Source organism: Podarcis muralis, chromosome 4 (genome assembly GCF_964188315.1).
Source record: "Podarcis muralis chromosome 4, rPodMur119.hap1.1, whole genome shotgun sequence".
Lineage (NCBI taxonomy): Eukaryota > Metazoa > Chordata > Lepidosauria > Squamata > Lacertidae > Podarcis > Podarcis muralis.
The window spans coordinates 78,250,557-78,311,504 of NC_135658.1; the positions used below are offsets into that span (position 1 = coordinate 78,250,557).

Below are 60,948 nucleotides of genomic sequence, written 5' to 3' on the forward strand. Positions count from 1 at the left end.
ATTAGCAATAAACTCAGCTGGGTTCCCCCCCCCCATTATACAGTGGTACCTTGGTGCTTGAACCATTCTGGGAGTCCGTTCAACTCCCGAAACTATTCAAAAACCAAGGCACGGCTTCCAATTGGCTGCAGGTGTGAGGTTTGGTGGTTATAGGGTTAACCTCTGTATGTCCTGCGTCTGGGGAGGAGCTTCCACATCCAGAAGCTGAGTTCTTTGTGTGTTAGTTTCACTTCTGACCGGAGAAGCGTCCGAGACGCATGTTATGGCGCCGGTCTCCGATGGAACTGTTTGTTTTATCTGTTCGGTGTAAATAAAGGCTGTTTAGTTAGCAAGAAACAGCGTGTGGGCTTTTCCTTCACTCACACATCGCTGCCGCTCTGCTGCTGCCTGGAAGTTTATGGCGCAGAGGACACGTGCCGGACCCAGGCAGTTATCCAACAGCAGGAACTTCCTGCACTCAAGCGGAAGCCGCATCGGACATTCGGCTTCTGAAAAACGTTCGCAAACCAGAACGCTTACCTCTGGGTTTGCGGCATTTGGGAGCTGATTTGTTCAGCAACTAAGCTGCCCAGGAACCAAGGTTCCACTGTATATATTAAAAAATACAGTGGTGCCTCGCAAGACGAAATTAATTCGTTCCGCGAGTTTTGTCGTCTTGCGATTTTTTTCGTCTTGCGAAGCACGGTGTCGGGAAAGTTTTAGAAAAGCTTCAAAAATCACCAAAGTCTTTAAAAACCTCAAAAAAGGCTACCACACCGCGTTCTATGAGTTGCTCCTCGAAGTCAAGTCGCAACTGTATTAGTGGTGTTAAGAAAGAGGAAACAAACTTGCAAGACGTTTCCGTCTTGCTAAGCAAGCCCATAGGGAAAATTGTCTTGCGAAGCAGCTCAAAAAACAAAAAACCCTTTCGTCTAGCGAGTTTTTTGTCTTGCGAGGCATTTGTCTTGCGAGGTACCACTGTACAATCTTTTTACAACAACAGAACCTTGCTAATGAAAGATACAGAATATAGATCTGAAGGCCTTCACTAATTTAATAGCTTTCATTGAGTTTCCCCCCTGTGTTTCAGACCAAGCATGAAGAGGAAATATTTTGGTCCTCCCCAGTGCTATTTTTCTAGAAAAAGAGGTGCTGGCACTCACCATGAATGCCTCACTTGTTGTCTTAGAATAAAAAGAAAATAGTGAGTCCACTAAAGAGAAACCGTGTGATCTGTAGCACAAATTGGTGTGAGCTATGTGCACAGTTGCGTCACTGCGGTGCGCTGAAATTGCCCCACATAACATAATTCGTTTTTAAAGATGTGCATTCCATCCTTGAACTGTTCATCTTGGCTCAGGCACAATGTCTACACACAGACTTGGCTTGGGGATTCTAGTGTGCTCATTCCATTCAATGTACAACATGGTACACATCCATGTGTCTCTGAAACTGGTCTCTTGCTAGTGTTGCATTGCAGTTGTGGCAAAGAATAGGCTCTGCATAGATGGAGTTATTTACACACCTGTGGGTGCCACAATATAAAGGTAGGTTTTTAGCTTCATTGTGGGAAGAACTTGGCACTAGCCTGGTCACAATGCTGAGCAAGAGTTTAGCAATTTAGAGCCGGATGTGAGATTTTATGCAGATCATTGAGCTTTCCTTCATCACTGCAAGCTCCCTTTATCTCCTACTACAGTACTTGTTATTTGCATTGTATGTGGCCGTCATCAACCAAGGTTAAAACAAAAGTGGACTGGCTCCTAAAGATGTTCCCATCCCTCATTTAGTGCCTAATAACAGGAGGCACATCATGTTGAATGCAGTGCTGACATGTGTGTCTGTTTCCTTTCTTTTCACTGTATTACTATTAATATTCAATGACATCCAGCTAAGTCATACTCAGAGTGGACCCACTAGAATCAATGGATTTAAGTCCACTGGTTTCTATGTATCTACCCTGAGTACAATTAACTTGGATATCACCCATTGTGTAGATTATTATATTCCAATTTAACCTTGTTATAATATCAGAATTAGCTTATTTTTTAATATTTGGAGGGGCAAAGGGAAGAAACTGGAGGAAGAATTGTTAGAGGGTACAAACAAAGAAGACATATGAAGACAAACAATAACCCCCAAAATGCTTTTTGCAACTTGCCGTAATATTAGTAATAAAAAATTGCATCCTCGTTTTGATGTATGCTGAAGGTGGAGGTGCCACTGAGATGGTGAAGACAGAGGACATCTGCAAGACCCTCAAATCACAAAGCAGGCTCACAGTTTAACCTGGGGAAGCACAGCTGAATTCTCATTTGTGCAGGGTAACAGGTATCGCAAGCTTGACTGAAGTTGTTAAGTTTTCCTTCATTTAACTTGTACGCCCTCTGCTGATTCTCTTGCAATAAAGCAAGGCAGAAAGTGCAGTGTTTATATATACAGCAAATAGAGCCTTCAAACAGAATGTGAAAACATATCACCAGTTCCACATTATGCTATATCAATCAGAGCTTTTTTTCAGCTGAAACTCGTTGGAACTCAGTTCTGGCACTTCTCAGCTGGGCGCCACTGCCATTATAAGAGAACAAGGGAGGCGTTCATGGTGAGTTCCGGCACCTCTTTTTCTAGAAAGATAGTGACGCCCTGTGCATATTTTTTCAGTAGAAAGTCCTTTGTCCTCAGTGGAGATTCCTCCCTAGTAAATACATTTAGGATCACTTGCTGCCCTAACTGTATATGTACTAAAGGAAAAGAAGTATGTGTTTGCTTTAGGCAGAAAATTAGCCTGTCAAAAACATGAATATGCAGAAAGTCAGCCTTTTGTATAACTACATTGTTTGATTATGATACCAGATCACTGCTTGTTATTTTGAAAAGAAAAAAAGGTTAATATTTGTATAATCCAAGGTTGCATCCAGACTGTATCTTGTGCAAAGGATTCAACTGTGTGACTTTTGCACAGTTAAAGTGGATTAAAGCGCTCTGTCTCAACATGTTCACTTTTTTAAATACTGGCTTTTTGCAGATAGGCGAATGGCAGGGGAATTAAGTAGAAAGTGTGTGGGATAAACAAGTGATTAATAGGAAGATGTATTAACTGCCCCACAAGCAACTCCAGATGAATTCTCACCGCGGAATAACCTCCCTGCAAAGGAATCGGAACAAATGATTGACACTGCCTCGTAAGCTTTATGCATGCAAATCAGGATGAATGCTTAATAAACAGATCATGTGGAGGAACCCTAAGTTGGATATCATGGCATGTATTAGTCAAAGATGTAGATACACAGTGCACCCTTTGGCCATGATCCAGGGGTGCATATGGATCTGTCCGCATGTGCTTTGCTGTTTATGGGGCTGTTTCTTCCAAGTGAACCTCTGGGCTTTCTCAAAGCAGGGAATGGCATAAGAAGCTGATGGATGACAACTAACTTCCATAAACAATGACGCACCATTGCTTGTGGATCTACACAGCACCCTGTCGGTTTGGGGAGGCCTGACTGCTCAGCAGTGTTGTCGGAAATGACTGAAACCTTGATCTCAGCCTCAGGCTGTCAATGGCAAGAAGATATTTATATTCTGCAGGTTAAATGGCAAGTGTCATGTATTCCGCATAGCTTTAGGAATTCAGTATCTGAGCCAAGAGTCTTCTCCCATTGATTGATGGCCCTTTGTCACTCCGTTTTCTGGGTTGTGACCCCTAGAGACTCCAAAATGAACTTAGCCAAACGTAACAGCATCCCTTGCTCAGTCAAGCAGGGATGCAGGGCTGGGAAAACCAAGCGGCTCTGTCAAATATAAAGTGCTTTGCTCAGAATGATCTGTCAGAGTTTCAAAGCTTCTGACAGGTTCCATATTCAAACCATAAGCGAGAGCTGTTGATGAATGCTGACAAAGCTATCTGGGGGCACTTCTTCAGTATTAGAAAACAAATTTACATATTAATACTCTTAAACGCTATTTTATAATAAGCCTCCATCTTCTGAAGTGAACAAAAAGGAAATCCATGAAGCAGCCATATTATCATTACAAGGAAAGGCTAGATAAGTGTACTCTTATAAGCTTAGTGCCTGCTGTCCTCTGAGCAGGTTTAAAAGAGCAGTTTTAATTGTATATAAATTGCTGCCACGTTGATACAGGATATGATAGCAGCAAAGAATGATGCGGGTTGCATTTCTTAGTATACGTTAAACCCATTTCATATGCCAAAATTATTCATTTATGCAGTATGGGTTCACTGACCTCCTCTGAGGATACACAAAGTGCTACTGTGACACAGTGAAACCTAAGATACCTAAGTTAGAAGATCTCTTTATTAACCATGTTTGTTTTCTGGCCTTTCTCCAAAGAGCTTGGTATATTATTAGCTCCCATTAATATAGCATCCGAACTGGCAACTAAAAAGGCAGGCTTGCTCAAAGGCGAAGGAAAACATGTTGCACCGGTTCAGTAGAAACTGTCAGAAAAAGAGAGAACCGAGTGGTGGACATGAACCCAGAGGAGATGACTGATGTGCGGGATACTGTTAACACAGTGCTAAGAGTCACATCTCTTTGGAGCATCCATTGTTTTGAGGAAGTGGAGATGTGTAAAAGCAGTGTGGTCTGCTCATTTATGTACTTCCACCTGAACTGTCCAGTTCCACATGTAAGGATTGGTGAATGAATGATCACTGAATGACTCCCTGCCCCAAAGTGCTGCCCTGACAGCACCACTGCACTCCTGAAATTTCATGCACATATGCAAACCACCACATAATGGTGCACATTAAGTGGTGGTCTGTGTGGGTGAATGAACCATTTCAGATCTGAGAAGTAATTTCACCCAGATTTATTTTCAGTCAAGTGTGTACAGGATTGCAACCTTAAATGTTATGAATCATTGATCTGATATCACAGACAAGCTTGCATATGGCCCAAAGTCACTTTTCCATTCACATATTCAGCTGTCTGTCATCGAGTGTTAAAAAATCTAGAGAAGAGGAGGCATGTGCAAACAAGCCTCAACCCATAACAAGCCCAACCTAACTTGGAAAATACCAATGTTCCTTTTACAAGCCATACTCATGCTACTCTGATATTTTTGCTCCCAGCTGGAACCCCATTAATATATTTTATGACTAGGTAAACCACTTGGGTTGCTGACTTGTTACACTGTTTTGCTATGTGCTCAAGTCTCTTTGAAAACACATTAATCACAATACTGGAACTGTTGCAGCAAAACTCACACAATATCTTGAGCCCAAGGATGCCATAGTAGGCAATGAACAACACTTCAGCACACATACAAAGAATTCATCAACCTTGACCCACTCAAAATAACTTTTCCGTGGAATTTCTCAATTACTTCTCTAGAACACAAAAACCTTGCAGGGATGCAGACAGCATCATTAACCACATATTTCTTGATTTAAACACTGCAGCCTGCCATGCTGTATATACAGATCTTGACACTTGGTGTCAGTTTTTCTTGTATAGTAGTACCTTGGTTTACAATCATAATCCATTCTGGAGGTCCGCTTGTAAACCAAAACAGGTTGTAACCCAAGGCTAGCACTTTTGCCAATGGGGCCTCCCCCCAAAAATTGGTTGTACTCCCCCCAAAAATGGGTTGTGATCCAAAAAAGGGACACACATAATCAAGGTACCACTGTATTTGAAAAATGTAGTCAGGAAAATGAACTCTGGCATCTATACTTGAATCCAAGAAGACTTCTTCCAGTAAAGCATTTTCGTTCATATCTTCTGACACACAATAGCAGCATGTTGAATTTTCTGTGATATTCTGAAAATGTTTATTAGCGTGTTATTGTTCTACAATAATATGGCATTGAAGCCTTTGATAGTTTATCCCTTCTAATCCAGATTGATTTGGGGACAGAAACAGCCTTGGTCACTGTAGGATAGATGACATTCTAGGACAGCCTTTCTCAACCTTGAGTTCCCAGATGTTGTTGGACTACCACTTCCATCATCCCTGACTGCTGTCCCTGCTGTCTATGGATATTGGACTTGCAGTCCAACAACAACTGGGAACCCCAAGGTTGAGAAAGGCTATTCTAGGAATAGGAGGAACACAACACTGTTGGTTCACCTGGACCTCTCAGCAGCTTTCAGTACTGTTGACCATGGTATCCAACTGAATCACCTCTCTGGGAGGACACTTAGAGGTGTTGTGTTACAATAGGTCTGGACCATCCTGGGGGGAAATAGATTGAGAAGGATGGGACCTTTGTTCTACCTCATGGCCTTTCGGTCCTGCTTTCTACTTAAGCCAGAGCCAAAAAGTTACGTTAGTGAGATTGTTTGAACTTGATCTGTGATCTTCATTGGTTAGAAGTGCCACACAAACTATCGTTGCCTCATTTGCTTCACTTCACCAGAGAGTTCACGCTTCAACACATGATGCTAAAACAAAAGCTGGCACAGCTCTTGGTTGGGTAAGCAAATGGCTTCCCTATAGAAGCTGGAAGTTTTCATGCAGCGATACAGGAGTATTCCATAAGGAATAACAGATGTGTTTCTTTTTTTAAAGGGGCATTTAACTGTTCCAGATGAAGTAACAATGTTTGCTAAATAGAGATAATGGAGAAGTCTCATCCAGAATGCTAGGAGCAGGGGGAAACAAATAAATTCCTATTTTATCCATGCGCTTGCTCTTTGCCTGTGCATGGATGAGAAACTGGGATACCAAACAGCCATCATTAGTCACAGTACATACTGTGAATGTATATCTGGAAAAAGAGAGAGAAGTTTTGGAGGGCATTAAGCTATGCTTTCTGGCCGACAGCCAAATAGCCCATTAATCTGGATCCTTTATTTGGAGCATTTTTAAGCACCTGTTCCAACTAAAGATCAGCATCTGGCATGGAACCTAAAAACAACAGAGATCTTAATTATGATGGCGAGAGTGGTGTGATTTGTGTCTCTACCACTGAGAGAGCAGTATGAAGCAATTCTGCCCCATCTAATTGTATTTGTAAGGCTGGGGACAGGTAGACAATGACTAGATACATTTAGAGAATATTCTTTCCCCTTTCACGCCACCCGCGTCCCTTAGATGGGAATATAAACGGACATAAATATATGGAGATATTGGTGACTTATTAACTGTGCATTGCATACTAAATGCTATAAATCTGATCCAGATTTTGTGCTCAGTAATGTTTGGCTCATGGTGGAGGAATGGAAACAGGGAGATTATTTTCACCTATTCCTCCTTGCATTCAGCCACCCAGTGCCCTTCAAAACTCTGCTCCTGAAACTGCAAGACTCTCCAGAATAGCATGAGCATGGGTGGGAGGCAGAAGTGGAACGAGACCACCATTAAAAATTACTTCCCTTCCTGCAAAAGAAAGCAACCACTGGATTTCAGTGGCTTTCATGAATGGGAGGAGTACCCTATTTCCATTTGCAGGAGAGTCACTTTGGACCCAAAATTTTATATTTATAATGTAGTATTTATATATCTATGTAGATTTATATTATGCATGCTACTAATAATAAAATACTTCAATTAAAATATTTTTAAGAGATGGGAAATCCAGATACCCATTCTTTTTTTTCCTTTTTCTTTTTTTTTCTTTGCAGGGGGGAGTATATTTTTGTATTTAAAAAATGAAATGTGCTATTTTTTAAAAGCATTTAAATGCCTTCCACATTAGAAGAAAGAAAAATTGCATATTTGCCTCTATTTTAGCTATCATCTGCAAGCTCTGAGTATGTTATACACACTTTTTATTACATAAACTAATCAGAGGCTTTGCGTAATCTGCATTGACTGGTATTTTGTTTCCCTCTTTTATTCCTGAATAATTCTGTAATTAAGGTAAAAGGGTTTATGCAACTTTCACATAACCACCAGTGAGCAAAACCATTAATAAGTATGTTGAAGATATAAGACATGTTGTTCCTGTTGTTATTTGATAGTGCTTAGGTTCCTGGGAAACTGAGAAGAGCACCTGCTGTGAAAAACCAGTTTTCTCTTTCTTTATATGTTCTTACTGTGCTTTTGCTGGCTTCATATCTATTTCACAGGCTGAAAACCACAAAAGTAGTTTGGGTTCATCAAGGACCTGGGCATGCCCAGTAGGATTTTAGACTTTTCCCCCACCCCCTTTCTTTTAACAATTTATACTCATGCCTGATCACTATCTGCTTTTGAAGGTTCCCCTCAGCTTTCTCTGTGATGATGTCCATTTGCTGTCTGAGAAGCATAACCTCAAATAACTTTGGTGCATAGAACTAAGTGCATGGCTCATCGTATCTCAACAGTGCTGTGTGTGTGTGTGTGTGTGTGTGTGTGTGTGTGTGTGTGGGGTACTCGTATCTTGAGGAAAGTTTTGTGAGTGGCAGCACAAAATGGATGCCATGGGCAGCAAAAAAAGGTGTGGTGGTACTGGGATTGTTTAGGGGGCTTTTGTTGGGGAGTATACTCTTTATTAGTTATTATACAATAGAATTGTTAATCATTTTAATTCTTTTTATTCTGCATTTTGTGCTTTTATATTGAAACTTTATGTTGTGACCCGCCCTGAAACCTGCAGGTATATGACGGCATACAAATTTAATTTCTTATTCTTATTCCAAGCTTATGCATTTATTTATACATACATACATACATACATACATACATACATACATACATATCCTGCCCATCTGGCTTGGTTTCCCAGGGCACTCTGAACAGCTCCCAACAGAATATTAAAAACATGATAAAACATCAACCATTAAAACAGGGCTGCCTTCAGATGTCTTCTAAAAGTCAGGTGGTTGCTTATTTCCTTGACATCTGATGGGTGGGTGTTCCACAGGGCAGGCGCCACCACCGAGAAGGCCCTCTGCCTGCTTCCCAGTAACCTCACATCTCGCAGTGAGAGAACCACCAGAGGGCCCTTGGAGCTGAACGATGGGGGTGGAGACCCTCTTTCAGGTATACTGGGCTGAGGCCATTTAGGGCTTTAAAGGTCAGCACCAGGTAGGGTGCCAGGTAGGGATGCATCAGCACCCCATGCTTACCTAGTGCTCTATGTGCTCTATGTGCATTCCAAGTGAATGCTTGCAAAGACTGGCAGGTGCTACGTACCGCCTGCCCCAAGGCAAAACTGGAGGCAACAGCTGCTGGGGTGTTTCCTAGGTAAACAATTCTCTCTCTCTCTCCCTCTCCCTCTCATACACACACACACACACAGCCTCAGCTCCCTCATCTGCAACAAAGCTGTCCTACCTTCAGGGCTGTTGTAAGGATAGCAATGCCATAACTGACATGATACACTTTGGATGTTTGAAAATCTTCTATAGATGATCAGCATCATGATCATTCAAGGGGCCTTCCATGGCATAGCTGTGAAGTAAAAGACTACTGGGCAGCCCTAGCTGCTTAATCATATCGATCTGTACAGTGTACTACATCCACCTTTTTAGTCCTTTGCCATGGTACAAAGGAACCAAAATACCACCTCCATTAAATCCTTAATTGTGAGGGGCAACCTAAGGGAATAATTTTGTAAAACCACAGCCTGGAACCTCCAGGCAGATGGTGGTGTTTAGAGGATTGCTGGAGGTGGGGAACTAGCTTTAGGCAAAATAATTCCTCTCTCTCTGTGTGTCACATTCACACACACTCAACCTGACCAGCTTGCAACTGCTGCAGGCCATCAGGGGCAACAGGATTCCTGAGAGGGATTTGAGGAAAGTGGGAAGAAATAATCTCACCGTTGTAATGTTTTCCCACAAAACGGTCCTGGAGGTTTACATGAAAAACTGCCGGGCAGGGAGGAAGCGAGACTACCTTCCTTCTCCCTCATCTCTTTGCCCAGAAACCCTTCAAGTTCTGCATCCATCGCTTCCATTCCACTCAGTGCTGGCAAAATTTGCTTCTGTCCCCTCAAGCTCCAGCACATAACGGGGGCCTGTCACCTGAGGGTTCCCCCGCCCCTCTTGGGGAGGGCACCATATATGTTACTTTATTAAGGCCATCGCGTTCTCGTGAATGTTTTATTACAAACACTCTTTCATTCCCACCCCCGTCTTCCCAGGTTTCAGAAACAAATTTCATTTTGCTAATGGAAAACTGTTCTCCTACCTGCAGAAGGCCTGACCTTTTGTTTGGATTGTACATTTTTCAAGTAACAATACATTACGGAGGCCGTGTACCGCTGAAGGGAGTGTGATGGGCTGCCACGTTTCACATGCTTAAGTCCTCGGAGAAAGCATTTGGGAAAGCTGTAGGAGCCTAATGAGGTTTATATCACCTGACCACCATGCCACCACCCCTGTTGACTGGAAAGATCGTGTTTTAATGAAGCGGTGCCTCCAACACCTGCAGAGCCTGAGTGAGATTTATTGTGAGTTCTGAGCGCTGACTCGTTATCCTGGCCTAGGGAGGTTGCAGGAGGAAAAAGCCTTGGCAGGAGCACATAGAAAAGGCCAAAACAACTGCCATCACCACCAGCGGTGCTGCCAAGGCAGAATGGGGGGGTAGTGTGTGTGTGTGTGTGTGTGTGTGTGTATTTATTTTATTATTATTATTATTATTATTATTATTATTATTATTATTATTATTATTATTATATATAGTAACAGAGTAGTTTAGGGGACGCGGGTGGCGCTGTGGGTTAAACCACAGAGCCTAGGGCTTGCCAATCAGAAGGTCAGCGGTTCAAATCCCTGCGACAGGGTGAGCTCCCATTGCTTGGTCCCTGCTCCTGCCAGCCTAGCAGTTTGAAAGCACATCAAAGTGCAAGTAGATAAATAGGTACCACTCTGGCGGGAAGGTAAATGGTGTTTCTGTGCGCTGCTCTGGTTCGCCAGAAGCGGCTTATTCATGCTGGCCACATGACCCAGAAGCTGTACTCCCTCGGCCAATAAAGCAAGATGAGAGCCACAACTCCAGAGTCGGCCACGACTGGACCTAATGGTCAGGGGTCCCTTTATCTTTACCTTTACCTTTAACAGAGTAGTTTACAGATAGGAAGCTAAATAACTCTTCTAGGTGAGTTATAACTTCTTTGTAAAGACTATGCAATGTCCAGATTCTTTATATTCAGAAAAATGTAACTTTCATACACATAACTGAGAAGAATATATTTGCAAACCTCATGCTTATTCACTTCGTTCCTTATAGGGAGCTCCTGCACAGGTTTAGGTCTATCTGTTTCACTTCAGACAAACCATGACACAACATCGTCCTCAGAAGCAGCCAGAGAAACCTCTCTCAATAGCCATTCTCCCTCTCACATAGAGAGAGAGAGAGGAGGAGGAGAAAAACAGTTAAAAATGACAGTTACTGGAATAAGAGTCACAACAGAATGGAATGCCTAATTAATTAATGTTCTTCACCTCAGGCTGCAAAATGTCTTGGGCCAGCCATGCCACTGCCCACTATCCATGTCCCAGCATTTCTTCAAAAGTGGCTCCTCTGTCCTCCAACTGTAACTCAAAAGCCACCTTGTCCTGAGAGAAGAGGAAGCCCGGTTTAAGAATGTAGCACAAAAAGAATGGATTTTCAAAGGTATCCCCCTGCTCTGGCTCATCTTTTCCAACGTATAATTTTTGCTGATGCTTGAAATGTAGTATATACAAGCATCAAATAAATGTGTTGGATCAGCTCGGTTCATCTTCACATCGAGCTGGGAAATTGCATTTAAAGCGATTAAGGCTGCAATTCTATATAAACTTTACATAGGAGTAAGTCTCTTTGAACTAAATGGGAATTGACTAAATAGACATGCCAAGGATTGTCTGTGAGCCAGTCAATAAGTTAAGGAAATGTTTAAAAGAATCAATGGGAATTTGAGCCTGGTCAACTTGGTCAGCCTTGCCCTAAACCCACAACTCTCCATTGCACACTCTGGCTTGCCTGTGCATAGGGGAAAATCTTGGTTCACTGAGTGGCTTTGAGCAGGTCTTAATCTTTTAGTCTAACCTACCTCACAGGCTTGTTGTGAGGATAAATTGACACAATGCCCCATGAGTACTCTGAGCTGTTTGGAAGAAAGTTTGGTACCTCGGGTTACATACGCTTCAGGTTACGTACGCTTCAGGTTACAGACTCCGCTAACCCAGAAATATTACCTCAGGTTAAGAACTTTGCTTCAGGGTGAGAACAGAAATCGTGCTCCAGCGGTGTGGCAGCAGCAGGAGGCCCCATTAACTAAAGTGGTGCTTCAGGTTAAGAACAGTTACAGGTTAAGAATGGACCTCCAGAATGAATTAAGTACTTAACCCGAGGCACCATTGTACAGATGAAGCGTTGATAACTTAAAATGTCACCACTACCTGGTGCTAACAAGTAGTTTAGTTGTGTGATTCCCCCACTGACAATTAATCATGCTTGGCAGTGAAATTCTAGGCAGGTCTACTCAGAAATAAGTGCCACTAATTTCAGTGGGGCTTACTCCTAGAAAAGGGTTCGATTCCAGGAAAGTGAGGAGTTCTGCCGCCGAAATCAACAGAGTGCTTTCAGAAACAGCCACTAGAGGGAGATTGGATAAGTACAGTACAAAACACTGGGTTTGTAAGAAATACATCTCAACGTTTTAAACAAAGTACCGGTAGCTTCTCTTACGCACTGCATATTGGTGAAATTTAATAAAGCAATGCAACAAAAACAAAACCAGGTAAACGAAGTTTGGCAGCTGACCAATCTATAAAGAGGGCAACTCTTTTTTCAAATCAATCCCACGGTTTTAAATTTTTTTTTTGTTTGCCGAGATCAGAGAATTAAAACTACAAGATCCTGATTTCCCGATACTTCATAAATTGGAAGCCTGCCCAAGAACATTTTAATTGAATTCATTTAATAAAGAAATAGAAGGTTCTAAGGTCACCTTTTCCCAGTATGTATTACTTTAAAAAGCTAAATATAGCATTCAGAAATGCTGAAACGACATACATACATATATATATAGCAGTTTATCAACTTAAACACTGAAAATCAATAGATCTAATTAAAGTAAAAGCTTGCCATGGACGTGATGAGAGCTTTTTGGCATGACAGCACCATCAGTGGCATAAATTTTTACTGCTCTTTCCTTCTCCTTCTGTTTCAATTATATTTATTGCACTTTTGTACTGACTGTTCTGTACTGTTCTTTGACTATCTAGCTAAAATCCCTGTCAAGCTGTTCTTGTAGTTCCACAGAGGTCAACCTGTGCTCAGAATAGCACTGTCAGGGATCCAGGGTACCAGAGCCTGTTAGTGAATGGTAGAAATTACGGTAATAAATGGTAGTATTTAGATAAATTTGGGATATGAGGGGAAAATACAAGCGGCAGAACTGAGCCAGACAATAAATTTCTAGGTTAGCTTGTGTTAGCTATGCTTACATTGTTGAAGCCTTCTGCTATATTTACTGCGATGAAACTGAAAAAAGGAGATACTAGATGACAGACTGAAAATCTTCTACAGAAAATGAAAGTCCCATTTCTTAAGTTAGCAAGGCACTCCAAAGTTCACAACTTTCATTGAGCACATGTGCAAATATTTACATCTCACTATTGCAGTTTGTATCAAACACTCAGGTTAATTTTGATGAAATTGAACAGCAAGCAAAATTTACTTGGGGTATAAAACTGTCAAAAGAAAGCAGAGAGTATGAAAAAACAAAACAATAATAAGACAGGAACTGAGGTCATAGACGAACTTTCTCCAAGAAACAAATTTAGGGTAAATTAATTTACCCCCGTCATGGATATTCTTGCAGCCAACCTAGACAGAAAAGCAACAGCATATAGAAGTGTCGTTGGCAATTTGTCTTTTTGCTGAACCTGCAAGCAACCAAGGAACAGATTCACAATGGCGTCAAGATGTTGATGCAAGAGTTTTCCAAAGGATGTTGAGCTTAGTTTAGTTGATGAACTTTTGCACTTCCACCTGTACGTCAAACAAGCTCACCCCGAAAAAGAAAATTTCAGCCACCAAGATATGTATCAAATAAAATTCCAGGAGAAAATTCAGAGAACTTTTTCAAATGTGGACACAATTTTTGGATTGTCCTTGTGTTTAATGGTTACAAATGGTTTAATGGTTACAAACTGTTCCTGTGTTTAATGGTTACAAACTGTACTGATGAAAGATCATTTCCTAGACTAAAAAGGATAAAGAATGTTCTACGGTCAACAATGTCCCAAGATCAATTGTCTTTATCTAAGCATTCTCAGCACAGAAAATGATTAACTGTGACTTATTGATTTTAATGATATAATTGATAAGTTCACATCCAAAAAAAGTCCAAAAGAAACTGTTTTGACTTTGTATTCAGTCGTACCTTGGAGGTCGACTTCCAAAGCGTTTGTCTTCCAAGGCACGGCTTCTGATTGGCTACAGGAAGCTCCTGCAGCCAATCAGAAGCCATAGAAGCCCCGTCAGATGTTCAGCTTCTGAAAGAACATTCGAAAACCAGAACAGTCACTTCTGGGTTTCGATTGCTCAGGAGCCAAAATGTTCAACTAGGCTGTTCAAAAACCAAGGTAAGACTGTACTGTATAGCAAATGTTATAAGATAGGTATGAATGTTCTCTGTGAATATCTTCATTAATTCCATATTTTTGTAAACTTATTAAAGGTTATAAATTTATAAACAATCTTTTTATCTATGCTAAAAATTCATCAATGTCATACAGTGGTACCTTGGGTTAGACGCTTCAGGTTACAGATTTCGCTAACCCAGAAATAGTACCTCGGGTTAAGAACTTTGCTTCAGGATAAGAACAGAAATTGTGCAGCAGCAGCAGTGGGAGGCCCCATTAGCTAAAGTGGTACCTCAGTTAAGAACAATTTCAGGTTAAGAATGGACCTCCAGAACGAATTAAGTTCTTAACCCGAGGTACCACTGTAATTCCACTGAGAAGATAAAAAATAGAATGAGGCTTTCTTTCTTGTGATCAGGTGCTATTAAGTCTGGGCTCCTCAAAGTCTCCTAGCTCAGGGTTTCCATTTGCTTTAATCCAGACCTGCTCCCAGGGTATGTGGCGTAGGGTGTGCCTTTCCTCAACAATGAGCAAACAAGGATATCAGACATTATCTTTCTCTTATATTCACGCATTTCCATTCTTTTAAACTAGGGATTAACGTATTATCTTGATGGTTGCATAACCAGGTATTGGATTTCCTCTTGAAGGTTCCAGGTAGAGAGAGGCAGACTGGCATGTAAAGAGGAAAGGTTTTGTGAAGAAGCAAAATCTGTTTCACCCATAGCACTGGCATTTCATTAGCACAAGTCCTATTTAACTCAATGGAGCTTCATGCTTATTATTCTCTCTCCTCTTTACCCCAGTTCCTTCCCTAATACCTTGGATATCTAACTAACTCTCCATTAGTTAACCATTACACTGTGTAAACACTTTATTTGAGCACAACATTTTGGTTATCCAGATTAAGTGTTAGGTAAGCAATATACAAGAGGGTCAATGCAAAATGCTGGAGGTCAATATTCACTGAAAATCTCAACAACTTTCTGAACAGAAGGCTCTTAGAGGAATTCTTATACTGAAATGAGATCCTTTTGCTCAAAATGTTTGTGTGTGTGGAGTTTCTAAGGGTGCTTCCTCACAACGGTTTATTGAAGCTTGGTGACACTCATACATGCAGTAGCCCACAGAAATTGTATTTTCTGCCCAATCATAACCAGTTTAACTCAAGAAGTTTTGCCACATTCAGTGGGACTTACAGTGCAATTCAGCCAAACATAATAATTTTTAAATGGCATTAATTTTCAGAGGAAAAATTCTGCACGTGCTTAAATCTCCCTTGCTGAAATCAACCAAACATTAAGGCTGCAGTCTTGATCTCCCTTATTTGTTAGTTCAGACCATTTAACTTATTGAGATGTCTGAATGAATATTGCTTAGGATTTTGCTGCACAGTGATTGACTTTTGCTGCATCATGCTCTAACTGCCTGCTAAGCAGGTTTAGGGTCGCCGTTTTTAGTTAAGAGCACATAAGTTTAAGATCAGTAGTTATATGTTTGAAATGAGAGTGTAAGTTAATTTGAAATTTACACTATTAGCAATAATTCAATTTGAAATGAAATACTGGCAAGAAATGGAGAGGAGTCTGAAATATGTGTGAAATATTTTAATTTGGGGCATTAACCCATGAAGATGAGGTAAAGAGCAAGGTTCAAAAAGCTACAGCACATGACACCTCTGTTGCTATTGGCTCTTTCTGAAACACCTTCTTCTCCACCTCCTTTTATTTCCCCATTTGCAAGAGAAATTTAAGTTCTATCCAAATCCTCACACTACTCCTGTGTCCCTGTTGGGAGGTAAGAGTACTGTACTCTATCCCACACTTGTGCCACCAACAGGCAGTTTCCAAGGACGTGGATTTTTCTTGTAGCTCCAAGGTTCAGAGCAATACCTCGCTTTGAGAAGAAGACTACATCCCCTTTACAGTGCCAAGGCATCCAGCTGAGAGGAAAGTGTACAAGGTATTTAAGAGAAACCCCCAATCCCTCTTCCAATTTGTGTTGTGAGTATCTGGCTGTGGCAGAGATGAGGGGCCATAACGCAGTGTCAGAGCATATGTCTTGTGTGCAGAATGTTTGCTAGGTTCAATATTTGGCATTTCCAGTTAAAGGGATTAAATAGTAGATGATTGGAGAGATGCACTGTCTCATTCTCTGGGGGGATGCTGCCAGTCAGATCAGGAAATGCTGGGTTCAAATGGACCAACAGTTTGGCGTAAGGCAGTTTCATATATTGTATTTATGTTGTTTCTACCTATGAGGGGAATTCATCTTCATCATACTATTTCTGTTGCTCCATCAACACAAGCATTTCTGCTTTCCAGGTGGAACAATCCACCTCTCCTCCCCTTGTGTGTTGTTCTGGAGGTTCCTCCAGCCCCCCCAGAGTGAATAAGAGGGAGGCGCTGGGAGGTTAAAGGCCCCATTGCAGTAACAGGAGGCATTGGATTGGCTTCGCCTAGAACACTGGTTTAGCTGAATCCAGCCCAATGCCTCTGAGTTCTGTGAAGAAACAAGCAATGTTCTATATCCAATACTATCAGAAATGTCCTGGTCTATTTGATTGGAAAATTAGAAGCGTGGTGCTTTGAGGCCCAGGGTATGGCTTGAACTTAGTTGGTGTGGTCTTGGGCAATTTACTTGAGCCTCAGCATTATTCTGCAAAACTGATGTTATACTGCAGTATCAGATGCAGGTGCAAAGGAGTAAATCAGGGGATAAGTCCCGTATGTCTCCACATTAGCCAGTCAATTGACTCAAGCAAAGCACAAAGGCCTGGCCCTGCGCATTGTCCCCAGCATCTGGTACTCAGCAATATGATACCTCAGAGCATGGAGCTCCATTTAATGATCATGGAGGACAGGTGGGCTTTGAGGCACAGAATGGCAAGGAGCAAGCAGGAGGAGATTTGAAGGAGTGGAGCTACAGACAGGTGTAGCTACAGACAGGCTAAATAAGGATGGATGGATGGATGGTATTGTAGGAGGAGCTTAAGTGAGGAAGTTGATGCAGCCACACTTCTTGGTGGTGTTGGCTGCCACTTCAGCTGGTTCTTGGCCCAGGTCCCAGGTTTAAAGTACGTAATATTCTTCTTTAAAGGAAAGGAAAGCAATTGCTGAAGTGTGCCTTCTCCATGCCCTTGGAAAAGATGGAAGAACTGAAGCTGGACTGGGATGTGAAACGATTTGAAGTTGGTGAGGTGGAAGGGATTCCTCTTACAAAGGAGATCTGTGAAAGGTGGCATAAAATCTGGGCTTTCCAAGCCAAGCCTGATGACCTGCTCATAGCAACCTATGCAAAGGCAGGTGAGTATGCAAGCAGGAAAGATAGGGGGTGCTACTGAGGCACCTTTGACTTACCAGGCACATAATGTGACCCAAGACTTGCAGTTGTTTCCACTAGACCTTTGCATCGATTGGATTCAACACACCAGAAAATTATCTTGCTCAAGAAGACCCATAAACATTTTCAAGGAGTTCAGAACCTTCTGGTGGATTGTTCCCATTGTACCATATTTTAAAATCTCTGTTAAGGCATTTGTGACTCATGGATTGGCAAACAGGACCTATTGTTTATAACGAATGTGGATGTTGCCCATGAAATGCCTGCTTTCTGTAAAATGTTAGTATGGTTCATAGTGATACGCCTTGTGATTGCTTGTCACTGAAAGCACATAATGTTGTTGGACCTTCAAAGGGTTCAGAAGATAACATTTAATGACCCTGACAAATTCAGGCTGAACATGAAAGAATTGAGGATCTGTAAGCCAATGCATAATGTGGAAGCTTTCAAACTTTATAGCCTATACTATTTTTGCAAATGTGTGTTTCAAATCCCAACAAAAATCTTCCTCTGCTGCTTTTCCTTCCTCCACCCCATAACCTCTCCTATATAACCTTTTCAACTTTAAAAGGGGGGCGTTGGACTGCTATTATAAATGCAAGTGTGAAATGTGTAGTCTGTCCCTCATGAAGGATATGTGTACATGGACAGTATACACAGGAAAATAGCCAGAACTGGATACCAATGGCCGCTACAAGCAGCAGGCATGTGAGGAAGGTCACATAAGGTTCATAAGGCTTTTCTTGCATTATAGGGTGGGGGACATAGCTTTGAAGTTAACATATATTCCTTATGCGTTCTTCACTCTCAGTTGACAAATGTATCTTTGATGCGCCCCAGTTTATATTTATCTAAAAGCAACACTTGTTGTTATTTGCTCAACAAAGGTCCGTATAGTTAAAGCTATGATTTTCCCAGTAGTGATGTATGGAAGTGAGAGCTGGACCATAAAGAAGGCCGATTGCCGAAGAACTGATGCTTTTGAATTATGGTGCTGGAGGAGACTCTTGAGAGTCCCATGGACTGCAAGAAGATCATATCTATCCATTCTGAAGGAAATCAGCCCTGAGTGCTCACTGGAAGGACAGATCCTGAAGCTGAGGCTCCAAGACTTTGGCCACCTCATGAGAAGAGAAGACTTACTGGAAAAGACCCTGATGTTGGGAAAGATGGAGGGCACAAGGAGAAGGGGACGGCAGAGGACGAGATGGTTGGACAGTGTTCTCGAAAGTACTAACATGAATTTGACCAAGCTGCTGGAGGCAGTGGAAGACAGGAGTGCCTGGCATGAACTGGTCCATGGGGTCACGAAGAGCTGGACATGACTAAACGACTAAACAACAACAACAATCAGCATTGAGCTAGCCAAACCATCTGTTGCTTTTAGATGGGAGATGTGTGTAATGTGGACTCTAATATTTTCTGGCTCCAGTCCATGAAAAATTAGGAACTCGTAAATCTTTTGCCACAAGACCAAACTCTTCTTTTGTTTCTTATTATCAGGTACAACATGGACACAGGAGATTGTAGACATGATCCAATGTGACGGCGACATTGAGAAATGCCAGCGTGCTTCCACTTACGATCGGCAACCTTTTATCGAATGGGTGCTGCACAAGAATTTGCCCACTGGTAAGCTACAGATCTGCAGGTCAACTTGTGTAAAGTTATCAGATAAAATATTGCTAAGAAATTCAAAATAATATCCATATTATGAAAGTGTTCCTAAAGAAAATGGAGAGGCTAATATGATCTAGGATTATTTACTGGAATGTCATATTTCATTCTGAAAAAGGCAAAGTGAGTGTCAGAAAAGGACTGTTAGGAAGTCAATGCTTATTTTATTTTATTTTATTGTCACTCGTCTTAACTGCCAAAAGCAGAAAATTGCTCCATATTCTCCTTCCTAAAGCCGTACTGTTGTTTTTTTGCCTTGAGAAAATTATCAAAAAACAAAATCACCTAAAATATATAATGAAATAGAATAAAGATATGAATGAAAAGAGAAAAATAGAAAAGCATTGAACAAATTGTCCTAAGAGGAGGGTCAAATTAGCCGTGAAGTCATCAGTGGCTAGGATGACTCTGAATGTTCCAGACAACATTCTGAGACTAGATGAAGATATGAGATCATTTTTTTTCAAAGCCCCTGAAGGCAAAGCCCCAAGGACACTGAAAGGAGATAAACATTTATGTTTTCCACTAGGCTAAGATCTAGCAATGCATTAGCATTGCACGTGGGTCTTGGAAAGTCTGGTCTGCAGCCCTAAAAAATGCTATTGGCTGGATAATGTTAAAGCATACTGTTCAATAACAACGGCTTGTTTCTCAGGCTTGGATAAAGCTGAAGCCATGCCCTCACCAAGAACACTGAAAACTCATCTTCCTGTACAACTGGTGCCTCCATCATTCTGGGAACAAAACTGTAAGGTAATGGGTTGGGCAGGAAGCTTGGCAAGCAGGTTAGTGTCATACTAGGATTGGGTTCAGAGATCTCCACACAGTTGTGAAGCTTACTGAGTGACCTTGGGGGGCAGCTACTGTATCTCAGCCTAACTTACCTCCACAGGGTTGTGTGAGGATAAAATGGAGGAAGAACCACAGATGTCTCCTTGACTTCCTTGGAATTGCAGTGTCCAGTTGAATTGCAGCTGAATAGAATACTGGCAGGTTTCTAGAATATTGTATCCCAATCTATGAGTAGGGAGAGCTTTCAGGAATTCCAGTGCATGCCCTGGATTCGGTTTCCTTTGAATGAAATCACTGGACACTGATGGCGTTTCTGTAAAATCAGAATTTATTTACAGATATATGCAGAGGCTGAGCATAATTAACACTCCAACATATCCTACTTCTCTATTAGGTTTTCCAGTATGGCTCCCCAATGCCATAGCACTGGATTCTCATAGAGAGCAGGTCAGGTCTCTGCGTCCCTTTCAGTCTCAGTGCTATTGTCCTCTTTTCCTTTCTTTCTTTCTTTCTTTTTCTTTCTCACATACCCTCCAACATTTCTCCAATGAAAACAGGGATGCCCTATTCAATAACAGCAACAATAACAAGAATAATATTATTTATACCCTGCGCATCTGACTGGGTTGCCCCAGCCATTCTGGGCAGCTTTCAACATACAGTGGTACCTCAGGTTACAAACGCTTCTGGTTACAAACGCTTCAAGTTACAGACTCTGCTAACCCGGAAGTAGTACCTCGTGTTAAGAACTTTACCTCAGGATGAGAACAGAAATTGTGTGGCAGTGGCGCAGCGGCAGTGGAAGGCCCCATTAACTAAAGTGGTACCTCAGATTGAGAACAGACCTCTGGAATGAATTAAGTTCTTAACCAGAGGTACCACTGTATATAAAACATAATTAAGCATTTTTTTAAAAAAAAACAAAACTTTCCTATACAGGGCTGCCTTCAGATGTCTTCTAAAGGTTGTATAGTTACTTATCTCCTTGGTTCGTGGGCCGCATAACTCCATACCCTCTGATGAAAATAGGGATGTCCTAAGGAAAAGCGGGACATTCCAGGACCAAATAATAAATTGGGATGGCTTCTGTAAATCCAGAACTGTCCCTGGAAAGTAGGGACACTTAGAGGCAATATAGGGGAACATGAGACAGATACCAGTAAAGTGATCTAATTCATGTTTAAGAACATAAGAAGAGCCATGTTGGATCAAACCAAAGGCCTATCTGGTCTAGCATCCTGTTCTCATCCAGATGCCTATAGAAGCCCAAGAATAGGAAATAATAACAATAGTCCTCTCCTGCTGTTGTTCCCCAGAGACAAGTATTCAGAGACATACAGCCTCTAATATGGGATACCATCCTGACTAGTAGCCATTGATAGCCTAAACCTCCATGAATTTGTCTAGACCCCTTTTAAAGTTGTCAAAGCTGGTGGCCATCACTGCATCTGGTGGGAGCAACTGCCATCATTTAACTATGCACGGTTGTGAAGAGGCATTTTCTTCCGCCTGTCCTCCTGAGTCTTCCAAAATCGAATTTCACTGGACGGTCCTGTGTTCTAGTATTATGAAAGTGCACTTGCACTTTCTCCACTGGCGAATAATGGTATCTTCTCACTTCTATGCCCACCGCAGGTCATCTACGTGGCAAGAAATGCCAAAGACAATCTAGTGTCTTTTTATCACTTCCACAGAATGAATCAAATGATGCCTGAGCCAGGAACATGGGAGGAATTTTTTCAGAAATACATGGATGGAAAAGGTGAACGGAATGCTTTGTGCCATGATCTATACATTATCTATGTATTTTAAATTCAAGTAGCAAACTGATAATGGGAAGTTAAAAACTTTTTGCCAAACACTGCACATGGCTCCTTTCTAGTTAGAAGGGGAAAAACAGACTCAAGCTTCGTTCAGACAAGATGCAACTGCTGCTGCTGCATATAAGACCAGCTTCTGATCTGGGAATAAGAGCGCAATCTGTTTTAGATGGGATTGATTTATGAGCCAAGGGAGGAAGCTGGGATGAGTGGAGCATAAGGCATCCTGTTTAGGAAATCTCCTGCCTTTTCCTCATTCCGGAAGGGAATGTGCCCCTTGGTCCATTTTACTACAGTCTTGATGTTCAGGCAATTATCTTTTTTATTTAGGAAAAAGTTGCCAAGCTTGAGCACGTTAAATGTTCTGAGTTTGGGTGTGATTTGACAGTTGTTCCATCATAACAAACTCTGATCATAGCAGTTATCCAGCTTAGTCCCCTGAATCGGTGTTGTCTAACCAAGACCTGGGGGGAAATTAACTATTTTTTATTTATTTATTTTAAATTGTCTTTCCTGTCATTGTAGTCATGGAACTGTTTGGCCCCAGTGAATTTTCTTCTGTCGTGAACAAACTGACATATATTTTGTAAATCCGTAACATGTCCTTGTTTAAGTTTATAGTCTCTTTAGTCTGTGATATGAAATTCTTCCTTAAGCTGTTTAATTCATTTTTATCCCTTAGTGCTCTGGGGTTCCTGGTATGATCATGTAAAAGGCTGGTGGGAGGCAAAAAATAAGTACCGGATTCTTTACCTCTTCTATGAAGATATAAAAGAAGTGAGTGTTTATTTTTAGGCTTCAGACCACAAACGAGTTAACACTAGACTACAGGGATTTAAACCTAAGATTGACTTATTATAGTAAACATGTGCAGGATTGCATTGTTGGTTAACAATTGGTTTATTTTCCTATTCCTGGTTAATTCCTGGATTTCATTCCCTCCCTTTCCACAGAATCCAAGGTGTGAAATTCAGAAGATCCTGAACTTCCTGGAAAAGGACCTGGAAAAGGAGGTTCTAGATAAAATAATCCATTACACACAATTTGAAGTCATGAAAAATAATCCCATGGCAAACTACACCTTTTTGCCTCCAGAGATCCTGGACCATTCAATCTCCCCATTCATGAGAAAAGGTGCTACTGGAGGCAGGGGGCATTGTTTTTTCTACAGGGGTACAGCTCAGGGAGCAGAAGGCCTGAGTCTTTTGCACTATGGTCCTGATCTCCTACCCTTTCCACTCTAATAATAATAATAATAATAATAATAATAATAATAATAATAATAATAATAATAAATTTATTATTTGCACCCCGCCCATCTGGCTGGGTTTCCCCAGCCACTCTGGGCGGCTTCCACAAAGACCAAAAATACACTAATATGTCATACATTAAAAACTTCCCTGAACAGGGCTGCCTTAAGATGTCTTCTGAATGTCAGGTAGTTGTTTATCTCTTTGACATCTGATGGGAGGGCGTTCCACAGGGCGGGCGCCACTACCGAGAAGGCCATCTGCCTGGTTCCCTGTAGCTTTGCTTCTCGCAATGAGGGAACCGCCAGAAGGCCCTCGGCGCTGGACCTCAGCGTCCAGGCAGAATGATTTTGAAAAACCTTTTTTGGAAATCTTGGCTGGGTGCAATTCAGCGGGACTCCAATCACAGGTCAGCCTTATCTGTTCTCTAGTGGTGTGTTGATCTGTGCTTGCTGGATATTGTGTGTACAAGCAATCCTCTTTTTTCAGGGGGGTTCTGTTCCAGACCCTAGCACACATCAGCAGAGCATGCGTAAGCCCGTTCCACCATGCTCCAACCTGTTCTGCCCCTTTTAATTACATCTTGGGGGGTACTTTTGGGTTTGGTGCCGTGCGTGTGTGTGTGATCACCCATCATTTGGAGGCTCCTAAATTGAGAGTTTCCTGTGCAGATGGTATTGAATGGGGACAGAAGACTTGTAAGCACATGCAATAGTAGCTAGATGGTGTGGGGAGGCAAGAACTGCACATGAGAGAGAGGAGCTCTATTCGATGTCTGACAAGACTTGCTTTAGTTTTAATATGTACATAAGCAGCAGTTCTCTCCAAGCATATGAAGATGTGTGTTGGGGACTGTGCCCCGAGGTTTTTTAAAGGCCTAGTAATACTCCTGTTTTCCAGGATTAAATCATTTTTCCTATATGGCGCTGTGGTCTAAACCACTGAGCCTAGGGCTTGCCAATGAGAAGGTCGGCGGTTCGAATCCCCGCGACGGGGTGAGCTCCCATTGCTCCTGCCCACCTAGCAGTTCGAAAGCATGTCAAAATGCAAGTGGATAAATAGGTACCGCTCCGGCGGGAAGGTAAACGGCGTTTCTGTGCGCTGCTCTGGTTTTTCCACATAATCCGGAAAAACTGTCTGTGGACAAACACCAGCTCCCTTGGCCAGTAAAGCAAAATGAGCACTGCAACCCCAGAGTGGTTTGAGACTGGACTTAACTGTCAGGGGACCTTTACCTTTACCTTTAATGGTAGTTTGTTCCCAATAGTTGTGGGGTTTTTTGCTAGTATCTTTCAAATTTGTGACCTTTGAACAGTAGAATTAATTTTTTTAACTGAAACTGAATATTGTCTGTCTTTGGCTTTCTCTGCTCTAGGAACTGTTGGGGACTGGAAGAACCATTTTACTGTGGCACAAAATGAGAAATTCGATGCAGAGTATAAAAAGAACATGGCAGGAACTTCTCTGACTTTCCGCATGGAACTTTAAGCAGGGTCTATTATCCTCTTAGTACGTTACATTATTAAAAACACAACCTTATAGAATACACATTTGCCTGATTAAAATCGGTATAGCTTAATTCTGAGAAGACATGCATAGGATTGCACTGCAAAAGTCTTAATCCATCACACTTTCTTGTACAATTCCTTTTATACTTGCTGGTCTTCATTATCTTCTTCAATATAAAGTATATTGTGGCAATCATTTCAACCTAAAATGTGAATTGAAGATGGAGCTATGCTGATTGACAAAAGGGACTTCTGCTTGCCTAATGGCAGTTCCCACCCCACCCTCTCAGTATCTAACACAGAATTTGGGGAGTAAATTGTGTGTGTGTGTAAAGCAGAAGTTTGGAAAAGTTTGTCCTTGGGGTGAAAAGAGGATCCTTTCATCTCTTCATTCTTTTTCATATTCAAAGTGATTTCTTGCGCCAATTCCTAGGGTTCCCAACTGGTTTATTTCAGGGGAGGGCAGGTGGGGGACTGTCCTGGAGGCAGAATGAAAAACAACGCTGGAATGGGATTGAGAGTTTCCCAATCCAGCATTTTCTTCTCTTCTGCCTCTGAGGCAGCCCCACCTCACCCGTTTCTCCTTGAAATGATCCATTCATTCTCCACTCCACTTCAATGAAATACAGTGGTACCTCGGGTTACATACGCTTCAGGTTACAGACTCCGCTAACCCAGAAATAATAACCCGGGTTAAGAACTTTGCTTCAGGATGAGAACAGAAATCGCGTGGCGGCGGTGGGAGGCCCCATTAGCTAAAGTGGTGCTTCAGGTTAATAACAGTTTCAGGTTAAGAACGGACCTCCGGAATGAATTAAGTACGTAACCAGAGGCACCACTGTAAATATATCCTATGTCCAGTATTCACTCCTGTCTCTCAGCACCCCTGTCTCCCTTGGCCAGTTTTTGGCCTCTCCGCCTCGGACTTGCGCAGGAAGAACAAAAGGTCATACAGGAGTTGCTCCTTGTGGCAGAGATGGCAGGACATGCTCTGTCTGCTCACTTCTGCAGCCCCACATCTCATGCCAGGTGCACATGAACACTCATAACCCCCTCTCCTCTTGAGCCCCGTCCAGTTCTTTCCCTTTATCTGCACTACCAACACTGAATCCTGGAGATGGAGGTTAAATAGAAGAGGGGAGAACACCCACCACCACCAGTGTCTACACTAAGGTTACCAGATTTTTTTCAATGAATCTGGGGACACTTTTCAACTTCAATGGATTTTGTATGGGGACTGATTTGTAAATTCCGGGACTGTCCCCCACAGTCAGGGACATCTTGTAACCTTAGTCTACACAAACATTCGCCGAGACAGGTGTGGGAGAGGGGAGCTTGACAGGCACATTTGCAGGACATTGTGGGAACCAGGACATTTGCAGGCACCATGTCGGCAAAGCCTAGGGGTAGGCAATGCTGAGCTGTTGTTTAGTCGTTTAGCCATGTGCGACTCTTCGTGACCTCATGGACCAGAGCACGCCAGGCACTCCTGTCTTCCACTGCCTACTGCAGTTTGGTCAAACTCATGCTGGTAGCTTCAAGAACAGTGTCCAACCATCTCGTCCTCTGTCGTCCCCTTCTTCTTGTGCCCTCCATCTTTCCCAACATCAGGAGGTGGCCAAAGTATTGGAGCCTCAGCTTCAGGATCTGTCCTTCCAGTGAGCACTCAGGGCTGATTTCCTTCAGAATGGATAGGTTTGATCTTCTTGCAATCCATGGGACTCTCAAGAGTCTCCTCCAGCACCATAATTCAAAAGCATCAATTCTTCGGTGATCAGCCTTCTTTATGGTCCAGCTCTCACTTCCATACATCACTACTGGGAAAACCATAGCTTTTACTATACGGACCTTAAAAATGCTGAGCTAGGGTACCCCAAAAGTGTGTTGAGGTGTGAGGCAACATCCTGCATTCGTGGCACAAGGCAGCAGGTTTTATCATCATCAAAAATCAATACACGGAAGAGAAGATATGCTTAGGATGCGAGCAAGCATTAATATTATACAGTAAAGGTAAAGGTAAAGGGACCCCTGACCATTAGGTCCAGTTGTGACCGACTCTGGGGTTGTGGCGCTCATCTCGCTTTACTGGCCGAGGGAGCTGGCGTACAGCTTCGAGGTCATGTGGCCAGCATGACTAAGCCACTTCTGGCGAACCAGAGCAGCGCACGGAAACACTGTTTACCTTCCCACTGGAGTGGTACCTATTTATCTACTTGCACTTTTATGTGCTTTTGAACTGCTAGGAGCAGGGACTCAGAAACAGGAGCACACCCTGTCGCGGGGATTCGAACCACCAACCTTCTGATCAGCAAGTTCTAGGCTCTGTGGTTTAACCCACAGCGCCACCCACGTCCCTAATAATATATTATACAGTACTGTGGGACAAAGCTCCTTGTAACCCTTAGAGCTGCGCTTTGACCCTTCTGTGGTCCCATATCCCGCCCCCCGCCCATTATACGCTTTTTAATCTACTGTACTGTACACTTGGGCTTTTTTTTTTTTTTTTTTTGTTAAGGCGATCATTGCTCCACCTTGTTCCACGGTATGACTGCAACAGCTCATTGTTTATTTTCCACCCGCTTTTACCCAAAGAGCAAGCACGGCCACTGCACATGTGAACGAACTGCGGGGAAGACTCTAGGAGACGAAAGATGTACCACTTTCCCCCGCTTATTTGTTTGTTTTGCAGCACAGGAAATTCTTTACTAAAAACTTAATAAATTAATTAATAAGTGTGTCGCGGTCTGAGCCATTCCAAGAATCTAAAGGACTTTGAAATAAGCAAATATGAGCAACTGAAGAGGCTGGTGGGAGATTTATTTATTCTTTTAAAAACTGTACAGCCAAGTCTTTCCGGCCGCCCTCCTCTCCCCCTGGCATTTCCTCTCCACTGTCATGAAAGAGAAAAAGAACTCGTGGGGGGAAGGGGGCGTGGCTTGCGGGCCGGTTGCCAAGGCGACCCAAGAAGAGGCGGGGAGCCGTCATTCTGGTCGAGCCCTTCCTCGTTTTGCTGACGTCAGAAGCGCGCGCGGTGGGAGAGCCGGTGACGAAGGCGGAAGTGCTGCCAGCTGAGGCGCTGAGGGAGCAAACGAGCCTGGCTTTCCCTCCGCCGCAATGGAGGTAAACCGGGGAGAAGGACTCGAGGGGTGGGGGGAAACGGCGGACGTGGGCTCTGGGCTTCCCCCTCCTCAGCCCTCATTCATAGAGGGGCCTCCGCCTCCGCCACTTGTGGGTTCTCCCCGTTTCCCAAGTGGAGGGCTAGCGAGGGGATGAGGCTAACCCGGGGTTTGTGGTGAGGGCTGCCTGGTTTGGCTTCGTCTCCTGCTTTTACCAGGGGCACGGAATCTCATAGAACCGTAGAATTGGAAGGGACTCCCGAGGGTCATCTAGTCCAACCCTCCTCAGCTAGATCGTGCATGATAGGTGGGCATCTTCCCCAAACCATCCCTGTTCAGACGGGTCTCTTCCTCAACCTCAACACAGGAGTTGCACTAATAATAATAATAATAATAACCCGCCCATCTGGTTGGGTTTCCCCAGCCACTCTGGACGACTCCCAACAGAATATTAAAAACACAATAAAACACCAAACATTAAAAACTTCCCTAAACAGGGTTGCCTTCAGACGTCTTCTAAAAGTCAGGTACAGTGGACATTCGGGTTGCGAACGTGATCCGTGTGGGAAGCACGTCCACGTCTGCGCCGGTCGTGATTTGGTGCTTATGTGCATGCGCAAAGGGCTATTTAGTGCTTCTGCGCAAGTGCCAAAGTTCGCGCAAGTTCGGCACGCTGCGCAACCCAAAGCATCTGTAACCCGAGATATGACTGTAGTTGTTTATTTCTTTGACATCTAATGGGAGGGCGTTCCACAGGGTTGGCACCACTACTGAGAAGGCCCTCTGCCTGGTTCCCTGTAACCTCACTTCTCGCAGTGAGGGAACTGCCAGACGGTCCTCGGAGCTGGACCTTCAAAAGCTAACAATATTGGTCGGATGCCAGGACCGGAATCCTGGGAATTCCAGGAATAAGTTCTATTGAACTGCATGGGACTTACCTCTAAGCACACCTGAGTAGAATTGCACCTCTTAATCAGGTTTGACCCCCCCTCCCCCAAATGTGGTATATGTAAGGCTATGAACTTCGTATTGGCCTTTGCTGCTTCACTTTTAAAGCAACAGTCTGATATACGCGGAAGTCAAATTGGTCAAGCTGTTACCTGTATGGTACAGCGTCTCAGAGAGTGCAGGTAGAGGAACTTGGTTTAGTGTGTGGTGGTTTTTAAAAATTATTTTGAACCTTAGGTGATTTTAGGTAAGTGTAAAGGCTCTCTTAGCAACAAACAAACACACTCCTATAGATCCACAGTATGGAGAAAAGATTACTGAGGAGATGTGTATGAAGCACAGTGAACACCATAAAGCACTGTATGGATGCTGAGTGTAATTCCCATCACTTTACGTCTGTGCTAGGAACATTTATTTGGTAAGCCTCAGTGTGCCAGACTGCTGTTAAAAGACACAGAATGAGGGCTGAAAAGAGATGGCAGCCCTAAACCAGTGTTGGAAAGTGAGATATGAAAGCTAGGAGCTAAATTCAACCTTAAACCTAGGTTATGGGTGCAGCAACGGAATGTCTAGGCGTGCTTTTTTATAACAAGAATACAAAGCTGAAAATGAATGAACTGCAGCTGAAATATTATGTTCATTTTCCACAAAGTCTTGTCCTTCCCCTGCCCACCCCCTAATATTCTTAAGAGGGTCTCTTCTCCAGTCTTCAGAGAGTAGCTGGAAGTGGGGAGGCAGAAAAAGGTCCTTTCCTTCTACTCTGCAGTTTTAGTCTGAACTCTTAGGCTCAGAAACTGCTTGCACCAATTAAATTCCCTGTCGCAAAATGCACCTAGAACAATGGGAGTTTCAAACATTGCCCTAAACATCTGCTGGCACTATGAATTCAGCTTTCGAACGCTGGAATGAAACAGGGTGGATAAACTACATCTTCCTTTAGCAAAGGTAGCTTTGTAATTGTAGTGACTAGGCCTTGGAAACATTTTTATTCTTCGCGTTGTCGTGAAGTATTAGAAAATATGAATGCCATGTTTATATACTGAATGGTTGTTAGTGGTTAGCATAAACACAGAACTTTCTGTTCATTCCTGAGATTACAAATAAAAAGTATCTCTTTGTGCATGCAAAAATGGGTGTTTGTACGTTTTGGAAACAACAATGGTGCTGATTACAAGGTAACAAGATTGGCTGGCGATGAAAGTGAATTAAAACTAGTAGAAGGTTGAGAAGATGATCAAAGAAGAATGAAGTGGTAACATCAGGAATGTAATGGACATATGCTTGCAACAGGAGTGGGAAACTTAATTATTTTTTGAAAAAAATGTATTAAATTTAAATAATTTGGATGGATTTGTTAAAATTTGAAAACTAATAAAAATTAATATTAAACAAAGAAATAAAAAGTATCCCTTTAGATTAAGTTGTAAACTTTTCTACACATTTTTTCTAATAATCCCAAGCTGTTTAACGTGAACATGAAGTCCCGTGTTATTAGTCATCCGGCAATTTAGGGTGGTGTTCCATTAACATACTTTTGACACCCACCCAACTCGCATCCTTTTTACTTGATCCAGGTGAGGCAGAATACCATACTCCCTGTCATCTAGCCTGTCATCAAGAGACGCCTGTCATCTAGCCAATAGCTTATCAGGGCCCAGAAAACTACTAAACACTTAGAAAGGAGTAAGCTCCACTGAAGACTTAATACTTAATGAATTAAGGTACTGAATTGCTCTTTAGGCAATTCTGTGTGTGCTAACCCGGGATTGTCCAGTAGTGGCCTTTTTATTTGCCTATTATGTTCTGCTTTTTTTTTATTAATAGCCATTGTATCTGCTTTAATAGTGTTATTGATTTAAATGGTCTCTTTATTGCTGTAAGCTTCTTTGAATACACCTTGGGGTGGAATAGTAGTGTAGGGATGGAGAAACAAATAACAAAACGGTCTGCATGCATCAGGCTTTTATCTGTAATTTTGTTTGTTTCAGCTGCAAGAAAGTGGTCAAGAAATGGCAGCTTCGCCTTCCACATCCACAACTGGCAAGTCAAAGGTAAGGTTTCCTTATAAATATAATTTGTTCCAGTAGTAATAGATCGACAAAAGGAGGTCTGTCTGTAGGTGGCATTAAAAAACGTTGCATTTTCAAATGTAAGAACTGGCTCTGCTTTATTTGCCGAAAGTGAAGTCATTGCAGCCATTAAAAAGCAATCTTTGTATGCAGCAAAGGTTTATTTAGCAAGTACAGCTGGCAGCTATTGCAGGAAACAAATGTACCTACCAGCCCTCTGAAAAATGCTTCAAATATTTGGTTTTCATTTCCTCCTTATTGCTCATTTATGTAACAAACCTTTTTAAAGGTTTGTGCTTTCTATAGTGTTCAGCAATTTAGTCTATAGTTCCTCCTGAGCTTCATCTGTTTGGCAAGCCTAATATTTTGGTGTGTCTGAAGATGGTCAGCCATTTTTTTATTTGGCATGCCTCCAATATGTTTATATGTAGACTCCTTTTGAAATTACTTCAGATAAACTGAAAATGTGTTTGGAAATCATTGTTCTGCAGTAATTCAGGTTGCGTCTTCCTAACCTTGAGCCTATGAGAGCTGGCATCTCCCCTTGGCTAAAGTGGACTAGTTTTTTTCTTAGCAAATGAGTGCAGGTGATTCTATTGTCACTGCTTTTCGAGCTGTAAAAAGCCAGAATAGTAATTTGAGATACCATCTTTACAGAATAACATAGCAAGTGCACAGTTATTGTGGTACTGTAGGCTGTGTTGCCTAGTGCTTTTCAGGGCTGAGTGCCTAATTCTCTTTTACTGCTTCTGTTCTGAAAGACCACTTTGTAGGTCTGGTGGAGACAAATACATTCAGCCCCTGCTAACGCTGAATCAAACATTTGCAGGATGCTTTGCAAACTGCAGCATATTTCTCCAGAGTTCTATGTGAAGCTTCGTCTGGTGGAATGAAATAGGGCAAGCATTAAAAGTTAGCTTGGTGTTCTGAAGTTCAATACCCTTAACTGCTATTTAGAACATTATTTATTAATTTTGCAGCTGGATACTTTACCCAGAGAAGATCTTATCAAATTTGCAAAGAAGCAAATGATGCATGTACAGAAAGTGAAATCCCGATGTTCAGGTACCTCCCTACCGATGTTGGTTTTCATTTTCATTTATTTTAAAACAGCATGGCAGACTGCATGAAGCATATAGTCCAAAAAAAGGCCCACCAGTACCATTAGCTTCAACAAATAAGAGTCATGAGACCAAAAAAAAAAGCTTTCAGAAATCCTGGGGAGATGGCGTGGATATCTGCCGGGCTTGGATCTGTTCCTGCTGATGTTAGGCATAATAACGACCATGAATAAACCAAATTAGCTGTATAGAAGAAACTTTGGGGTTGCAGTAAAAGAAGAATAGTATATGAAATGAATGAATTATCCTTAATCAGAGAAAACACTGTTTCCCCTTAGAACTGGAGAAAGAGATTGAAGAAATGAAAACAAAACCTGCTGCTGGAGGAACTGATGATATTCTTCAGGTGGGAACGCATAACTTACCAAACACTCTTGAGGCCGGTAGGGTGGCAGAACTGTTGCAGCTTCCCAAGCCCTGCCAGCTCACACCAGTTTGAGTGGAATATGGGGGCAGTTTATTGTAACCTTTCACTTAGCCAGCTCCAGGCTGATGTAATTGGGGAGGAGGCTGAGGACCAGGGCCGTTGGGGAATCTGCAGTGCTTTCAATCCTGAAAATGGAACACTTTCTTGGGGCTTTCCATTTGCTACCACTGGCAGGAGGATCCCCAGCAGTAGCTTTCTGCATGTCTGGGTGAAGCCAAGGCAGAGCCTCCATCGGCAGCAGAGAGACAACTACACACAGTTCTTAATGCCCCCAGCCATCAACACAGACTGGTGGTAGGATTATACTATTAACGCATCATATATTGTGCAAGGTGGGACACGGGTGGCGCAGTGGGTAAAAGCCTCAGCGCCTAGGGCTTGCCGATCGAAAGGTCGGCGGTTCGAATCCCCGCGGCGGGGTGCGCTCCCGTTGCTCGGTCCCAGCGCCTGCCAACCTAGCAGTTCGAAAGCACCTCTGGGTGCAAATAGATAAATAGGGACCGCTTACTGGCGGGAAGGTAAACGGCATTTCCGTGTGCTGTTCTGGCTCGCCAGAGCAGCGATGTCACGCTGGCCACGTGACCCGGAAGTGTCTCCGGGCAGCGCTGGCCCCCGGCCTCTTGAGTGAGATGGGCGCACAACCCCAGAGTCTGTCAAGACTGGCCCGTACGGGCAGGGGTACCTTTACCTTTACCTCTATATTGTGCAAGGGGTTTTCATTTCCAGTAAATGCATGTTTTGGTTAGAAGGAAATAAGCTCTGCCTGTGTCATACCACTGAGACTCCTTTTCTCAGCTGTCTGGCAGGTCATTGACCTATGAGTTAAAATGCAGGGCATTGTGTTTTATTGAAAATTATCCTTTTTTGGATTTCCTCCTAAAGTGGGCTGCTTCTCATCTCATGAGATTTGAAGATCAATTTGCTACAAGTGTTCCTCAAACTATAACTGCCCGTTGCAGCATTTACTGGTCATCTTAATGATAGTGAGCAACTGAAAGCTTGGTTTGATCGTAAGCTTAACTGTCAGGGTTTAGCATTACGTTCATAAGCCTTGGACATGTGCGCTCCCATCTCCCCTAACCCACACCAGAGGAAATTGGAAGCTTTCAATTCCATTCCATTAACCACAGTTTAGTGTAGTGCTTGAAACCAAACTCTTTCAAGCTGGCTTATTTCAGTAAAGTACCGTTAAGATTAACCACAGTTTAGGGTTTGGACATACCACTAAACTGTAATTAGCTGAAAATGACAGTGAAAACGTCTAAGTCTTCTCGTGGTTACACCTGAGAAGAGGGGGAAATGGTAATCTGATGCTCAGTCACATGACTGTAATCATTAAGCACAGCCAATAAGTAATTACATGATTGTTATAATAATCTCATACCCATGTCTGTTCCCCTCTCCTAGATCAGTGTAGTAAATTCATTAGTTAAGCTTCAGATAAAGAAAATTTCAGAGCATAGTTAGGTTAACCATGTTGTGTATTCAGATATGGTTGTGTTTTCAAACAACGTTATTAGATTTTACCAGACTTGTTAGTAGCCCCAGAACTGCCCCATGACCATATCCCTGGCCATGTTCTGATTGATTTAACAATACTTTCTGTCTAAGGATGACTTTCCATGTAAGAAATTATATCTCAGTGAACTTTAGAGTGAATATCTCTGTGTGGTTTTAATGTAAATGGAGCCTGAGGATCAAGCCCATGATTCTGACACATGATCAGACTGGGTTTGGTGCTGAAGTGGGTTAATAACTCAAGCCCATTGAGTGCAGCTGAAGAACTCTCAGTCTCCATTTATTCTGTGGCACAGGAAGCAAGTGTCAATTAAAAAATGAGACACCTTTCAGCATCTTAAAGAAATACAATTCCTCTTGTGTTTTTGTTTATAGTGAAGTGGGTTCTTCCTTCATGCTCTGTCCTTCTTAAAATTAGGCCCTCACAGAGAGGCTGGATGTTGTTCTTCTGGAGAAAGCTGAAGTCCAGCAGCAGTGTCTAGCTCTGAAAAAAGAAAATGTGAAAAGGCAACAAGAAGCAGAGGTACTCCCTAATTCTAGCTTATTTAATATATTTCTGTCAAAGAGAGCCTTTCCTGTCTTTTAATCCCTTTGGCTCTATTCCAAGTTCACAAGTGTCTCTATTCCAAGTTCACAAGTGCATTGCCCCTTTCCTTGATCCTAAAACAGGGAGGTACAGCAGATACGAGTGTATTCTCTAGGGAAGAGATATTCAATAGACTGGGGATATCTAATGTGGTGCCCTCCAGACGTTGCAGGACTACAACACCCATCAGCCCCAGCCATCACAACCAGTGGCCAGGGATGATAAAGTTGTAGTCCAGCAACTGGAGAGCATCACATAAGCTATCTGTGGGCCAATGGTTCTGTTGCAGTAATGCTTACTAATCTCTCAACCTTTTATTGGAAATTGCTTTAAACATCTTTAAAAAAAAAACAACAGAGCTCTTGCCAGTGCCTAGACATGTGAGGTGGCACAAGTGTTATTCCCAGCAGATGGAGTATTAAGATATTGCCAAAACATTAAACAATTGAAACACTTCTCATTTATCTGGCCTTTCCCATTTTAGAAATCTCTCAGAAATATATGTTGCCACCAAGAACAAAATATGGTTTAAATTCTTTTCGTCTGTAAAATGTGTTCTGCTGCTTTTTCTGGTATGTATGTCAGTTAAGAGATGACAACTGCCATTAGATATAAGGCACCCAGTTACTTAAGTTGGAAGTTGCATGCTCAGTTTTGTGAATAAAATGGAGAGCAATAAAGTAGATTAAATATATATTATTTAAGCATACTGAGAGTAACCCTTGGGCAACCTTTGAAATCCTATTTTGTAATAGGTCAGATTTGTATTTTGCCTTTAATTGAAGAAATATGTTTTCAGCTTGGATGGGAAGGCAGATGTTGATGAAGTAACGCCAGTTGTGCAGATCTTCTATACATGTTTTTGTGTCTGTCTTTATTCCTAGATTGTTCCCTCTGTCAGATGGGATTGGGGAGTGAGAATGGGTATTGGGTGGGTTTTGGTTTGATTTTGGTATTTTAAGTGCTGTAAATTGGGTATACACTTACAAAATGATTAAACTATGCATATATGACACTTCTCTGAATATTTTATCATTAGGCTGCTCTCGCTAAGGAAGGAGAATTGCAGAAGAAGTTTGCACAGTTGAACACTGACCACCTGAAAGAAATCGAAGGTCTTAAGAATGAAACCATAGCAACACAGTCCAAATATGATGAAACTATTGCCACGTTGCAAAAGGAACTGCTTGCAGAAAGGAGCAAACAAGAGCAGCTCACAGAACAGCTTAATTGTCAGAGTAATAACCACGAAGAAATTAAAAGGCTACAGGAAGAGGTCCATCAGACTAAGGCTGCCTATGAGGAACAAATATTGAATCTGAAGAAACAGTTGGAAGCTTCCATTGAGGGTAAGAAGGAGGAAACTGCCAAACTGCAAGATGTCATTGAAAGTAATTCTCAGTGTTACCAAAGGGAAATGGATAGATTAGATGAAGAGCTAGGCAAACAGAGGACTGCTCACCAAAAGGAGGTGTCTGAGTTGACATGTCAGCTTGAAACCGCTGTCAAAGCATGTGAAGAGGAGCAAAATCAGGTAGATCAGCTAAAGCAGAACTTAATAGAGCAATACAGGGTAAAAGAGAAGGACATGCAGGATGAATTGCGTGCTTGTAAAGAGAAATATGAGCGCGAACTGGAATACATAAGGCAAACTCTAACGAAAGATGTAGACAGCCTAGAATCTGGAAATGTGCAGTTGGAAACGGAAATGGCAGAAAAGACCAGACATTTAGAAAATGCTTTAAAAGAACTGGAATCTCAACACAGTATATTACAAGATGAGTTAACCTACATGAACAATGTTAAGATGAAACTGGAAGTGGAAATCCAGCATGCACAGGATGAATTCTTCCATGAAAAAGAAGATCTGGAGTTCAAAATTAACGAACTGCAGCTTGCCAAAGAGGATCACTGTGGCGTAGTTGAAAAACTAAAATCGGAGTTGAAGGCAGTAACAGAACAACACGAGAAGACTATAAAAGAAAATAGTCTGGAAACTGAAGAACTGTTAGAAAAGCATAGAAGGGAAATTTGTGATCTTAAACAATCAGTATCATTAAGTTTAGAGAGAGAAAATCAGTCATTGGCTCTTGAGATAGTGGATCTTAAAGAACAATGTCAGAAGCACCTACAGGAGAAAGAAGATGCAATTGCTAGTTATGAGAGCTTGCGTGAAACGATGGAAACCTTTCAAACAGAATTGGGGGAATCAGCTGGGAAGATAAGCAGAGAATTTGCATCCATGAAGCAACAGCAGGCTTCAGATGTTGATGAACTACAGAAAAAGCTTAGAGCTGCTTTCAGTGAAAAGGATGTTCTCCTTGAGACTGTAAATCGGCTCCGGGAACATACAGAACAACTTTCCTCCAAACTCGAGGAGCTGGAAGAGCTAAGGCATAAAATAGGGACTCTCCAGGAAGAGAATGAGAAACTTGTTGCTTCTCTTCATCAAAGAGAGGCTGCAGTGAAAGAACTGGAAGAGAAGGAGAGTGAGCTTTCATCACAGAACGATAGCATCCTAGACAAACTGAAATGCTCTGCTGAGACGATAGAAAGCCTTCAGGGGAAATGGAAAGAGGAGAAGGCAGCGGCTGAGGAACATCAGCAACGGGTTGAGGCTCTTAGCCTTTGCAACAGTGAATTGGAGCAACAGGTAGAGGAGTTGATGGTGAAACTGAAAGTGGAAAAAGAAGAGAACCAACTGAAGCTGGGGGAATTGGAACGGCAGGTTGAAGTTCTTCGGCAAGATAAAGTGCACCTCTCATCTGAAGTAGCAAGTCTACATGACGAAAATAACAAGCTCAAGGAAGACAGGGACCAAGCAGGGAAAGAGCTGGAAAGCATTGCATCTGAAAAGCAGGGCTGGATTGTGTCTCGAGAGAAAGCAGATAATTTAGAAACGAAATTGCAAACAGTCTGTGAAGAGAAAGACCATTTGACTAAGGTACTTGAGGAAGAAAAGGCTTTCAGATCTCTTGTCATGAGTCAGCTCTGTAGCCTCCTTGAGCAGATGGGCTCCAGAAACCCAGAAGAAAATGAAGGCGAAGATGTAGCCGGTCTGCTGCAAGCTGCGAATGAATTATTTGCAAAAATGAAGCAAGAGATACAAAGTCTGAACTCACAAAAGGATGGAAACGTGCTTCTACAGGAGGAAATGCAGAGGCTGCAGGAAGAAAATGCGGCTCGTTGCATGGAACTCAGATCTCTTTTGGACGATTATGAAAATGAAAAACTCCTGTTAAGAGAAGAGTTGGAAGGGGCTGCTTCTGAAAAAGAAGCCTTGCAGCTAGATATCCAGGAGCTGAAACACGCCAGTGAAAAACTCCGGAATGAGAACCAAGACATTTTAGTTTGTATGGAAGATCTATCTGAAAAGCATGCACTCTGTGAAAGCAAAATAAAAGAGCAAGAAGAGGAGCGAAAAAAATTAAGCTTAATCCTTGAGCAAAAAGAAACGGAAGTGAGAAACGTGCAGGCTGAGCTTTCTTTGCTAAAGGTTAGGGTTTTATTATTGAATTGCTCTCATTTATCCCCCAAGCCTCTTTAGAACAGAATTTGGGAAAGTAGTGGGAATTGTGAAATTCTTTGGTTACAATCTTTTGCTCTTACATGCAAAAGAAACACCACTCTTCATATCTCTTGTGAGGTTGGTGAGGATGATTTCATACTTTGCGTGATAGGCTTGTCTACTGCCTGTATAACAGTGTTGTGGTACATGCAGTAAGCACAACTCTTGCGTGAAAGCGTGCTTCCTCCTTCCATCCCCAGATATAAGCATTTATAGATTTGGAACCTGGGTTACGGGTTGGATTTGTGTTCTGAAGATTAATTATCCCTGAGTTCACAATAACTCTTGAAAACCATTCTTTTAGAGTGGCTGTTAATTTGGTCTTGTTTGAGTGCCACTAACTGCATTTTAAGATTGTGTTAAGTAGTCAGGGGTGAAACTTCTATGTTCTTTACTGATTCCCCCCAAAATTCTGGAAAATGAAAGTGAGCTAGGGTCTTCAAGACTTTTAGTATTCTTCACTTTGAGACACTTTAGAGGTGATAAAGCAATGAAGCTAGATGGTTTTGCAAGTGAATAATGCTTCAGGGATTCTCTGTCATTGCCTTATTAAGGAGAAACTTTTGCCCAAAGAGCTCTGCTCATAGGGCAGTAAAGAAATATTAATAGTAAATAAATAAAATAGCTAGTCTGAGGAGGAAAAGGATCAGAGAGAAACCAATGGTGCCATTTTTAATTAGAAAAGACATGTATTGCTGGATCTTAAAAAGTCATATCATTCTTACTGGAGCCTTTCCTAGTTTTATCTGCTTGTCTTTATCCTATGGAAACAAATAGCAGATGTAACTAGGAACTCCTGTTAACACTTAGGAGTCCAGTGTTACACCGAGCAAAGCAGAATGAAGGAATCAGCCTCAACAGCTTCCATTGTGATGTCACAATGAGACCACAGGTCACTTTGCTTTGTCTCTGGGAACCCCACCACCAAGCAGCAGCAGACACCAGTGTCGCTGCTCTACTGTTTGGAGAGAAAATTGCATCAATAAGTGCTTCTCAGAGGGCATTTCCGGGACAAGCTCAGTCTCTCTTACTTTAGATGAGTTACATTCAGTGATAGGATCAAGCTATCCATCTAATTTATTGTGTTTGCAATGCAGGCCTCTGTCAAGGAGTCTTCTGCTAAAGATGACCAGCAGTTATCAGAAGCAGAAAAAATGGGTATATATATATTTCTTTACCAGGTTTGCTGCTGTGTAAATAATTACTGAGTATTTAATGTTTGTTTCCGTCTCATCTCTGCAACCTGCAGTAAGTTGGATCTTCTGGAGATACTTTGCTCTGATAAAGACAAAATAGGGTTTCAGTCTGTGAGTCCTCGATTTCCAGGCTGCTTTCGAATCCTGAAATGTATGGCTTCCATTTTAAGAAAGCAAAGAAAACATATGAATGATGTGTGGGTTAATTTGCATGAGGTGGTGTGTAAATAGATCTTGCTATGGGATGTGACCATTTTTATTGTGATTTAAAAGCATTTCTTAATTGCTTAATGAATATAATGAAGCTGATACTTATTAATGAATTAGTTCTTATTTCAGAAAGAAGTTTTTGCCTTCACATTTTAAAATAGGTTTTGTTTGTTCATTCAGTGAATTTGGAAAGACAACTGAAAGAGAAAGAAGAAAAAGGAAATAAAATTAAAGCTGTTGCCGTGAAATTAAGGAAAGAACTGGAATGCAGCAGGAAAGAGGTAAGTGGAATCAAGTTCCATATGTTTTGTACCAATTCCTCGTGAGATGTTTGGTAATGTGTTTCTGGGGCCACACAGGTCTTTTTAGGCCTACTTTTAAGTTGTTCCAAGTAGGATGGTTCCAAAGTTTTCTCATTTGTGATTGTTAATGGGTTGGTGGCACTTTGGTAGCCTCCATTCTCATCTAACCACAGTCTTTAGTTTCAGTTTTGACAAAATGTCTGCCTACTTTAGAGGACTGGATGCATATGAGCCGGAGAAGATGGAAGTTATAAAGATCAGGGCAGGTAGATTCAGCGTTGACTTGAGAGGTTTTGGTCTTTGACAAATGGTTGTTTCATACATCTCATTTTTTCCTGCATGGCAGTACTGTACTTACATGGGGAAAAGGGGCATGGACACAATTCTACATGTGGAGTTGCCATGTCTTTTACAGTAAATACACATGTTTGGAAGCCGATACAACCCACACATTTGGAATTTCTTGTCTGTTCAGTTCTTCCTTGAAAGACAAGCTGCAAGGAAGGTTGGATTTGCTGTTCATCATTCTCTTTATAGCACGAATGACTAACCCATGACCTATGCACTGTATCTTGTCTGCCAAGCCACAGGAAGTGGCCTGATTTGAGCCCCCACTGCTTTATCTCCTGATCTGAGAGGGTTTTATCTCCTGAGATCTATTCAGGATATAAACTACTCTGTCTGATCTCTAAAGAGCAGTGAGTGAAAGTCAGCATTTCCCCCCTCACTGAGTTAAAAAAAGTAGAGTTTCCAGCCACCCCAGCAAAGGGTCAGGAATGCTGGAAGTGCCGATTCTGTATAAGTGTGTGTGAAATAATGTATCTATGACTAAAGAGACGGATGCTCAGTGGCTGCCACTCTGATGTTTGTACAGTGGTACCCCGGGTTAAGAACTTAATTCATTCTGAGTTAATTCAAGTTCGTTCTTAACTTGAAACTATTCTCAACCTGAAGCACCAATTTAGCTAATGGGACCTCCTGCTACTGCTGCGCTGCCGTGCAATTTCTGTTCTTATCCTGCAGCAAAGTTCTTAACCCAAGGCTAATGAGGGCTGGAATTTGGTGTTTGGTGAGCTCAGGGAGTGGGTTGCTCTTGGGTCCTGGCTTCACTGCACACTGAAAATCTGCTCCAGAGGAAACAAGGTAGGAAGTAGCGTGGGAAGTTTCAGGGGCGGTGAGAGTTAGTGAAATCCCCCCCCCTTTTTTTTTTCATTCACAGAAGGTTGTCTTCGGGTCCAATCACTGGTAGAAGTAACAAGGGTTAATGTCTTTCTTTGCACTTAGGCACAGTCACTTAGAGAAGAGGTGAAGTTATTGCAGTCAGAGAGACAGCAGCTGTCAACTTCAATGGGAGACATCATTCAGACAGCAGAGAGCTATAAGGTAAAGGACAAGTACTTTATCTTCATCACTTCCTGCTGTGCTTGAAGCGCTTAGGGCTTCTCTGAGCTTGTGCCCACATTGTTCCCAAGCACCTGCATTTCAGCTGCTGGGAAGTTATAAGCAGGGGCTGTGTTTGCAGTGGATAGCACTGTGCCCCAAAAACCCTATGCTTACAGCTTTGTTAGTGTGGATTTTTCTAAGGTGTTTCCCTCTTACATCATTTATTTATTTTTACATATTTGTTTTAATCCCCTTAAAAATTGCACAAAACTCACAGAAAGATCCTACAGAACCTATTGTTGCAGTTTATAAGCAGGGCAGTTGAAATATGGTCAGGATTTGTATCCCATATCTAACAGAGGCAAGGACTCAGTTATAGATCTGCCTACCCATTGCATGGTAACCCTAGTTTCTGTGTGTGAATTGACTCAGCTGTTAGTCCCTGTGTGCTTTTGTGCTTTTTTTAATCAGCAACATTTTGCTCTTTTCGAAAAAAGTTTTAGAATATAAGTATGCATCTACTTCTATCTCTTGGATGTTAATCTATTACATCGAATACATAATTCCTTCTCAAATTTTGTTCAGATGATCTTGTTTGACTCACAAGGTCCATGTGAGTTTGCTCAATAGGACCAACTCCCACAATTTCATACACCCTTCTCAAAATTAATGGAGTTTTTACTTTGGTTCCCCCATGTGGCATATGTAAGGCACAGTAATGACAGTGTATTACACAGTAGATTATCTTTATTTGAGAGAGTGGAGTCATTAAAATACGTTACTAAATAAACGCCTGGGTCAGACAGTATATTCACTTGCAGGATATTAAGTATTACTGTTATTTTCCTCTAAAATCTTTTTATCTTCTGAAGAAACCACTAACAGTGATAAGAATCAGCCCTCTCTGCCCCTGGCTTCTCACAAAGATCTGTCATCATCTTTATACATTTTAGCCAGTCTAATTGTACAGTGGTATCTAACATTTTAATAGTTTTCTAGTAAGTCGACTGAAATGGTATATATTTGAATCTTTGACCAGGTATATATATATATACATATATTAAAAAACTTAAGTAGTAGTTATTTCACTTTGCCTGTTTTTAAAGCAGTACGATTCCATGTTAAAACACAACTTCCCAGATATTTTCAGCAAGGATGCTGAAGATTGGCTGCTTGTTGGGCCAGCCCAAGTTCATGACATGGAGATAAACATAATGTGAACTTTTAATGCCTTCATCTAGCATGCCATTTTGCTTTGTAGTATATAACAGTATAGTTTCAATTGGATGCACCAGTGCAGATCTTTCAGACAGGTATCCAGAAAGTAAAATCTAGGTTTATTTCCATGTTAAGAAGTAGCTCTGTTTCCTGGTGCTACCCTGACAAAGAATATGACTGCTTATGCATACAGAACGTTGTGGGCTCGTAAATAAAGGCTTAATAGAATGTGTATGTGCTCCAAGAATCTTTTAACAGAGTTTGACAAGCAAGCAGAGCAGCTGGACATTGAAAAAGAGCGAGTTCGTAAATTTGAACACCAAATAGATGACCTGACGAGACAACTGGAAAACTCTACTCAGCAGGTGCTGGTTATATAACATATATACAAATGGAATTTGTTCTTATTTGGGGTGGGGGGAGCAAAAGTGAGAATTAATGGGAGGAGATTGGGGAGTGAGCAGTCTTGAGACTAGAAAATGAATTTTGCTTTTGCAGGGCTTGAGCCCCTGTTTGTGATCTTGGGCACTTCACTTGTTTTCTGGTTGAGCACTGTTTATTTCCAGCAGTGGCCAGCCACATGGCTCTGAGAAACCTACCGCAGGTCTTGAGGGTAACAGCATCCCCACTCTTCCCCCTGCCCACACCATTTTTAGTTCGCAGCAGTGTTGCCTGCTTTATTTCACTATCATAGCTCATTGCTACCAATCCAAAAGACCGAATTTTTTTGAAATACAAAGGTAGAAAAAGTCTATAACGAAATCTGGCTCTTTATTTTCACAGAGGAACATAAAGGTTTAATCTTGAGTTTCATGAAAAAAAAATATTGTTTAGATAGTATTTAGTGCCTCGGAAGGTGGCACAGATTTATTTTTTAAAGTGGAAATAAGTTTTGTTAGAGACAGGTGATTCTCTATCCCCATCCCAATGTATTCTTAAATAATGCAGTTCTTTAAGTATAATGTATATAAGAAATGTATAAGTATATAAGAAATGAGCCAACTTATATTAGATATCTTTGTCCTTCCGGGGAACTATGAGAAAGTTGTTCTGATCATTAATATGTGTTCCAACTGACCGAAATGTTATATCACGCAGGGTTGTCTGCATTAGTTTTCTTGTGCTGTATCATTACCACTAGGGACAATTTGCAGAAAGGAACCAGTTGAATCATACATTTGCTTAGAATCAGGCATATTTAAGCTCTCCTGAGATCGATGTACAGTGGTGCCCCGCAAGACGAATGCCTTGCAAGACGAAAAACTCGCTAGACGAAAGGGTTTTCCGTTTTTTGAGTCGTTCCACAAGACGAATTTCCCTATGGGCTTGCTTCGCAAGACGAAACGTCTTGCGAGTTCTTGCAAGTTTGTTTCCTTTTTCTTAAAGCCGCTAAGCCGTTAATAGCCACTAAGCCGCTAATAGCCGTGCTTCGCAAGACGAAAAAACCGCAAGACGAAGAGACTCGCGGAACGGATTAATTTCGTCTTGCGAGGCACCACTGTATCCAGGACTCGGGCCATTAAAGTAACAAAAGTGGGTTAAAAGCAATTAATATTTTTCAAGTATGTTTATGTTAGGATTTTGTGGGGTTTTTTGTAAGAATTCCAGTGCAGTTCAACGTAGAAAATACGAGAATGGTGTATGCCGTAATACTGTAATGCATATACAAAATAAAATTCAGAAAAACAGTATCATATATTTAGTGGCATACAAAGCATGGCTGTTCACACTACATGGCAAGCCTGTGTGAACTGAAGGCTTTTAAGCAAGTTATTTTAAGCCTCACACTGGGGGGGGGGGGGAGTCTGGCTTTTGAAAATGGTATCTGGGTGAAATCTCCAGTGTTTTAAGTGGTGTAGCTGAATATTTCCCATCCTGATTTTGCTAAAGCTGCTGCTATCCTTTTTAGCAAGACCAGTGGCGTTCTGCTAATGAAGACCTCTTGACTCGTGTTCAGACTTTGCAAACTAACACTAAGCTGCTAGAAACACAGCTACTGGAATCTCAGAGGGCCAAAGCAAAAGTCGATAAAGAACTCGAAGCTGAAAAGCTTCTAAAAGAACAAAAGATAAAGGTGAGTGACATGTGTTAGGAGAGCAGAAAGTAGAACAGATTAAGGTAGCTATTTCTGAATGAGTAGCCCTTGCGCTATTTTCTTTGCAGGACCACACTAATGCTGCAAAAGAAGTTGAAGAACTTCAAACACAACTTCAGAAAGAAAAGAAGCATCTCCAGAAAATTCTAGAAGAGCTGGAGTTGGCAAAGAAGGTAGCCTGGTAGTTTATATCTACCTCTCTCTTTCCCCCCCTGTCTTTTCTTTGCATATTTACCATCTTTTCACTCAGAGCCAGTGTGGTGTAGTGGTTAAGAGCGGTAGACTCGTAATCTGGGGAACCGGGTTCGTGTCTCCGCTCCTCCACATGCAGCTGCTTGGGCCAGTCACACTTCTTTGAAGTCTCTCAGCCCCACTCACCTCACAGAGTGTTTGTTGTGGGGGAGGAAGGGAAAGGAGATTGTTAGCCGCTTTGAGACTCCTTAGGGTAGTGATAAAGCGGGATATCAAATCCAAACTCTTCTTCTTCAGAAGGTAGAATCCATAAAAGAGCATGCAGAACTACAGAATAGGTCTTTGCTGGGTTTTCCCCCTCCCCCAAGTCTCTTCTAAAGGCCAAGGGACCTTCTGATTCAGCATGGGGACTCCAGGCCAATTCACAAGTTGTTGGTGATTCATATACAGCAGGGATATCCAACCAGTCGATCGTGATTGACAGGTAGATCGCCACACGATCTTGGTTGATCGCGGACAAGTAATGTCCCCGCCTCCGTCTCCCGGCGCTAGATTCCTGTGTTGGTGCCACAGCATTTGTGAACGTTTTGAAATGTAGCGCTTTGTGAAAAAAGCTGAACAATTCTGGCCACCCCCAAAAAAGTTTGACAACTTTGGCTACCCCCCCCCCAAAGCTCAACAGGGGGTAGATCACTGCCATTTATATTATACTGGGAGTAGATTGCAGTCTCTTTGGAGTTGGACGTGCCTGATATATAGAATCTTGTTTTTTATTTGGGTATTCCATGGCATGTTAAAGGTAAAGGTAAAGGTAAAGGTACCCCTGCCCGTACGGGCCAGTCTTGACAGACTCTAGGGTTGTGCGCCCATCTCACTCAAGAGGCCGGGGGCCAGTGCTGTCCGGAGACACTTCCGGGTCACGTGGCCAGCGTGACATCGCTGCTCTGGCGAGCCAGAGCCGCACACGGAAACGCCGTTTACCTTCCCGCTAGTAAGCGGTCCCTATTTATCTACTTGCACCCGGGAGTGCTTTCGAACTGCTAGGTTGGCAGGCGCTGGGACCGAACAACGGGAGCGCACCCCGCCGCGGGGATTCGAACCGCCGACCTTTTGATCGGCAAGCCCTAGGCGCTGAGGCTTTAACCCACAGCGCCACCCACGTCCCTATTTCCATGGCATGTTAAACGGGGCTAAAGAATAAATGTTTGGCAGGAATGTTAGGTCTACGGGACCAGCCAAAGCAGTGGTAGAAGTTAAAACTTGCAGGTGCCGTGTGTTTGTAAACCTACAGGATGCCCATAAGAGTACAGTGATGGACATGGAAATGGCTGATTATGAGCGTTGTGTAAAAGAACTTAATCAAAAGATTACTGACAAAAGCAGCAGAATTGAAGACCTTGAGCAAGAGATTAAAATTCAGAAGCAGAAGCAAGAGACTCTGCAGGAAGAAATCAGTGAGTAGCGCACTAAACTACTCCTTGGGTCTAAATAGGTTTTGTGGATGTTTCAGTACAGTAAGAGGGTTTTTTATAGGTATGCCTCAGAATAGCAGAGAAGCTACATCCTCCAAACAGAGGTCAATGGCCAGTAGATAGGAATAACTTTGCAAGAAATTTATTTTGTTAGGATTAACAAAGTGCCATAGCATTTACAAATCAGTGGCAGTATATGCCACTTCACAAATGTTTAAAGTTCAGTAGGTTGGAAAAGCCAACACCCCTTAGAAATATTTTTTCACGTCGATGATAAATCTGTACAGCTGTTCATTCACTCTATTTCTTCTAAAAGGATGTCTAGATTTTTAGTTGGGTTTAAAGCATTTCTTATCTGAAAATAGTATTTTAAAGTGAAAACTGCAACATTCTGGTATAGTTTTAATTCTAGTAAAAAGTTTAAATCAAGGAGCAAGAAGGAAGCTTCATTTCTTCTTTCCAAGCCTTTATAGAAAAATCTGGAAGAATTTCATTGAAAGTTCTGCTGTTTGCTTTCTGAATAAATTACCTTCAACGTTTGTTTTGTTCACTAGAATCATTCCAGAATACTGTACAAGAGTATGAGGGGAAAAACACGAAGATCAAACAGCTGCTGGTGAAAACGAAAAAGGAATTGGCTGACTCAAAGCAAGCAGTAAGTCCCTGTGCTTTCTAATAATTTGTTCTCTCTTCTGACAAAGTAATAATGATGCTGCTTCATTTCGCTCTTCTGCAGCATAGTGCTAAATTATTAAAGATGGTCTTGTTTTGCAGGGAAATGAACTTCTGAGGCTTCAAGCATCTTTAAAAGGGGAGTTGGAAGCAAGTCAGCAGCAAGTCGAAGTTTATAAGGCAAGATCTCTTCCCCCCCCCCCCTTTCCCAAAAAAAGTAGTGAGATGCACAGTATTGCACCTCCCCAGAATGGTAGCTAAAGCTGTATGTTAAAAACCGTAACTGCAATCAATTGCTATCATACATGCTATCTCCCTGAAATACTACATTTTTCAAGATGATATTCTGCTGTTACGTATTTACAAATAAGTTGCATTGAAATCAATAAAACCTTACTAGGTAAGGATGCACTCTTAGACTCAGTTTCCAGAATAAGTACCACTGAGTTCGGTGGTGTTACTTTGGAGTAAAGGTAAAGGAACCCCTGACCATTAAGTCCAGTCGCGGACGGCTCTGTGGTTATGGCACTCATCTCGCTTTACTGGCCGAGGGAGCCGGCATACAGCTTCCGGGTAACGTGGCCAGCATGACTAAGCCGCTTCTGGCGAACCAGAGCAACGCACGGAAACGCCGTTTACCTTTCCACCGGAGTGGTACCTATTTATCTACTTGTACTTGACGTGCTTTCGAACTGCTAGGTTGGCAGGAGCAGGGACCGAGCAACGGGAGCTCACCCCGTTGTGGGGATTCAAACCACCAACCTTCTGATTGGCCAACAGCCCTAGGTTCTGTGGTTTAGACCACAGCGCCACCCGCGTCCCTTTACTTTGGAGTAGTTGGGTACATACTGCTATTACATGCTTTTGGATCTGCCATTGTAGTCGTTTTCTGTACCCAGTCCCTCCCCAAAGCCCAGGATAGATTTCAAGTTGAGAATAAAGAAACTGGGCACAATCCAATCCAAACTGAGCCTTTTTAAGTCCTGTTGATTTCAGTGAAGAGAGTTAGGCGTGTGTGGACAACTCCTATTGAAATCAGTGTGGGGCCCCGAAATGCTTGACGGGATTGTTCCAAATATATTCCTTTTAATAAAATTAAAAGCAGCTTGTAAATTGGATTGCCAAGCTGCATCCGTTCTCCACTCATGCCACACCACTATGTTTTGTAGTCAATGTTATATTCATTTCATGTTTTCCTACATGAGTGCAGTGAGAAATATACAATGTCACATATGACTAAAGTCTTTGGCCAAAATGGTGTGTCTCATTTTTTCTCCACTTGAATACTTTTTTTGGAAGCTGCAGGAATTCCAGGCTATAAAGCCCATGACAAAATAGACATACACAGTTTTTACATGCAACTTTCTGTGTAAGGATGTTTTTATATCAAGTAGCTCTTGGTTAATTGCAACTACTTGAATTCATCGCTTCATGCCACTTGTTAAACATTTGAGCATTTACCTATCTTTGAATCTAGCAACAAAACAGACGTAAGCCACTAAGTGGAGCACTTTTGCTATGGAAAAGAGTAAAAAGGCAAAGTAAAGGTATTCCTGTGCCACCAAAATCGTTCCGGACGGTTGTTGGAAGCTTCAAATTTTGTCAATTTGATATTCCTTATTACTGTCCAATCCAAAATGGAAACTTGTAGCAATAACTTTTCATTTAATGAGAAAACACCATTGGCAACAGCTAAATTCAAATCTTTTGGATCTGTGAATGTCCTTTTACAGATCCAGTTGGCTGATATAACCTCGGAAAAACACAGGATACAGGAACACCTGCGGACTTCACTAGAGCAACACCAGAGGGTCCAGAGTACTTATCAGCAGAAATTAGCAGCTCTTCAAGAAGAATGTAGTACAGCAAAGGTATTTTCTTGTGGGGGAGGGATTCCAAGTCCTAAGGAATGGCTCCTCTATGAAAATGTCCAGTAAGCATCTTAACAGTTGCTTAGAGGTTGAGAGATGCTGCCTGACATTCAGTACTTTGGAAAAATGAATTATTCAGTTGCCTAGCTTTGTGCGCCTCTCAGATCTCCAAGGAGCTTGTGAAGAGCAAATGTTTTTATTAAAGTCAGTCTTAGTTCTAAAGACCAAATGCTCACCATGGCATCCAACAGTTCTTTTAGGAGAATTAATTCGTCATCTTTCCCTATGAGCAAAACTGGCTGGCATCTTAATTTCCTTTCAGTTTTGCCGTATATCCATGACTGGTAGACTTTCCCGGTGTTGCTATGTTGTAGATACAAATGCAGCATAAAAGAGAAAAGTCTGACTGATTGCAAGGAGGTTACAGTTAGAGGTGCTAAGCACCACAGTATGTATGTAGATATTATTTTAGGCTTTGCGATATACAGGTTAAATTAATCTGATTGTATAGAACGCCCGAAATCAGCTGCATTTAGAACACCCAAACTGGCGAAAGTTGGGATTTGTCCTTGGTAATAGATGGAGTGGAGTGGAAAAAGCTGTATTTCCTATAAGGATATTTTGGGGAGCAGGAAGGGGAATCAAGTTACAAAGAGTTTTCAATCAGTTGCAAAGAACGTTTGTACTGCTTGAACCTCCCACCCCTTTGTGTTTACTGCACAAAGATAAATGATTGCTGTTTTTGCTTTCTGGGCAGTGTTTTCTGCATGCTCTTCAGCAGACTTCCAAACTGAACGTAGAATTATCTATCTTCTTGGTTGCTTTTACAAAGCAGAATGACTCAGAATCCGTGACAGTTATAACTAGGCGTGTGATTGATGTGTGTGTAGGAGGGGACTGGCTTGTGATGGCAGGATGTGTCATGGAACAGAAGCGTGGCTTGTGAGGTTTCCGCCCCTGGCTTGCATTGTAATTGTTATTGGTTGTCGTTGGTTACACTTAGATGACAAAATAGCATTGTACTTGGTCATGCATTAAATGTGTGCATTGAAGCTACAAATGATGTGCCTTTGAAACAAAGGTGTTGTTGCTTTTTACTGTCATCATTTAAGAACAGATTATCCTGTGAAGCTCAAGGGAGGGGTGTAATATTTCTCTAATTAAAAAAAGAAGAAGTGTGTGAATGGATGTGTATATCTACATGGGCACCACAAGTAACTCTTTAGGTTTTGTTCCTTATGCAAATTGAAATAACCTTCTGCCCCCATATGACATTGCAGGCAGAATACTCCGCTGTAACCTCTGAATTTGAAAGCTACAAAGTCCGCGTTCATAATGTTTTAAAACAGAAGAACAAGTCTTCTCACTCTGAAGCGGATGTGACCAAGCAAGAAAGGTAAGTGTTGCATGGTTGGAAGGTTTTGGTGGATGCTGGTTTAAATCAAAATTCCGTTCTCAGGGCGTTTGTTAATATTAGGGCTCAAAGTTTCTCAGTTCACAGATTGCCTCAGTGTATTTGCAAAGTAGATCTAGAATCTTACTTAGTTCCAAGTGGATATAGAGACGGAAAAGGTTCATAGTACACTTAATATTTGTCTGATTCAGATGTAACACTAAAATATACCTCTATTTAACTTCCCTCTCCTCCGATGCAGTCATTATGATCCTGCTTGTATTTCTCCAGTCCATTTAGCATGCAGCAGCCATACGATGTGGCAAACTTCCATGCTCTTGTTTGTGGAGTTCCGCTTGTTCCAAAGTACAAAAGTTTGATTTGATTTGGATGTGTATGATGAAATTCAGATGCATTCATCACTTCTTTCAGCCTTACATTCTTCAATTCTGTTACGGATTTGTAGATGCAGTCATAGAAGACTAACAAAGCACAGAAGAATTCCATTTTTTTGTGATTTAGGAAGGTACACTTGAAGGTTCAGGAAAAGGTACACGCTTGCCGTGTTTAGTAGTGTGTTTTTCTTTTCTTTAGAGAACACATGGAAAATATAATAGACCAACTGAAGATCAAATTGCAAGACACTCAGCATAACTTACAAATGAATATAACCGAGCTTCAGTCACTGCAGACGGAACACGACACTCTGCTGGAAAGGCACAATAAAATTCTTCAAGAGACTGTGGCAAAGGAAGCAGAGCTCCGAGAAAAGTACGTTAATACACCTTGTAAATTCCATTGTGCTGATGACTGGTGTTTCATCTTTAAATTTTGTGCCTAAGCGGATCTTTGGAGCTAAAAGCCTCCATGCCTTCGGTGTTCCTATGGTGGGAAGATGTTTCAATAAATTTTTGCTGTTCTCCACCCCCTCCCTAAGTTGAGACATCATTAACAGTTCCTTGTTTAACTAACATGTACATTCTTTGGCTGGGTGGAAATACCTTCCAGGCTCTGCACAATCCAGTCTGAAAACATGGTGATGAAGTCGGAGCACGCGCAGATTGTCAGCCAGCTGACAGCCCAGAATGAAGCTCTTCGCAACAGTTTCCGCGATCAAGTCCGGCACCTGCAAGAAGAGCACAGGAAGACGGTGGAGACTTTGCAGCAGCAGCTGTCCAAAGTAGAAGCCCAGCTTTTTCAACTCAAAAGCGAGCCAAACACCAAAAGTAAGTTATCCGATACTCACTGAAGGAATAATGCTGAGCTGAGCTCACCTAGCAACTGTTTCTGTGCTTGTCGAATAAACTCCACTTAGGACTCTATTCCCCAGCTTCATTTAAGGTGAATTGCCAATTCTGTCACCGATTCGAGTCTCCTATTACACAATGTCCTGTGGCAGGACTAGTTTTCCTGTTAGGCAGGATGGTAGCAGAGGTTTTTTGTTGGGGGGGGGGGCGCACCTCTGCAGAGCCAAGCGGTTTTACTCTTAAAACTATCGGGGCAGACTTTGGTATTACGGCACCCTGAGCCAGTCCAAAATTTGCCCCTCCAGGCCTCATGCTGTACGGAGGTCTGAGGGCTTCCACCTCCTTCCTGCAGCTGAGCAAGTGCTTGCAGGAGCTTTCCTGAAACCACCTCTGTTACTGTTTTTATATCCAGGTGGGTAGGGATTAGATCATGGGTAGGCAAACTAAGGCCCGGGGACCAGATCTAGCCCAGTCACCTTCTAAATCCTGCCCGTGGATGGTCCAGGAATCAGCGTGTTTTTACATGAGTAGAATGTGTCCTTTTATTTAAAATGCATCTCTGGGTTATTTGTGGGGCATAGGAATTCTTTTTTCCCCTCTAAAATATAGTCCAGCCCCACACAAGGTCTGAGGGACAGTGAACCGGCCCCTGCTGAAAAAGTTTGCTGACCCCTATTCTGCTTCAGGAATGAATCAACGTTATCTTGAGGCATTTCTATGTTGTACAGCAGTGTGTCTTTTGGTACTTAAAAAAAAAAAAGGGCTGTTAACAATGTTTAGGTAATTCCCTTCCAGATGTTTTGTTTTGTCTCGGAATTGCTTTATAATGGCTTATTTTTCCAGGTTCTGCTCCGTCCAACCTTCCAGCAAAGAACTTGCGAGAGCGGAGGAGCACTGACCTTCCTCTTCTCGATGTGCACACTATAACCAGGGAGGAGGGCGAAGGAATGGAAACCACTGACACAGAGTCTGTATCTTCTGCCAGTACTTACATGCCGTCGTTGGAACAGCTTCTTAATACCCCTGATGCAAAATTTGGTAAGGAAGGCTTGCTCATGCATTGATGCAGTTCATATTTTAAAGTTCTGTTTTTGGCACAATGCAGAACTTGGCACAAGTTGTACGACTTCTTTATTGTTGCATTGAGGTCTGTCATACTTTCTTCATGTTTAGCCCTCATCATGAGCCACGATGATGCACATATGGCCTAGGGAATGTCAAATTCAGCCTAGAGATGCACATTCTTCAAGGCCTGTTGAAAATTTTGTGTATTGTGACAGGTTCCCAGGGCAGCATGTTTACGGAAAACGTATGCGCATGTTCTTCATGAAACCTGGCGAACATGCACCGTCACCGGTTGCCATGCACATAACATGCTCAGCCTGTATCCCCTTAACATATACACACTTGCAGCCATAAGAAATAGTAGAAGCATCAATCACATTTGAAACTGGCTTATTGTGAACCATTTTAGAAGCTCCGCACTGGGAAGCTGAACTCACCAAAGAAGAGTTGGTGCAGAAGCTGAGCACCACGTCGAAGAGCGTGGATCACTTAAATGGACTGCTGCGTGAATCGGAAGCCACCAACGTGATCCTCATGGAACAAATAAAGGTTAGCAGGCATATCCTTACCAAGCTCTGGTGAACTGCATGGTGCATCAGTTTTTGTTTGCAAAGCCTAAAAATCCTTTTGCGGTTATGTGAACTCAGTGCTATTCTCGTTCCCACAACTTGACAGCTTCTCCCCATCAGCTCACAGAAATACTGTCTTCCTCACTTTTGTGATCGTGAGGACTAACAAATCCTCACAGAATGGAATCTCCTATTAAGTTTTTGGTTCTTCCCTAGGAAAAGGAATCAGGCAATATCAGGAAATGTAAATGAACGTGGGCTAATAAGAATGTTAAAAAGGCAGAATATGAAGTAGTAGGGAAGCCTCCCCAGAGGTCTAGGAAAATCAGGAACTGGAAATTAGCTGAACAGAATTTTGACAGCTAAGAATGTCAGTTGCCTGTCAGGGTGAGTACAGTGAAATGTGAAGCAATTGGGACGAGGCGAGGAGACTCCATCACTGTCACCGGAGGAAAGCATTTTTACACAGTCAGTTTCCTGGTGCACAGTCCCATAAGTGATTAGAAAGAGTCGGAAATGGGGCGAGCTTGAGTCAAGCTCTGCTTCCAAGCAGAAGCTTTAGAGCTTCATTGACTGCTTTTGACTCAGTGGTGAGAAGTGTGAAAGATCGAACAGGAGAGGGAGCCTCAGAAAGAGGTTGACTGTGTCCCATACACCAACAGATACTTTGAGACTGCCAGCCCCTTTAAATTGCCGGAAGCCGGGATGTGGGGAGCCTGTATTCTTGGCTTCCTGACTTCCTATGGGAGTTCCTGCTTGCCCACAGCTTCTTGAAACACTGTTGGAAGGGGATGTCACCACTAGGAGAAGCTATAGCAACTACTTTATAAGAGTCTTTCCTCTAGCTTCCTCTCTCACCCAGATTCCCAGTGTATTTCTTCCTCTGGTTTCAGTGCATCTGAGAGCCAGTTCATGCTGCTGAGTTTCTCCTTGTGGTCTCACATGGGGGTGCATCACTGCATGGGAAAAAGTTAATCTGAAATAGGCTGTGCCCATTATTGCCGCTGCTAGACAGCTAGACTGGTGACTGGGAGTGGCCGCCGGGACTATATAACACCTGAAAGACCTACATTGGCTCCCAGTACGTTTCTGAGCACAATTCAAAATGTTGGTGCTGACCTTTAAAGCCCTAAATGGCCTTGGTCCTGTATACCTGAAGGAGCGTCTCCATCCCTATTGTTCAGCCCAAACACTGAGGTCCAGTGCCAAGGGTCTTCTGGTGGTTCCCTCCCTGCGAGAAGTAAGGTTTCAGAGAACCAGGCAGAGGGCCTTCTCCGTAGTGGCGCCCACCCTGTGGAATGCCCTCCCATCAGATGTCAAGGAAATAAACAACTATCTGACTTTTTGAAGTATAGGGAAGTTTTTAATTTTTGAGGTTTTATCGTGTTTTGAATATTCTGTTGGGAGCTGCCCAAATCCAGCCAGATGGGCAGAGTATAAATAATAATAATATGTTGTTGTTGTTGTTGTTGTTATATAGACAAACATGCAGCGGTTGTTCACTCAGTTGCTTTGCATGACCCAGTCTGTTTGCTTTTATTGCGTTGGTTAGTTGCTTTTCTTAAGAATGTAACTCAAAGCGATTTTGACTGAACCAATTAAAAATGATGATAAAAACCTAAGAGTGCAACAGTTCAAATAAAATACTAGAAAGCACTGTCAATAAAAAGGCAGGTCTGCAAATCCTACCCAGCTAAGAGGCCACAGTATCCTTCAGTTCACAGTCTAAAGGTGCAGGGTGGGGGAAGATAAATTGTTGCTTCATGCCTAAAACTAAACAAGGATAGTGTCAGGCGTACCTCCTTGGGGAGAGCATTCCACTTGTGTTACCACCTTCCAAACCCCCTGTGGAGGGTGCACGGAAAGAAGGGCCTCAGATGATGATCGCAAGGTTCAGGGTGGTTCATAAGGTAAGGAAAGTTTATCCTTTCCTTCATTCACTGGTGTATCTGCATATGCGATCATGTTGAAGCAATTTAGCAGTAATAATAATAATAATAATAATAATTTATTATTTGTACCCCGCCCATCTGGCTGGGTTTCCCCAGCCACTCTGGGCGGCTTCCACAAAGACCAAAAATACACTAATATGTCATACATTAAAAACTTCCCTGAACAGGGCTGCCTTAAGATGTCTTCTGAATGTCAGGTAGTTGTTTATCTCTTTGACATCTGATGGGAGGGCACCACTACCGAGAAGGCCCTCTGCCTGGTTCCCTGTAGCTTTGCTTCTCGCAATGAGGGAACCGCCAGAAGGCCCTTGGCGCTGGACCTCAGTGTCCGGGCAGAACGATGGGGGTGGAGACGCTCACAAGTTCTATTCTGTTCTATGTATCACGGCATGCTTTCATGCCACGTTCAGTCTGCCCGGGAACTTGGACCGGTGCAGAAATGCGCCTACCTTTTCCTCGTGCCATTTGTCTTAACATGTCACGACGGTGCCCTGTTGGGCTTCTTCGCGTCCGCGTGGGGTTATCTTAAGAGATCTTTCTTTGATTTTCACCTCCAGCTTCTTAAAAGTGAAATAAGGCGATTGGAAAGGAACCAAGAGCGAGAGAAATCTGTTGCTAATCTGGAATATCTGAAGAATGTTCTGCTCCAGTTTATATTCCTAAAATCGGGCAGTGAAAGAGAGAGGCTTCTGCCAGTCATTGACACCATGCTGCAGCTGAGTCCAGAAGAAAAAGGAAGGCTAGTTGCGATAGCTCAAGGTACATGAAGCTTTTATTTTCATTTTGCTACTGGTGTTATCAGAGAAAGGGAAGTGGGACAGTTGCTGTTAGTGGTGAGCTTTGCAGCAAGATAGAAATTGAGAGAAATCTGGCTCTCTTCCCATCTGCAAGGGCATGCGTACAGTCAGAACTGCAAGGAGAGAGAGTGGCTTTCTACAGTTTGAACTCCCAACATCTAAGAAACAAGTTACCAGTGACAATTTTAATGTAAACTATAACATGTAACTTTACATTAAAATTGTCACTGGTAGCTTGTTTCTTAGATGTTTTTTAATGTAAACTATAACATGTAACTAGGGACACGGGTGGTGCTGTGGGTTAAACCACAGAGGCTAGGACTTGCCGATCAGAAGGTCAGCGGGGGTTTTTTTTGGGGGGTGCATGTTCAGCAATGTGCTGAACACAACTTTTGATCTGAAAATAATACAGTGGTACCTCGGGTTAAGTACTTAATTCGTTCCGGAGGTCCGTTTTTAACCTGAAACTGTTCTTAACCTGAAGCACCACTTTAGCTAATGTGACCTCCTGCTGCCGCTGCACCGCCGCTGCCCAATTTCTGTTCTTATCCTGAAGCAAAGTTCTTAACCCGAGGTAATATTTCTGGGTTAGCAGAGTCTGTAACCTGAAGCGTATGTAACCTGAAGCGTATGCAACCCGAGGTACCACTGTACTAACATGGCTATACTATACATGGCTGAGTCGGTAGAACATGAGACTCTTAATCTTTGTGGGCTTGAGCCCCACGTTGGGCAGAAGATTCCTGCATTATGGGGGGTGGGACTAGATGAGCCTACAGGGGTCCCTTCCAACTCTACAATTATGTGATTCTGCATCTACAATTCTGTCATTCCTAGATCCTGCAAGAAAGTGTTCCATGGCCGATTCTTGCTTAACTATATGTTTTGTACGGGTAGCTTTTGACTCAAGTCGGATTTGATATCCACATTTTAAGGCCCAATTAATAGACTGGCCATTTAAATCATGCTTTTAGTTGTGCGATTGAAAACCTGTATTGGCTCGTATTTAAAGGATTTTTGTGTGTTTTTCTTAAGGTGAGGAAGAGAGCACATCACAACCTTCAGGCTGGGCGTCGTACTTGCACAGCTGGTCAGGACTGCGATAAGACTTCTCATTTGTTCAAATGTTCAGAGTTTGCAATTGCACTGGGAAGAATCTCAACACTGAAGAATGAAGCATATATATGTGTAGCCCCAGGGTAGCTTGTGTCGTTTTCTCTTTTGGCCAATTTAAGCAGGTAACTTGATTTTTGACTAAGGATTGTAGAAGACGTGTGAACAACGAATTCTGCTTTCAGGTTTGGGTCCCCTTTACTGCCTTTGACTACAGGTATGCGAGGTCTTGTACATCTGTTAAGCTCTCCAATCTGAAAGATCTGCTCCACATTTGTGTGTGTGTCTCTGGAGCTGCCCTCTCCCATCACTTGGAGAAATACCTTATGTACACTGGAACTCTGGTTTGGGGTGTCCGACTTCAGCAGACATCTTCATTTTTTATTTATCCAGAAAAAAATGCACTATACAAGTTGGTGAGTATCAGTAAGACTCAAGTTGACAGGTCTGACCATGTGTTTTCCAGTTTTGTTGTTCAAATTGCCACCTCCTTATGACCAGCAGCATCAGAAGCATGCTTTTTCTCGTCAAAGTACTTTAAGACATAGCTTCTGAATTGCTTATGTCTCTCAAAAGGAAAGAGGGGCATACAGAAATTTAAAAAAAAAATCTGGCTGTCTGCCCTACATTCAATTTATTCAATTCTAGGAATCTTGCCAAACTCATTTAGTGATTTCTCAAGCTTAATAAGGTAATATCTAGTGTTTGGGATTTTGCTGTGTGTCATAGACCCTCTTGAATTGTGCATTAAAATCATTAGCTAATGAGCATCAAGAACAAGACGCTTTAGAAAGTGACATTTCAAAAACGAAACGGGGAAACTTCATTAAATTAAAAGATTGGGAAATGCATTGTACTGATTCTTAAGTAGCCGCCGACATCGATGATTATGCCACTCACGAATTTACTGAAAGGGAAGATCCTAAAATAGGATTGAGTTTGCTGAAGGTTGTGAATTCTAAATATAATTGTCAGTGGTCATCGAAGATGAAGGCTCTCTGGAAAGGGTCAGGTCTGTGTAATTTCTAGCTAGGCTGCTCTTCCGAGGAAAGGTGCATTTTTACCACTGAATAAGGGGTCCATACTTCACGTTGCCTTGTACATCTGCTTCACACAATTCTAGAAGCAGAACAATTACTTTCTAAAACTAGTCTCGGTAATTGTGAGAATTTGGGTAACTTGTTCTCCCGCAGTGTTTCTACCCTTCCTTTTTTGGCTTTCAAATGCTTTCAGCTACCACTGAAAACAAGGTTTCTTACAGAACAGCCATGCCAATCTTTAGGGTTCTTTTCTTGGTATGTGAGCCCTGCTTCATTATTCATCTTCTCAGCCGTCCACTATATGCTACAAGTCCAGTTATTCCCTCTGCTACTAATAAGTGAGAGATGAGTTGAGACTTAAAAGTGGAAGGTCTGGAGAAGGTTGCTGCATAAGTTTGTATAAGTTCATTATAAACTGCTTTGATGTGTGTGCAGTGCATTCGATATTCATTGATTATGTGCCAACTCATTCAGGCGCTACAAAGAATAGAAGCGGCTGACTTCTTAAGGTAGCTAGCTGCTTCTCTCTCAAGTGTAATTGAAGTTAAAAGAAGACTTCCCGTTTTGTATTCCAGCCTGCACAAAGGGAAATGTGAAGGGGCTGTGTGCGTGGACAAAAGACCCATCCATATTTCAGTTTGTTGAGCCAAGATATGGTTGCCCAAATGTTGTTATGTTCTGTAAAGATAGTAACATGCATTTTTCAGACACCGGAGTAAAACAGATGAATGCACCTGTTCTTAAAGGGTAATATGAGAACACAGCTACTCTGATTAGCTTAAGATATTTTACCACCTACACTGACTACCATCTCTAATTTAGAAAGCAGAAACGGCCAGCTCCGTTGTTAGGTATTATGAAACACTCGAACCGTTTCTCACCAATAATTACACATAGTTTTCATTCACTATGGCTAATTAGAAATACCTTTGCACAGCTTTAGTAACAGTCTGTTTTCAGAGCACAGCCATGCCTTAATTTCTTACGTTTTAAATCTGTGGACGTTAATTTATTTCACTGCAGCAGTGTAAGTGGTACATCATTTCCCCCCTAATGTGAGCTCCTACAGCGATAGTTAAGAGTTGGATGTCTTGTTTTATGTGCACGTTCAGATATTTAAACTGAGCAGGAAATTGTCCCTGCACATTCTTCACAGTTTTCACATTAGCTTGACTGAATGCTCGCTACTGATTGCAGGTAGGGATACGATTTTCAATGTTATTAACAGCTGTGACAAAACACTTTCCCTCTTTTTTGAAGTCATTTGAAATTCTGTTTTTATTGTTTCAGACTGTGAATAAATTATGCATATAGTTCATTATTTTTGAAAATTTCAATTGTATATTAATTAAAATGCTATACTCATGAATGTAACATACTGTTTTCCTGCTCTCAGTGTATCAATGTAACCTTTTGCTACAAAGAAAGATTGTGGAGGGTGAATGCTGATTAAAATAAGAAGTACAAAACATGACTTTTCAGTGTAAATGTGTGTAGTGATTGTGTTTTTATAACCCTTATACAGTCGTACCTTGGTTTTTGAACAGAATGCGTTCTGGAAGTCCAACTTCCAAAGCATTCGGAAACCAAGGCGCGGCTTCCGATTGGCTGCAGGAGCGTACTGCAGCCAATCAGAAGCCTCGGAAGCCGCACCGGACGTTCAGCTTCCAAGGCAAAATTCGCAAACCAGAACACCTACTTCTGGGTTTGTGAAGTTTGAGTTCTGAGTTGTTCTTGAACTAAGCTGTTCGAAAAACAAGGTACAGTGGTACCTCGGGTTAAGAACTTAATTCATTCTGGAGGTCTGTTCTTAACCTGAAACTGTTCTTAACGTGAGGTACCACTTTAGCTAATGGGGCCTCCCGCTGCCGCTGCGCCGCCACTGTGCAATTTCTGTTCTCATCCTGAAGCAAAGTTCTTAAACTGAGGTACTATTTCTGGGTTAGCGGAGTCTGTAACCTGAAGTGTCTGTAACCCGAGGTACCTGTATGGTACTGTATTTAAAGCCACTTCAAGAGAGAGGCGGGAATTAAAATTACATATTTTTATTAAATGCAACTTTTTCCTATTCCATTGTATTTCCTATATGGCTAGCTAGCAACATTTCTACATCATCTTCAGTAATAGTTACACTTCTAAAGCAAGATGTGGGAAATCTCTAGTCCTCTAAATGTTGTTTGTTACAGTTAATTTGGCTGCTGGTACTGCTGGGTCATTCTACACATATGTGTGTTCCTGTTCTTCCTGCTGCAAGTGAGGAGGAAGCTATCTTTTACCTTAAAAAAAACAACGTTCAAAAGAGAATAAATATCATGAGTCGTGTATCTAAACAAGATTTATTGCACATTCTGGATTTTTGCATAGAATATCTGGATATTTGCAAAAAGAATCCAGAATGACATCCTGATCCAGCAAGGAAACAAAATATTTTCGTTGATGAAGGATGAAAGAAATTATGCATAGCCTGCTGGTCCTAGGTGGCTGCAATATCACTGAGGCTAGCCTATAAACACTTATCTGAGAGTCCAATTGACCTCAGTAGTGCTTGCTTCTAGATACACAGTCATACCTTGGGTTGAAGTAGCTTCAGGTTAAGCATTTTCGGGTTGCGCTCCACAGCAACCTGGAAGTAACAGAACGTGTTACTTCCGGGTTTCTCTTCTTGCACATGCGCAGACGCTGAAAATGACGTCATGTGCGGAAGCGGCGAATCATGACCTGCAGACGTGGGTTGCATTCGCTTCAGGATGCGAATGGGGCTCTGGAACGGATCCCGTTCACATCCAGAGGTACCACTGTACATAGATATTGCATACAAAGATCACCAGTGTTGAAGCAATGATTCTTCAACATCAACTTCGTTAGACTAGTCATGTGCGGATGCCTGATGATCGTCTTCCAAAGCAACTACTCTATTCTGAACTTTAAAATGGAAAACGTAATGCTGGTGGACAACAAAAGAGGTTTAA

The 60,948-nt window shown here is 42.1% G+C and overlaps 2 protein-coding genes across 2 annotated transcripts; both read left to right on the forward strand.

The window, feature by feature from the left end:
• The first annotated feature begins 16,197 nt into the window (after nucleotides 1–16,197).
• LOC114596426 (sulfotransferase 1C1-like) lies at nucleotides 16,198–24,877 on the forward strand. Its single transcript, XM_028727986.2, has 8 exons — nucleotides 16,198–16,412; nucleotides 17,550–17,755; nucleotides 19,296–19,424; nucleotides 20,125–20,222; nucleotides 21,897–22,023; nucleotides 22,764–22,858; nucleotides 23,035–23,215; nucleotides 24,707–24,877. Exons 2-8 carry the CDS (start codon nucleotides 17,584–17,586, stop codon nucleotides 24,817–24,819), a joined length of 915 nt encoding a protein of 304 aa, XP_028583819.2. The 5' UTR covers nucleotides 16,198–16,412; nucleotides 17,550–17,583; the 3' UTR covers nucleotides 24,820–24,877.
• A 2,945-nt stretch (nucleotides 24,878–27,822) lies between these two features.
• GCC2 (GRIP and coiled-coil domain containing 2) lies at nucleotides 27,823–59,438 on the forward strand. Its single transcript, XM_028727988.2, has 23 exons — nucleotides 27,823–27,959; nucleotides 30,892–30,954; nucleotides 31,953–32,037; nucleotides 32,372–32,439; nucleotides 34,457–34,561; nucleotides 35,664–38,120; nucleotides 39,290–39,350; nucleotides 39,779–39,879; nucleotides 41,185–41,283; nucleotides 42,747–42,866; nucleotides 44,411–44,575; nucleotides 44,665–44,769; nucleotides 46,080–46,242; nucleotides 46,815–46,915; nucleotides 47,035–47,112; nucleotides 48,666–48,803; nucleotides 50,084–50,199; nucleotides 50,791–50,967; nucleotides 51,205–51,422; nucleotides 52,287–52,481; nucleotides 52,918–53,057; nucleotides 55,587–55,788; nucleotides 56,862–59,438. Exons 1-23 carry the CDS (start codon nucleotides 27,954–27,956, stop codon nucleotides 56,930–56,932), a joined length of 5,034 nt encoding a protein of 1,677 aa, XP_028583821.2. The 5' UTR covers nucleotides 27,823–27,953; the 3' UTR covers nucleotides 56,933–59,438.
• The last annotated feature ends 1,510 nt before the right edge of the window (nucleotides 59,439–60,948 follow it).

What these genes read in the sequence shown, in the direction of transcription:
- GCC2 (XM_028727988.2), top strand. An exon ending in TAAAAGAACAAAAGATAAAG is followed by an intron (nt 44,576 to 44,664) that starts GTGAGTGACATG and finishes TTTTCTTTGCAG; the next exon opens with GACCACACTAATGCTGCAAA. An exon ending in AAGCGAGCCAAACACCAAAA is followed by an intron (nt 51,423 to 52,286) that starts GTAAGTTATCCG and finishes TTATTTTTCCAG; the next exon opens with GTTCTGCTCCGTCCAACCTT.
- LOC114596426 (XM_028727986.2), top strand. Translation starts at nt 17,584, where the DNA reads ATGCCCTTGGAAAAGATGGAAGAACTGAAGCTGGACTGGGATGTGAAA. An exon ending in AGCAACCTATGCAAAGGCAG is followed by an intron (nt 17,756 to 19,295) that starts GTGAGTATGCAA and finishes TCTTATTATCAG; the next exon opens with GTACAACATGGACACAGGAG. An exon ending in TCTATGAAGATATAAAAGAA is followed by an intron (nt 22,859 to 23,034) that starts GTGAGTGTTTAT and finishes CCCTTTCCACAG; the next exon opens with AATCCAAGGTGTGAAATTCA.